This window comes from Mustela lutreola, chromosome 18 (genome assembly GCF_030435805.1).
Source record: "Mustela lutreola isolate mMusLut2 chromosome 18, mMusLut2.pri, whole genome shotgun sequence".
NCBI lineage: Eukaryota > Metazoa > Chordata > Mammalia > Carnivora > Mustelidae > Mustela > Mustela lutreola.
In genome coordinates, this window is record NC_081307.1 from 3,566,836 (window position 1) to 3,630,662 (window position 63,827).

General features: G+C 42.5%; 1 protein-coding gene across 1 annotated transcript; it reads right to left on the reverse strand.

Annotated features, from left to right (window-relative positions):
• Positions 1-211: 211 nt before the first annotated feature.
• On the reverse strand, positions 212-48,070 carry HGSNAT (heparan-alpha-glucosaminide N-acetyltransferase). Its single transcript, XM_059155948.1, has 18 exons — positions 47,816-48,070; positions 30,738-30,853; positions 23,548-23,684; positions 23,200-23,321; positions 19,943-20,012; positions 17,895-17,964; positions 17,097-17,206; positions 15,015-15,091; positions 14,261-14,291; positions 12,331-12,491; positions 10,854-10,969; positions 8,788-8,909; positions 8,271-8,397; positions 6,462-6,548; positions 4,422-4,499; positions 3,755-3,825; positions 3,556-3,668; positions 212-2,606 (listed from the first exon to the last, which is right to left on the reverse strand). Exons 1-18 carry the CDS (start codon positions 48,042-48,044, stop codon positions 2,425-2,427), a joined length of 2,019 nt encoding a protein of 672 aa, XP_059011931.1. The 5' UTR covers positions 48,045-48,070; the 3' UTR covers positions 212-2,424.
• Positions 48,071-63,827: the final 15,757 nt, after the last annotated feature.

Genomic DNA, 63,827 nt, shown 5'->3' on the forward strand with positions numbered 1-63,827 from the left:
TAACTCATCTGGAGAGGCCCACGTCAGGCTGACTTGCCAGGACTTGGGATCAATGTGACCATCCACGATGACTTGCTGCAAGAGAAGCACAGCAGCAGGTTTCCTCACCGACTGTCCCCTTACACATTAGCAAAAGCAACATTTTCATGGGGCACTCCGGGCATAGTAATTTTATCAACACTTAAATATTAAAAACAAAAACCACCATTGCTTTGCTTTGTTACATGTTTATTTAGCGCCTGCTAAGTACCAGGCACTGTGTGTGCACCATGAGGAATATATAGATGAACAAGACATAATTCTTGCCCTTAACAAGCTCAGGGACTGGTGCGGGAAATGAGACATGTACACAAGTAACTACATCATACCAGGCAGAAAGCAGTAAATGCCATGAGACTGATCCCAGGAGGTATTAGGAGGGAAAAAATATCACCTTCGTCTGAGAATACAAGATTAGAGAAGGTGTTTCAGAAGTAGGGGGTCTAGAGAAAATTAAGGGGAAAATTAAAGCAGGAAAACCCATTAAAGACAGAAGCAGGAAGGGCTGAGCTGCGGAAGGACGAGCCCAGCTGGCTGGCAAACGCGGGGCGGGCGGGGCCCAGGCCTCTTGGGCAGGGCCCGAGCAGGGGGCGGGGCTCGGGCGGATGGGCGGGGCAAGCAACTGGGAGAAGCGGCGGGCTCCGCAGAGGGTGGTTCTCTAACCACACACGCCAGACAAAGCGGTTCCAACTTTGAGGGGAGCTTCTGAAGAGCGATCTTCCCCGAACCGAGCTCTGCTGCATAAAGCTTCACGTGGAGGCATCGGATAGTGACTTCACAGAGAAAGGACTGAGGGAAGCCCGGGCGCGCGCAGCGAGAAAGCGGGTGTCGGGCGGAAGACAGGAATGACGAAGTATGGCAAAGCGGGCATGGAGGAGGTAAGGTGACAGGTGAGGAGTGTCGCAGCTGGAGACAGAGAAGGAGCCATTCAGGGAGCTGGGAATATCCCGAGGGAAAGTCTGGATTTGGGGAGAGAAGCGGGAAGATGGGGTGCCGGCGTGCTGGCGGGTGTCCAGGGCGGAGCGACCCGCGGGCAGTGACGAGGGGGGCTACGGGTTCGGGGTGGAGGTCCACGGCGGCGGAACGCAGGCCGGAGTCGTCCTACTGTGGTAACGGCGGAGAGACGTGGAGGTGGCCCCGTCGCACCGCGGAAGAGCGGGCCCAAGCACAACCTGTTCCACCAATTCCTCCATACGGAATTCTCACAGAAAAGTCGTTAAGCATGATGATGCATCATAGAAAAGTGCGGTTTTCAAAATGTCTCCTGTCTTCACTCCGGAAACACTATTTCTTCAGTTTCGTGATTCCACACGGGAAAGTGCCTCCACTGTGGAGGGTCGTTCTGAAAAGATTTACTCCAATGAGAGTCTTGTTTTGTTTGTTTAACTTTTCATTATCACTTATTTTGAAGAGTTCTCTGTAATAAAATTATTTTCCTAAGGATTTCAGAAAAGCTACTGATGTATCCCACCTCAGTGAGCCTAAGAGCTGGAAGGAGCCAGAGAGGTCATCCCTGTCTCCCTCATTTCACAGATGAGGGAACACGCGCCCAGAGAGGCCATGGGACTTGCTGGCATCTCACACGGCAAGGATGGCAAAGCTGGCGCCACAAGCAAGGCAGTGTGCTTTTCTCTGCCACACTAGACCCTGGGTGCCAGCCACCATCTAGACGCACAGTGAGAGACAGACAAGTAGGCAGACAGACAGCCAAATAGGTATGTAAGTATTATAACTATAAGCAAGAATGGTTGGAATAACACATCTATATTTTAACATCCTTTTCCAAGTAGGGAAAAGGAGAGAATCCCTTAAGACAGAAAGGCATTTTTTGGACCCACCAATGCCTTGCAAATCTGAAAAGGAAATTACTGACTTTCTTAAAATACTAAACTGCACTTGACCACAAAAAATATCGGGCCACATCACTACCCATCCCATTCGATAAGACTTCTAGTCAGCCACAGTAGAAATGAAGATATTCTTGGCTGGCATGTGTGTACCTGGAAAGGCAGTCTACAGGAAAACAAGATAATAAAAATTAGACTTTCTATTGTTTTATCTGTCACAGACACAAAATGCCCATGGCAATTTCCTTTTGAAGAGTTAAATGACAAATCCTTAAAATGAAATTCTAAATTCATCCATTTACATAGAAGATGGAGAAAAAAGACAATTATATTCCAAACATATAAGTCTCAAATATACAGAGTTCTGATAAACAGCCGCATCATAGTAAACCAGCCAGAGCACATGAGCACCTTCCCCAATCACTGGGAAATACACATCCTACTGATTCTATAATTCATGGTTCCCTTTAATAAAGGCTGCTTCAACACTCCCGCAGGCCCACTAGAGTCTGCTAGCAATGCATTTCAGCTGGAGCTGTCAGATTTTCCAAAAAACCTTCTTTTTATAAAGAATGTAGGCAATGAGCACCCAAACTGCAGTGGCGACTATGTTTTGAGTTAGGTGCTCTTTGTGTGACTGATTATCCTGTAGCTTCCACTGAAAGGGGAAGTAGTTCTCAAACACCTCATGGCCAACGTACACCAGAATAGAGTTCATTCCTGGAGAAGAAATACAGAAAATAATATTTTCCTGAGTCACATCTGATCATCTGTTTAATTCTTGAAATTTGACTTTAGTGAAAAAAACAAAATGCACACACTTAATAAATAATGCACTTCTTAAATACTTAAGTATAAGCTAAATCAAATATTAGAAAATATTTATAATGATATAATTCCTGAATACTAAATCTATAAGGAGAGCCAAAATCATTAACTTATCTTTTCTAGGACGGAAACTTGAGGTCAGAAAAATCTGTCAGTGAGTCACTGAAAATGACTGGGTCTAGGGCACCTAGGTGGCTCAGTCAGTTAAGCATCTGACTCTTGGTTTCAGCTCAGGTCATGATCACAGGGTCCTGGGATCAGGCCCCAACGTGGGATCTGTACTCATGGCAGAGACCGCTGGAGATTTTCTCTCTCTCTCTCTCCTTCTGCCGCTCTCCACCCTGCATGCATATGCTCTCTCTCTCAAATAAATAATCTTTAAAAAAAGTGATTGCGTCTCTCAGTCTTCAGGCAGATTTGCATCAAAACCATTCCATTTATCTCTTGATACCATTTATCTCCAGTATCTCTTGATATTTCTTATGCATCATCAATAAGGCAGAACATTTATATTCGGAAAGAAGGCATGGTCTCATTGCTGAAGCATTAGAAACTGAATGATATCCCCTGGATTGTTTTTGATGCTCCACAACTCAGGACTGCCTGAAGAAACAAGTGGTACTTGGTTGTGACCCTACAATCTTAACCGATAAAATGGGTGGACTCCTTTGGAACAGGCCAGGCATGTCCTGCATGTGGCCCCAGCGGCTTTCTCCCTCAGTCTGCATCTTGGAAACCTGCCACGAGGGGCCATGGCCTCAGGTCACAGCACTGGGCATGCTCAGCTGTCTCTGGGCCTGCCCACTAGGTCACCATCATCAACTCCGAATTAGAGGTTTACCTGGGTAGAAGAACGGGGTTCCCGTCCACAGTCCTTTCACATCCACAATGGGGTACAGGATAAGCAGGATGAAGAAGGCAAAGGAGCTCAGTGTGGTGACATACGAAACGGACCTACAAGGTGAATGAGGTGTTTCAGGGCTCCTGAGGAGCACATCCAGTATCGGCAAGATCAACCCAACATTATTTTCTATACCTACCACAGATTTTTGTTTATTGGAATAAAGCCTTCATTTTCAGAAAATTTCGTCAAAGCAACAGAAATAAGCCCCTATAAAAGGGGGAGAAGGATGTTAGTTTTTAAAAATATTATCTCAAAAAACAATTATGCTTCAAAACTGGAAAATATGTTATTTAATTACTTAGGGAGGCCTGAAAATTGTGTCTAACATTTTATTCTTTTAACTGGAAAACTATTTTCAAGATGCATAATTAAAAATATTCTCCAAAACAAAAAATCTCCAAAGCATTCTCCTGAGTCAAAGGTAAACAAATAAATAAATTAGAGAGGAAATGTGAAGGATAAAATGAACAGCCCAACTTTCAACTCTCCGTCACTGGGAGATCTGGAAGCAGACCTCTGATAGCTATTACCCTGCTCTTCCTGGTCTGGCTCCCCACTGGAACCCACACCATTTCTTCACGACTCCAGCTGGCCTGTTCGACAGCAAACACTCTTAATTATAAAGACATTTGCCTAAGAAAATAAACCTGAGAGTTCAGGTGTAAAGACATGTTCCTCTCAGCTGTTCTGGTGAAGAATGTAACCCTATGCTGTGGTGGCAGCTGCTGTCCAGTGCTGCTCAACATTTTCTTTCTTCGAAACATGTATAGATAGGATTTTAGTGAGGAATGCCAGTTACTTACTAGAAAACATGACCAGGCAGTAAATCTGATCAGAATGTCTTTGGTCTGATCCTTGTAATACAAGAGTATTTTTCCTGCCTGGAGAAGAAAACACAGATGACCAAGAGAACTGCTTAAGGTATATTCGTGTTTTGTGTTCATCTAGATCCTAATCACTCAACAGATAGACTCGTGCTGCTAGATGCGGGGATTACCGAGAGGAATGGAACGTCACCCCTGCCCTTGACGACTGGCCACAGAGGCACGGGGTACTCCTCGGGAAGATGGGAGGAGATGCCAGGGAGGAAGTGCCGTCCGGTTGAGGCTACGAGTGCAAAGCAGGAAGGGCATCTGGGCAGAATGGAACAGCATGCACAGAAACAGGTCAGATGGCTGAAAGAGCACGCGTCCCTGAGCTGCAGGTCACTGAGAAAGGCTAGAGGGTTGGGAAGGTGGGGGGAAGGTGGGTTTGTGGGTCTCACTGGTGAGGCACAGGCTTTCTCCCATGCATAAGAGGGAGCTGAGGAAAGTCACTTCTCCCCCACCCCCCAAAAAAAAACAGTAACACGGGACCAGCTCAGACTGGCCTGCTAGACAGCCCAGTTTAGTGGCAGTAAAGAAGAGGCTGGTACTAGAGGCAGAAACAGAAGCAGTACAATCTGGACTTTGCCTCAAATCCCCTGAAATTAGGAATTAATTTCTGAAAAACATCAAAGGATAAGAAAATGTTCGTAATAACTTGTGACTAAAACTAAAATTTATGAATGTTTTCTATGTGCCAGTTCTTAGAATTTCACAGAAATTACTCAGTCCTCTCCACCCATTCCTGAAGTAGATGCTATCAGAGCACAGAGGGATGAACATGCCCGAGGCTACCCAGTTAGAAAGTGGCAGAGAAGAGGCGCCTGGGTGGCTCGGTGGGTTGAGCCGCTGCCTTCGGCTCGGGTCATGATCTCAGGGTCCTGGGATCGAGTCCCACCTCGGGCTCTCTGCTCAGCAGGGAGCCTGCTTCCTCCTCTTTCTCTCTGCTTGCCTCTTTGCCTACTTGTGATCTCTCTCTGTCAAATAAATAAATAAATAAAATCTTAAAAAAAAAAAAAAAAAAAAAAAAAGTGGTAGAGCAGGTTCAAGCCCAGACAGTGTGGCCCCAGGTCTCACTCCTAACCCTACCCCAGGCTGCTCTCGGTGGCCTGGATTCATCCCTGCAGATCTGCAGATACCAGAATGAAATGAATATATGTGAAAGTACCCACTGTGAACCGTAGTGTGCTACAGAGGTGAGTATAGAGCAGTATTTCTAAATATGAATCGCCAAAATGTATACGTTTTAGATCCACACTATCCAATATGGTAGCTACTAGCCATATTGGAGACTATTTGAAGTTAAATTTAAATTAATTGAAAAGAAATTTAAAATTTTGTTCCTTGGTCATACTAGCCACATTTCAAGTACTCAAAAGCCACATGGACATGAATATTTTCATCAGAGCCTTCCATCTGCTGCTTTACAGACTTTTCCCTCCCCTGAGATAGCTCTGCTCAAAAAAGAGTTTCAAACACCAATAAGGAGAACGTTAGGGGGGAAAAAAATGTAGACTGCTCAGAATTTTTTAAAAATCGCATGTCAGATAAACCAAGAACAACCTGTATTTGACTCTGGTATACAATATGCATAACCTAAAAGCATACAGAGTGGGTACAAAAGAAAGAAATGTGACAGGAGGGAACACAGGGACTTCCCAACACCACCAGCACCCAAACATTTTGCACCCTCCAACAGGGAGACCTTTTACCCAGAAACTGCTATGCCTTCATTCCTAAGATAAGCCATATAAACAATGAGAACTTGGGGGTGAGGTAATATAGGAATTATACCTAATTATTTCCATGTGCTGAATTTTAGCAACTTCTGATTTTGACAATCTGTCACATATAACAGAATTTATTAGACCATAGAAGGTATGCTTCCAATTACTTGTTTTAATTAAACAGTTTTTGAATTAGTGATGAATAATCATGAACTGTCAGAAAAATGTACACCCTAATGAAATGAACAAATACCTGAATGCCTAAAAATGCCATCACAATGGAGTTGATGCTCCCTAAAATTCCCTCTGGATCGTAGGCCACCTGGGTATGATAAAGCACCTTAACAAAACAGAAAAAGAAGGCAGGACTCAGACCACAAAATGCACGCAAACAATTCAGAGATCAAATACAAACTTAAAAACACTCCAGAATTCAATGGTTTTCATTTTTGCTGCAGAAATTCATGGCCAGCTTTTGGGGATTATAGGCAGAATACTTCTGATCATTAAAGTGTGGGGTGTGTGATACCAGAAGGGACCGTAGAGCCCAGGGATGAGCCATGACCCAGAACAGCCACTTCAACTTCAGGGGCCAGTGATTTGATGCATCCCTAACTGGTTCCAAAACTGTCCATAATACCTTCGTCACTGTCAGGTTTATTCCCTTTAGTCAACCCTACTGTAACATCAAAAAGCTGTTTCTGAGACACCTGGAACTGGCTCAGTTGGTTAAGTGGCTGCCTTCGGCTCAGGTCGTAATCTGAGGGTCCTGGGATCAAGCCCTATGTCAGGCTTCCTGCTCAGTGGGGAGCCTGCTTCTCCCTCTCCCTCTGCCCCACCCCACCCCACTCCCTTTGTGCTCTCTCTCAAATAAATAAAATCTTTTAAAAAAAAAAAAAAGTCTGTTCCTTCCTAACTTCCTTTACGGCAAATAACATTTTCTGGGGGCACCTGGGTGGTTCAGTCGGTTAAGCATCTGCCTTTGCCTCAGGGTCCTTGGATCGTGACCCCCATCCAGCTCCCTGCTCAGCAGAGCCTGCTTCTCCCTCTCCCTCTGCCTGCTGCTCTGCCTACTTGTGCTCTCTTTCTCTCAAGTAAATAAATAAAATCTTTAAAAAAAATTTTTTAAAATATATATCTGTATTATTTTATTATAAAACAAGCATCCATGTAGAAACTGCAGAAATTTGGAAACAGTGCAATGGATGCCACAGTGCATCCCTCAGATATCCCCCTGCCCATGCCTCTTAGGACTGAAGTATTCATTCCCTAAGCTAGTAGAAATATCACTGGTCAAAAGCTCTCAGCCAAGTCCCTTTTCTGGATCTGTCCTTGATTGAAGAAAGCTGTCTCTCCAAGAGCCAAACTCCCTTGCTGAGGGTGGTCCACATCCAATGGCCCGATCCCTGACTCCCAATTCAGAACCACTCTAAAGCACCAGTCTAGGCCCCCAGGAGATTAGCTAAGGTTTTGTGTAACTACCAGCCAGTCCAACGTCCCCTTCTGCCCGTTCCTGCTTCCTCTGATCCTGAGCAGGGGCTGATTCCAAAAGGATGACCTGAAAGCTTCCTACACACCAATCTGGGCCTCAGAGTCTGCTGCCAGGAAGTCTGAGCTGAGCCACCACATGCCTGATCCACTGCATCTGCACTTTCTTTTTTTTTTTTTTTTGAAGATTTTATTTATTTATTTGACAGAAATCACAAGTAGGCAGAGAAGCAGGCAGAGAGAGAGAGGAGAAAGCAGGCTCCCTGCTGAGCAGAGAGCCTGATGTGGGGCTTGATCGCAGGACCCTGGCATGATGACCTGAGCCGAAGGCAGAGGCTTAACACACTGAGCCACCCAGGCACCCCACATCTGCACTTTCAAATCCAAAGTTACTGAGATACACAGCCCCATAATAAACATTCCATTTCCTAAATCAGTGAACTTTTCAAATAAAAATTAGTTCTCATGATAGTTTGTTAAATGGACAGAGTCTCCAGTTGGCCAGTCCTTTCTGTTTTCCTTCACTTCAGAGCTCCCAAGGGTCTCGCTAAAAGTGCAAGGTCGTCTCACTCACGGCGGAAGAAGGATGCTGGTAAATGTGGTCATCTCCCAAAAGCAGGCGGTCAATGTAGCCAGCAGCTCCTCCAGTGCAATTTGGATACTTCCCCAAATCTCCAATACCACCAGGGCCGAGATAACCACTGGGAAAGTGAAAACATGTACTTAATGAACAAGACTTCAGTGGGAATTAAGGCTTATCCTGGCAACAGTCAGAGCCCAACAAGAAGCTTCAAACACAGAGACCCCTTGGCACCACGCACTCCTCACAGATGCTCTTCTGACTTGACTACTCGCCACAAGCTAAGGCGGGCAGCCCAACTTCCCTTCAAACAGACCCCGAAAAAGCCTCATGGAGACAGTCCTCTGGACATACACCAAACTCCTCTCCCAATACACATGATGCCTCAAAAAAGAAGAAAGAGAGAAAGCAAGTTCCTCTTCCTCCGGAAATCTGCAAGTTCTCACCCCAGAAGCTCTGACTTGGCAGAAAAGGACATGCAAAAAGGGATTACCTACATGGGCTCACTTACGTAGGACATCCAGGAACAGGCAAGAAGAATGTCAAAGCCAGCCAAATGCTTTCCAGCATTAGAATGAAGAGCCACTGGGGCCAGCTGAAGATGATGTCTCGAAGGGAAAAGCAGCTTCTCTCCTGAGTGAGGAGTTATTAAAAAAACAAAAATGAACTACATGTAAGTAGAAGAGGAAAAAATAAGCAGTAAACATATTTGGGAAATTCCTGGTGATTCTTCTGTTGGCCTGTATGGTAGTAATACAAAAACAGATGCATGTTTATTTCATATACGTTATGTGGTCTACCTGCCCCTCTCCATGAATATAGTAAAACATTAGTTAAGAAGAAATCACTGGATGGGACACCAGGATGGCTCAGTCAGTTAAGTGCCCAACTCTTGATTTCGGCTCAGGTAAGATCAAGCCCTGCATCCAGCTCTGCGCTCAGCATGGAGTCTGTTTGGGATTCGCTTTCTCCCTCTCCCTCCACCCCTCCCCTACTCATGCTCACTCTCTAAATAAATAAATAAAATCTTAAAAAAAAATTAACTGGACAATTCTACTCTTATATCCAAGAGAACTGAAAACAGATGTTCACACAAAAACTTATATACAAATATACACAGAATCTTTATTCATACTTGCCAAAGAATGGAAATAAGTCAAATGCCTATCAATTGATGAATGTATCAAGAAAGTAGTACATTCATAAAATGAAGTATTATTCAGCAATAAAAAGGAATAAAGCACCAATACACAGTCCTTGAAAAATATGCTAAGTGAAAGAAACCAAACCACAAGGCACATGTTATATAATTCCATTTATATGAAATGTCCAAAACAGGTAAATCTACAGAGACAGAAAGTGGAGGAGGGGTTGCCTGGGGCTGGGAGAGTCACGAGGAACAGCGAGTGGCTGGTAGTGAGTACAGGGTTTCTTGTGAGGTAAAGAAAACGTTCTAGAATTGGGTAATGGTGATTACTGCACAACTCTGTGAATATACTAAGTATCACTGAATTACACACTTCAAACTGGTGAGTTTTATGGTATGTGAAATATATCTCAATAAAGCTTTTGGAGCTGTCCTGACTGAAGGAAAGAGTACAGCCCTACCTATCCCTGGTATCTCACCCAAACCCTCGCTCCACTGTCGGGTTGGCGGATGAACCTCCACAGACCTTGGGTCCCACATGACTAACCAAGCCCACATTCATGTCTCATCTCACTTCGTCTCAAGAAAATCCACAGCAGAGGGTACACAAACAATGACCTAGCAGGGAGAGCAGGTAAATGAATAATGATCCAATACACTCCAAGGATATATGACCAAGCAATCATTACAGGAAGAGCCAAGAAAATCAGTTTAGTAATGAATTTGCTAGTCACATATACGGAAAGGAGCCAGAAAACAAATACGGCTTTATTAATTTATTAAGAAGGACCCCAAGTAGAAGAATTTAAGCATTTCTTCCTGAATATTTGTCTCTACTATGGGAAAAAAGCTCCACCTGCGGTATCTCAACAGAGTAATTTATAGTAAGATAGAAAGCAATCGTGAAAGAAGTGAGGCTCTCATACTTCCCACAAAAAAGAAATATGAAGTAGTCAAGACTGCCAAGGATAATACTGTCATTCTCCTCTACCCTACTCTGGCATTTTTCCTCTAAGATGAATCTTCACAGCATCCATATAGACACTGAAATGTTTTGTGAGTTTTCTAAATATCCTGTACTATGACGAAATGGAAAAACTGGCAGTAATGCCCCCAAAGACTGAACTAGTGAACTAGCTGATGGTGATATTATTTAATGCCATCAAAATGCATTTGATTACTGGGAACTTAAAAATGTATTAAGAGGGTAGATCTAATGGTATGTGTTTTTTTTCCCCACAACAGAGAAAAAGGATTGATGTAAAGACTAAAGGAAAATAACTAATTGAAGAAAAAAAGATGCACTTGACTAATAGAGTTAAGGAGTCTACTGAGATACACTACTCTGCCCAGAACTAAAGAAGATTCTGAAAATCATAGTGATTCCCACCATCCCCCCCGACCCTATGTTTAAAAGTAGGATTTCTTACCGAGGCACAACTTTCAGGCACAGGTTTAGCAAAGATGAGCTCTAACACAGCAACTACAAAGTAGGTCACCCCCAGCCTCTGGAGCACACCAGGAATTCGTACCTTATCCCAAGACACTGCAAAAGGCACAAATTTGGTGAAGTGTTAGCCAGCATTCCTCTTCCTGCCCTAGACAACATTACTGTTCTCTAGAGGGGGGAGCATATCTCTATTGCACTTAAGTTGTTGTCTAGGCCTTTGGAGATAGGAATGCATAGGGGACTTGGCTCAAACTCATAGCAGGAAGTGGCCAGCTGAGACACAGGGAAAAGTTCAGGTGCCTAGGTGGCTGAGTTGGTTGGGCAACTGCCTTCGGCTCAGGTCATGATCCAGGAGTCCCCGGATCGAGTCCCACATAGGGCTCCCAGCTCCATGGGGAGTCTGCTTCTCCCTTTGACCTTCTCCCCTCTCATGCTCTCTCTCACTCTCTCTCTCAAATAAATAAATAAAATCTTAAAAAACAAAACAAAACAAAACAAAAAACGCATGTTCATTCAGTATGAGATAAAGCAAGGACTACCTGAAGTTCCTCTCCTGGCCCTTTATCATTCTGGGTATGGATTCAGTCGACTCCCACATCCACCAGCAACTTGCAGAGCCAGCACAGGCCACCAACAGACTCTCCCTGTCTTATAGGCTACATGGCTACATCACTGGAAGAATGGGACCATGTAATGAATCCTACAATATATTCTCCTGGGAGCAGTAGCTCATTTTTTTGAGATGCATCGAGTCAACTATTCAATGATACCTTCCCTTCTGACCCCAACTGGAAGTGACCTCTATCTCCCCCTAATGGCTACTCTTAGTGCTTCTTGTCCATGGGGACAATCTGGCTACTGTCCAGATAACTGTGTCCCGTTTTGCTAATGCCACTGTACGCCCCTTGGACACAGCTAACTATTGCTTGCCTTCCCTGACCCTGATGCACGTCCCAAGCACGGGGTATGCGTCCTTCCCTCGGCCTTCCCATCTCACTCACTGCTAAAGCAATAACAGAGATATTCCTTTCCAGCAACCCAGCGGGCATACATGTGATGACAAAGGTGGATTCTTGAACTACCAATCTCCTTATTATGGAAGTCGATGAATCCAAAGTGGCAGGAAGGCAGGGTCCAGAACAAGGTGATCTGATCTGGCCCTACTACTCTGTTCCTGCCTCAGAAGACCCACAGAAAGCACTTCAATCTCTCTAGGACTCAGAGTCTTCCTTTGTACAGCAGAAGGGTCTGAGTGGTCTTAGAAGCTCTTCCCAGGTCTGAAGTCCAAAGACAGTAACAATAATGCCCGAAGTTATACAAGCAGGTATATACTTTTCCAACAACTGTTCTTTTTGCGGGAATCTGAGATGGAAGAACTATATTTCTTTTAAATTATGACATGTAGCTTCCACATTTCAACCACAATATATACTAACAAGAGGTGAAAAAATACTTACATGGACCAAGGCAATAATTGGGGTTCACAATGACCACTCCTATACAGATTAACAGGAAACTCCTCCATGCAATTTTCCCTAGCAATCTGAATTTTGAACATCCTCGCTGCAGTATCGAAGTCATTGATAGAAAAACTGAAGATCCCATAATAAATACAAACCTAGAAAAAAAGACAGCTATAAAGAGGTGATCATTTCTAGGGTGGCTTTTTTTTTTTTGGTCTATATATCATTAATATTTTGTAATCTACTACATAAAAGAAGTGATAGATTATTTTTCTAAAGTAGCCAATTACGAAAGTAACACTGGAGGAAGAATCAGAACAAAACCATTTTGGACTATAAGGTTTGTGCACCATCAAGTCATATCCTATAACGAAAATTCTTCAGGGCTGAGTACAATCCAAGGACAAAGTCTCCCATTTATTATTAAAGAGAAACAATAAGAAACTCTTAATCTCACAAAACAAACTGAGGGTTGCAGGGCGGGGGTGTAGGGAGAGGGTGGCTGGGGAGGGTATGTGCTATGGGGAGTGCTGTGAAGTGTATAAACCTGGCGATTCACAGATCTTTACCCCTGGGGCTAATAACACATTATATGTTAATTAAAAATTTTTTAAATTAAATTAAATTTTAAAAAGAGAGAGAGAAACAATGATGAAGATGCTAGAATTGAAACAACTAGACATTCATGACCACACCCTCAAAGTCCCTGAGAAACAAACAACATACATCAATCATTCCTATATTCACTCTTTCTCCTGAAAGAAAAATGAAAGCTATTTCTTTTTCAAATTTTGTCTGAGCCACATACCTCTTTTCTTGCCTTTTACTAAATTAATTCTTTTAAAAAAAAAAAAAGTCAGAATAGCAATCTTTCCAATGATTGAGCATGAGGGCTAACAGAGGTGAGAATCTGCCCTTGCCACATTTCTTGATATCCCCTGGCTTCCCTTCTTGGGGTCACCTAATTGGATAAAAAGTGTCGAGTAACAGAAATAAGAACGCATTTCCTACAGGGAATCTCATAAAGAATGTACATAAATGGGAACTCTGGGTGGTTCAGTCCATTAAGCATCTACCTTCAGCTCAATTCATGATCCCAGTTTCCTGGGATCGAACCAAGCATTGGGCTCCCTGCTCAGCAGGGAGTCTGTGTCTCCCTCTGCCTTTGCACCTTGTTCATGCACGCGCGCTCTCTAATAAATAAAATCTTTAAAAAAAAAAAGTACATAAATAATTACCAAGTCTTCAGGCATGTAAAACTTCCTCAAACCCAAAACCACCTCAAGCAAGAATCGCAGCTCCTCCTCAAGAAACCCTGAATTCATATTGTGATGAAACACAAGGGACCAAAAACATAAACCAATAGCTAGTACTACTTCCTACAAATGGGACAAAGTCACTCAAAGCGTCAGAGGCAATGACACAAATCCCACACTATACAGGAAGTCAGGGTCCCTTAACAAGGTGAACAAGTCACAGATGATCAGAGACAGAGTGGGTCATTCCTGTATTACTTTAAATTTTAATTTAATACTATCATTGCCCTGTTACATACTTATCAGAATTTCCTGATGCCAATATACTATAATTTCTTTTAGGAAATATGATTTTTATACTTATTTTCAGGATTAGTGGGATTTAATCACATATTCAGAATTTATGATTTCCTATAAGATCCCAAGATGTATATACCATATCTATAAGAACAAAATGTTCCCTGTGAAATCATTCATCTTTTATATGCAGGTTTTAGATATACCCTCTTACCAAGCATATGAACTATCCAGTAACATAACTTTTGGAAGGACCTGTGAGTAACACAGGCCTGTGGCCCAAAACTCAAGGATGGTCTCAGAGAAAGGCTCCAGCATGAGCTGGACACTTGGATGACCTAGGGAAGACCTGGTGGTAGACTGCAACTCACCATGGGAATACGAGGTCAGCCACCGTCAGTCCTAGAAAATAACACAAGCACAAGAGTAAGGAAAAAGACTCTAGAATGTAATATTTCCTAAAACGAATGGCTCCATTATATACTGATATATATGGAAAGTAAACTCACACTGAGAGTTTACAGGAAAACACTGTGAAGTAACATACAGACACTCCTTGGGGACCTGGACCCAGTCACCAGGCCTGGTACATATCCTAAGAACATGACTGAGCAGGGGAAAACCAGAGTAGAAGTCTGTGGACAAGTCTGTTATCTTTAAGCTGTGTTATTCAAAATCCATTCTTAAACCAACTACTGAGCCAGATTCACAACCATTACTCAACACCACTCAGACCAATCTGAGTTCAATGGCACCCTGAGGAGGACCATGAGTCTTAGAAGGTAGAACTCCCGTGTGGCTGTAATAAAAAGTGTATCTAGATGACAAGAATCATTTACAACTAAATTCTTAACAGCTTCTGCAGAGTCCCATAGCCCTGCAGCAGAGTCTTGGCCATCCACTGTTATCACAGTGAAGCATTACAAAGCCACTGCACACAAAAGCAAGAACAAAACAAAAGGGTTAACAGCATCATCTAAAGGTCTGGGGGCAGGATATCAGCACTCAGAGGACGCTGGTGGGGCCTTGCCTCTGAGCTCCTGAGGGGATGGTGAGAGGCTCTCATGTCCACACTTCTCTGAAGGGGTCCTACACAAACAATACCACTTTTAGGAAATATCTTACCATTCCAACTTGAGTGTTTGAAGTACCAGTATTTTCCTCCTCCATAATTGACGAAGACCATGAGGATGAGAGCTATCCTGTAAAGCAGCAAAGAGCACAGTTTCAGGGCTTGCCCATGTGACAGGGAATGGCCCAACTGCAAGAGACACACTTATACTCACAGGGGCAGTCACAACACAGATACACTTAAAGAGCAGGAAACTATTATTTCTAATTACTACAATTTGGGCCCTACATAAAGCCCTTCTGTTGCCAACATTTCCAACCTGATTTTTTTTTTTAACTAGGCTCCATGTGGGGCTCGAACTCATGACCCTGATCAAGACCTGAGCTGAGATTAAGAGTCAGACACTCAAGTGATTAAGCCACGGAGGCACCCCTCCAACATGATTTCTTAAGAGAAAATTACACTGACACTGAACTGTGTAACTTGAAAACAAAGCAGAACATTTCCCATCACTCCGCTCTGTGTTGCAGGTTTAAAGAACTGTAGTAGAAGGCATAGTCATTAGAGCTGAAGGCTCGAATCATGGGCCCTCAACTCTTATTAGGGCAAAACTCTCATCAGTTACCTCAGTGTGCTCCTCTATAAGACAGGGAACATACCCACAGAGACCCCTGGAACCACCAAGGAAAATGATGTGTATCATGGCGCCTAACCAGCGCTTGGCACATTTTAGGCACTTAACAAATGTTAGTTCCTATCTACCAGCTAACATCTCATCTCCAAAAGTGGCAATGAGAATCAAAAAAAAGAGGAATAGGGGCTCTTGGGTGGCTGTTGGTTAAGCTTCTGACTCTTGCAGAGAGTCATGATTTCAGGGTTTGAGATCGAACCCCACATTGGGCTTCATGGAGGGCGTGGAGTCTAAGATTCTCTCTCTCCCTCTGCCCCTCTCCCTGCCTTTCTTCTAAAAAAAAAGAGAGAGGAATATGATAAAACAGACTCTAAATATGCTACTGTTTAATGCTGATTCTGTAAGATACTGAAGAATGAAGACTTGAGTGTGTCACTGAGGTTATCCGTGGGGACTCTGGAGCCAAACTCCTGGAGTCGGATCCCAGCCATCCCACATCATCCCCAAGTGACCTCAGACATGTTACTTAACTCTGTGGCCCAGTCTCTTCACCTGTATGTGTTCACATTTTAAAAGGACATGCCTCACGGGATTGTGAAGAGATTGAATAAACTACGACAAGTAAGAACAGTACCTGGCAGAGGGTGAGAATTCAAGAATCCTTTGCAGTGGTTTTAATTCTTATTACTGCCTGGCTTCCAACATGCACCCCAGAGCACTCAGTGTCTGAGGAGGCTGGGACAGAATTGTAATTATCACCAGAGTTTCAAAGCCCTCCATAAGGGGCACATGGTGGCTCAGTCAGTTAAGTGTCTGCCTTTGGCTCAAGACATGATCCCAAGGTCCTGGAATCAAGCCCCACAGGGTCTGTTTCCTCAATTAGTGAGGAGTCTGCTTCTCCTACTCTTTCTCCTCTATCTCCTACTCTCTCTATCAAATAAATAATCTTAATTAAAAAAAAAAAAAGAAAAAGAAAAGAAAGCCCTCCATGGGTAGAAATGGAAGACCTAACACCTACATGTTTATTTTCAGCTATATGGTTTTAAACTTTATTTCCAGAGTTGGGTCCTGGCCCTCACACTTCTACCCAAACTCTAAAATAACAAGTTGCTGCAGGACGCTGGATTTGCCTCCCAGAAGGCTTGATATTCAAGCTGTTTTGCTAGCAGTGGGGAAGGGCCGGGGCTGGCGCACGCTGGTGTTTCATTTGTCTGATGGGACAGGGGGGTGCAGATGGACATGCCACGGCCTGCCCACATGACCTTTAACTCAGCAGAATCTCCGTACTAGCGCAAACTCGCCCTTGATTCTTCTCCAGCAACTTTATACTTGCTATCATGACAGTTTTTGAGTAAAGAGAGGCCACTGATTTTATTCTCACAGCAAGAAGTCCTGCCTATCCTACGAAGTAAAAGATATGTAAAATAGTTAAAAGCGTGTTTATGTGTAAACATGTAATTCTAGACTGCCTGTGCCCACCATGCCCCATGGAAGCCCCACATACCCCCTGAATGTGTCTACACAGCGGAGGCGTGGTGTTGCGGCGGGCGGACGCCATGCTTCCGGTTGAGCATCGCCACCGATGGAGGCTGCCCTGCTTGGAGACCCCAGCTCCTTCAGAAAAATGGGGAGAGAAACATGCCAGTTGATAATACTAGTGAGTTAATTTCAGTTTTCTGGTTTTTTAGGAAAGAAATTAACAGATGGGAGAGCTAAAAACCATTGTCTGGAACAATCCTTTAATTTGCTTTTGTAAAGGTCCCACCCAGAGGTTTAGTTTTTCACAGTTGATTTCTGTGCTGTCTGCCAAGCCATGCTGATGAACCACCACAAAGACCAGGTCCGTAAGTGCATTTGGTACAAGAGGACAAGCAAATATGCCCATTTATGGACATATCTATGTCCATAATGAATTTATTAAAATAAGTAATATATTTAATTACCACAGGAAGCCATCTATTTTTAATTTCATATTGATGGCTCTATTGTTTTTATCTTAATATTCTCTATTTAACTGGATTGATTCAACAGTGCAGCCTGCAGAGAGAAAAATGTCTCCACATCATGCATATAATGCAACCCAAAGTTCCAGCTTCACTAGGAAAGAAAAGGGGATGGTGCTCTTCACCAGAGCTGCAGATAAGGCTGCCTGCTCTTTATGAAGGCTACAGAACACATGACCGACCTGGCCTTCCACAATATAAATAAGATTAATTAAGCCAGATAATAAAGATTATTAAATAGGGAATTATAAATTCCAAATAGAGAAAACCACCACACGTGTTGCATTCTAATAACTCACAGAATTGATGAGGCGATCAGTTTCCCGGGAATTTATTGCTTTAGAAATCCAATTATGAAAGTCGTCTAAACTGTAAATAAATAAAAAGTTCAGTTAATTTATTTTATTTGGCAGAATTTTCAAAATGATTAGGTACTGTACTGAAAAAAATTCATTAAGTTCATACTCTATACAAGTCAAAGAATTAAACATTTTAAGGTGTCTTTAAGTGTGGTGGGTCTTACTTCATCCACACTGCCACCCCTCACCCCCTTGCCTGCCTTAGATGGACTATTTTAAAGAATCCCAAACATGGTATCACTTAATCCATAAATACTGCAGTTTGTAGATCTAAAAAATAAACAACCCCTCTTTTTTTTAAGAGAACTGCAATTCCATTATTCAGTCTTAAAATATTATCAATAATTCCTTAGTTTTATTATCAATAATTTTATTATCAGTAATTCTTATCACAAAAGAGCCAGTTCAATTTCAGTCTCATAAGTTTTTTTCTCCAGCTTAATTATTCAAATCAGCCTCTAAATATGACCCACTTATCTAAGGCATATATTCTTATTTTTTCTCTTTATTCCCCACAACTCACTCCTATTTCTACTTTATTCAGCACTGGTAACATCACCATCACATGAAAACTATTAAAATCAAGACATAAGAAGGGCGAAAGGAGAAGGTAAAATATTTAAAAATTAAAATTTTTGAAACGCGCTTGATTTCCTTTTCCATGCTTGTCCTCCCAATGAAAGGAGAGAAAGAACCGGTATTCTTACTACCAACTCAGATTTTGCTCTGTTTCCTCCGACACACCCAAACATTCCTGGACTTCCAGGGGCCCACTGGAAAGTGCTGGGGCAAGGGACAAGAGACTCCTGCTTTGCCATCAGGCTGAAGAGGTGAACCACAAGCTACGAGGAGTTTCAATTCCACAGTGGAATGAGGTGGGGTTTGTTCCCTTTCCAAGAGCTCAAGATCAGCTACCAATTACTTTAAAAAGTGATGCCAAAGATCCATTCATATTAAAGGAACCAAATGAAAACATTAATAAACTGGAGTAGTATCTGCATCTTACCAAAAGACTGACAAGATAATATCTTAATTCAAACAAACAATTCTGCCCCTAAAAAGCAGTCAGGCTAAAAATCTGCTTCTGAGCAAGAAGTAGTCCTTTTACCCTTACAGACCCTTGTATTTCTAGGATGCACAAAGGAAGAGAGTCAAGAGTATCTGAACTACCCCAAGCTGCTAGGTTTCCTCAAGGCAGCAGATTTGAAATACTAGGTTTTCTCTCTTCCAGTCTGAATATGGTCTGAACACCCATAAATAAAATCTTGTGATCCTTCCTGACCCTAACAGGCTGAGCATGTGAAAATTCCATCAATCTTACTTCTTTAAAAATACGAAAAATCTTTCCTTTCAAAGGTGACCTGCCAGCCTGTATCTATGTGACTTTCCTTTTCTTTCCCAGTCTATTCACTCACTTTCACTCTCTTATCTCGTGTGGACTCGCTGTTAGCCAGGCAGACAGAGAAGGAACCCCTCGCCAAGCTGCCAGTCTCAAGCAGGGAAAAGCGAGTCCACGCCAAGGTCTGGAGATCCAGCACCCCAGCCTCCATCTCTGCAGCCTGATGCCCAGAGGGCAGGAGCTGGAAAGCTGGACCAGAGGGGTGGCCTCAGGGCTCAGGGTAGGACAGGAGAAGTGTAAGGCAGCATCTGCCTCCTGAGATCAGCCCAGGCTACCTCCCACTCACTACCAAAGCAGGCTGTGAGATCCTTTGGGGAATAATGACTCGAGCATTTTCTTCTCTCTTTTCAGACATCTGGGAGGACTGAAGGCAAAGATCCATTCGAACTAGGTTATCATGACCCTAAAGTCAGGGACCACCTCTTATTCTACATTGATCCCTCATACCCCAGGCTGGACTGTGCATGGTGGACCCAGTTAAGTATTCATTTAATCAAAGGTCACTGAAAGGACCAAACTAGCCTTCCTGAATTTATTTTTTTCTATATTCTACCTCCCCCAACTGTGCCCTCCCCTAACATTTGCTCACCTCAACAAAAACCTCAGAAAGGATACCGCAATGATAAGTGCCACACCAATAAGGAACGCGATACACACAGCTATAAAAAAAAATCAAAGAAAACACCGTATCACCAAAGTGTCATCCTAAGCATGGAAGCTGTCAGGTCATTAAGTTTAATCTACAAATTAAAAAATACAAACAAAACAAGGGAAAAGCCTATATTCTTCTGCTAACTTTCCTAAAAACAATTGAGAACATTCATCATTAGAGGAGCGCTCATTTTCATTATGAAAAATATCAAACATAAACAAAAGAACATATTATTGAGACAAAAGAACTTATTATTATTGCATAATAAACCCACAAACACCCATTACCCAGATTCTAGAATTATCAAGATACTGTCACTCTTGCTTCATCTGTTGCTACTTTGCCTCTGGTTTTTTGCTGGAAGTATTTTTAACCAAATCACAGACATGACATCATTTCCTCCGTCCACCTTCAGTACGTAGCTCTAAAGCACAGGCCTCACAGAAGGCATGTTGGCATCATGCAACCCCTGACGTGGCCCACTGAGGAGGCTTCTGGAGACATCTATGGAAAATGCATGCCTTCTACCTAGCTGAGAGAAAACAGCAAGCAAGTGCAAATAACAAAATTACTTTGGCCAGTCCTCTTTATATGGCCAGTCCTCTTCCAAAGTGTCAAGGTCAAAAAAGACAAAGAAAGGCTGCAGAAACCTAACAACTAAAAGGACTGTGGGATCCTGGACTGCATTCTGGACCAAAAAATGGGCCTTGAAGGAACAACGGGAGAAATCTGAAAAGTCTTCATCAGTTAACAGCACTATATTAATGTTAGTGTCTGATTTCAAGCATTATATATGGGTAACTATACTATGTACTATACTATGATTATATAGTTTAGGGCTTTAGGGTTACAGTTAGGGTTAGGGTTAGGGCTGGGAAAAGGGTTTATGGGAATGCTTTTTTCCCATGTTTCTTGTAAGTCTAAAATCATTTAAAAATTAAAAGATTCTTATGGCACCTGGGTGGCTCAGTCGTGAAGCATCTGCCTTCGGCTCAAGTCATGGTCCCAGGGTCCTGGGATCAAGCCCCACATCAGGCTCCCTGCTCAACAGGAGAGTCTGCTTCTCCCTCTCCCATTCCCCCTGCTTGTGTTCCCTCTCTCGCTATGTCTCTCTCTGTCAAATAAATAAATGAAATCTTAAAAAAAAAAATTTAAAGATTCTTAAAAATGGAACTTTTGTTATATATGTATTTATATCCACCATATCATTAACAACTCCTCTCTAACAGAGTCCATATTTCAATTTTTCTAATTATTTCAAAAATGCTATTTGTGGGGCACCTGGGTGGCTCAGTGGGTTAAAGGCTCTGCCTTCGGCTCAGGTCATGATCCCAGGGTCCTGGCATCGAGCCCCGCATGGGGCTCTCTGCTCAGCGGGGAGCCTGCTTCCTCCTCTCTCTGCCTGCCTCTCTGCCTACTTGTGTTCTCTGCCTGTCAAATAAATAAATAAAATCTTTTTTAAAAAATGCTATTTGTAGTTAGTGTGTTCAGGTCAGGATACAAACAAGGTTCACATTTTCTATTTGCTCATTATGTCTCTTTAGTTGTGTTTAGACAAAAGCAGACATTGACTTGCTCGAAACAAGTTATCTATGAGGATGTCTCATGTTCTAGATCTGTCGGTCTTCCTCATGGTGTCACTGAACTTGTTCTATCTTAATCCAATGTTCTGCATATGGGCAATTAGCTGTAGAGGCTTGACTAACAAAGTTCAACTTTTGGGGGGAAGAATGCTTCACAGATGGTGCTGTGTCTTTCCCACTCCCCACATCAGGCGCACCTGGGGTGGATGACCACATGCCCAAAACCCATATTCAGATGGGGAAAGCCTGGCCCTCCTTTCCCAGTTCCTCTTTCAAACAATGGTATCATCCACTCACAATTTTCGTCTACATCAATTCCTTCATTAAGGGTTACAAAATAGTGTGCCATTCTGCCACATGTAGTAGCTAGAATTATTCCTTGAAGAATTCACCCTCAACATCTCAGACTACTTAGCTATCCTAAAATACAATTAAAATAGGAAACACAGGGACGCCTGGGTGGCTCAGTTGGTTAAGCAGCTACCTTCGGCTCAGGTCATGATCCCGGCGTCCTGGGATCGAGTCCCGCATCAGGCTTCTTGCTCGGCGGGGAGCCTGCTTCTCCCTCTGCCTCTGCCTGCCATTCTGTCTGCCTGTGCTCGCTCTCTTCCCCTCTCTCTCTCTGATAAATAAATAAAATTAAAAAAAAAAAAAAAAAGGAAACGCAGGATAAATGCTTAGATCCTCCCTTTCAATTAATGATTTTAAGTCACTCTGGTTATCCGGTGTCCTTGTTACCTCCAAAGGCAACCGAAATATTGCCTTTGTTTAGGCAAGTGGCTCTGCTCTTTTAAGTTTCAGAAGGGACTCACTGTTTTTTGTAGATTCAATGTGTTTCCATCCATTACATTCATTAGTCTTTCAAATGCTTGAGCTGGCTCATATTGGCCCTTTCATGTTGGTTCTTCCATTCTTTTGACATGACCCTATGGTCTTCAAAAGCTTCGCTATGCACAGTATTTATTAATGCCACAGGGATTGTCTAATGGGGGACTCAGATCAACAGATCTTCTTTTTCTTTTTTAAGATTTTATTTATTTGAAAGCAAGAGGAAGCACAAGCAGCAAGGGACGGGTAGAGGGAGAAGGAGAAGCAGACGCCCCACTGACCAGGAAGCCTGATGTGGGGCTCGATTCCAGGACACCAGGATCATGACCTGAGCTGAAAAACTGACAGATTTTCTTCAGTGGAGTTATGAGAGAATAAATAGTCCCTCCTTAATCTCAGGGACTTCTGAACTGTCCCTATGAGACCCATACAAGAAATACTGTGCCCTCTATCCTAAAATGAGGAAAGATACTTGACAGTCATTTGCCCTATTTCTAGTTTCTTTCTATTGCACTAACTTTTTTTGGCTTATTTATGCTTCATCATTACACTAGAGAACATCTATGAGAAGATGCTGATCATATAATTTTCTTATATATCACATAATTTTTTTGGTATACACCCATGAAAAAATCAATACATTTAAATATACCACAACTAAATAAGATAGATAACCTTTAATCCAAATTTTAAAGTACACAGAGTGTTGCAAAAAGTATTCAAAAACTAAAACCTGTAAAACACAAATTAAAAAAAAAAAATCAACAAAGAGCCTATACGTACGAAGGTTACTGTCGACTGGCTTCTTGTTGACAACTATGTCACAAGCAATTTCACCAACTCCATTATGGGCATGCTTTACCACGAGTGAATAATTTCCAAATTCTCCAAATTTATATTCCAGCCTATGAAGTTGTGGTAAAATTAAGAAAAATGGTTAGAGCAGGACATAAGGAGTTGGATTATGGTAATGTCATCAAGGCAGAGTGACAGGCATTCCTGAGTGCAGACTGGGAAAGATATAAAAAAATATTTCGATGGAAGTAAAAGCTAAAATCCAAATAGGGGACAAAAACTAGACAGAAACTGCAGGCATCATGTCAGTAGGGTCAAATCAAAGCAGGTACAAACCTACAAACTTCTTTCTCTTCCAAGGTGTCATTGATCTGCAGGAGAGATCCGTGCTGGGTGCTCACCGCCACCGCGGCAATGCTAGGCTTCCCGGGTTTCCCACTCCAGGAAACATTGACCAGAACCTGAAACAAGCACTGTACAACAGAAACACAACCTGTTAGAGGTATCTAAAAGGCCACCGGTTGTTGGCACACATGAGTATCTACCTGAAGTCCTTATAAATTCCAATAACTTAAGATAAAATTAGTCTGTGGGGCGCCTGGGTGGCTCAGTGGGTTAAGCCGCTGCCTTCGGCTCAGGTCATGATCTCAGGGTCCTGGGATCGAGTCCCGCATTGGGCTCTCTGCTCAGCGGGGAGCCTGCTTCCCTCTCTCTCTCTCTCTGCCTGCCTCTCCATCTACTTGTGATTTCTCTCTGTCAAATAAATAAATAAAATCTTTAAAAAAAAAAAAAAGATAAAATTAGTCTGTATCACTATGTGTAAATTCTTCACCTAATTAACAAATACATCATATACTGTCTTGTATTCCACTGTTTTACATATTACATACACATAAATTTCCATGGTTCTGCCTAATTTGCATATTCAAACTTTTTATGGTTGCATTATAATCCATTAAATGCTAAAATTTTGAGTGTTTAGGCTGCTTTCAAAGCTTTTGTTTTATCTTTTTGTGTAACATTTATATAAATTATGTTTTTAAAGATATACCATACATATTATAATTTATATTAAATATAATTTATAGAAATTAGCTTGTTTTCAAAGATCTACACATGTTTTGTTTGTTTGAAGGTTTCATTTATTTGACAGAGAGACAGCAAGAGCAGGAATACAAGCAGGGGGAGTGGGAGAAGAAGAAGCAGGTTTCCCACCAAGCAGAGAGCCAGATGCAAGGCTCGATCCCACAACCCTGGGATCATGACCTGAGTCAAAGGCAGACACTTAATGACTGAGCCACCCAGGCACCCCAATGATGTTTTATTCTTTTAAATTCTTGCCCGGAAATAAATTTCCAAAAATGAGGTTACTGAATAAAAAATAATTGTTTTGGGGCACCTGGGTAATTCAGTCAGTTAAGTGCCTCTTGTTTTCAGCTCAGGTCATGATCTCAGGATAGTGGGATTGAGACCATTGGGTTTCTCTCTCCCTCTCCCTCAGCCTCTCCCCTCCAAATAAATAAATATATCTTTAAGAAAAATCATTTAGGGTGCCTGTGTGGCTGATTTGGTTCAGCTCAGGTCATGATCCCAGAGTCCTGGGATCAAGTCCCACATCAGGCTCCCAGTGCCATGGGGAGTCTGCTTCTCTCTCTGACCTTTACCCTTCTTATGCTCTCTCTCTCTCAAATAAATAAATAAAATCTTTAAAAAAAAAATCATTTTAATGGTTCTTGTTTTATGTGGCCAAACAGTCCTCAAATAAGAAAAATTACAGTATATTTGTTTCTCATTAGCCTTAAAAGGATTTAAAGATCATCTTTTTTGTTCATGTACTAAATACTTATGATATCACAGCATTTAAGATTACATTTTAAATTATCAGTAAATTAAGTAATTCTACATTCTTTTGTTATTTTATATTTCTTATGGTATGAACCATTCTTAGACACAAATCCCCTTGAACATAATCTTAGAAATATATCTTCATACTGCAACATTAAACTTTTTTTTTTTAAGATATTTTATTTATTTGACAGACAGAGATCACAAGTAGGCAGAGGAGAAGCATGCAGATAGAGAGGAAGGGAAGCAGGCCCCCTGCTGAGCAGAGAGCCTGATGTGGGACTCAATCCCAGGACCCCGAGATCATGACCAGAGCCGAAGGCAGCAGCTCAACCCCACTGAGCCACCAAGGCGCCCGCAACATTAAACTTTTAACTGTCTCAAATATTTCCCCATTCTACTGCTTTCCTTTTCATCTTGTTATATTTTCTTATTTTTAATTATGTTTTTAATATTTTATGCAGTCATACTAATCTGGCTTGCTGTTTCTTCTTTCATTAGTTTAAAAATGTATTTTGGGGTGCCTGGGTGGCTCAGTGGGTTAAGCCGCTGCCTTCGGTTCGGGTCATGATCTCAGGGTCCTGGGATCGAGTCCCACATCGGGCTCTCTGCTCAGCAGGGGGCCTGCTTCCCTTCCTCTCTCTCTGCCTGCCTCTCTGCTTACTTGTGATCTCTCTCTGTCAAATAAATAAATAAAATCTTAAAAAAAATAATAAAATAAAATAAATAAATAAAATAAAAATGTATTTTGTCTCTTTCAGTTATTTTTTACATTTATGGAGATTATTTTAACTTGAATCCACTTGGAGTATTTGACAGATGGTGTATATAATAATTCTAGATACCTTCCCCATAGTTTCAGTTTTAACATGTTATGTTAAATTCTCAGAGTAAATTAGATTCCACTTCTTGTATTTACGTTGGTCCACTGGTCTTCCTTTCTCTTTTGTGGCTACATAAGTGGTTGTGACTTGGTAATCCATCTTATCTGGTATAGCAAGTCTCCACACTGCCTGTTCTTTTGGGCCATCTTTTGATCCTCTTGCTCGTTTACGTTTTCCTATCGATGTGGGAATGACTTACATAGACTCTATAAAGTAGCCATTGCTATGTTAACGGCAACAGTGTTAAAGGTATGAATTACCACCATTTTTTCTATGCTTAGTCTTCATATCATATTGGCTATCTCTCCATTTAACCTATATTTTTGCCCTAAAATTTCCTTATCATCTTTATGTATGAACTCTGTTCATGAACTTTATCCTCAGGGATAAAAATATAAGTCATCATGGGGCACCTGGGCGGTTCAGTGGGTTAAGCCTCTGCCTTCGGCTCAGGTCATGATCTTAGGGTCCTGGGATCGAGCCCCACATAAGGCTCTCTGCTCAGCCGGGAGCCTGCTTCCCCCTCTCTGCCTGCCTCTCTGCCTACTTGTGATCTCTCTCTCTGTCAAATAAATAAATAAAATCTTAAAAAAAAAAAAATAAGTCATCATAAATAAATCTTTCAATATGCTAACTTATTCTACTTGACAGAATTTTATTTAAGACTGTTGTACCCACACTGATTAAAAAGTCTAACCTGCATTTCTTTTCCTGTCTTTGCCAGACTTTTAACATCCTATCTATACTGCAGAATAAATCAGATATTGAGCCATCATTACAAGGGGGAGGGAGCTTATATTTAGGTTGGTTTATATAAAAACTGATAATTCTTTATTATTTGAAAATGTAGAAAAAATACTGTATTTCTAGGTGAAGAAATTCATTATAACTTTCCAGATTTCTTTTTTTTTTTTTTTAAGATTTTATTTATTTGACAGAGAGAGATCACAAGTAGACAGAGAGGCAGGCAGAGAGAGAGAGGGAAGCAGGCTCCCCGCTGAGCAGAGAGCCTGACACGGGACTCGATGCCAGGACCCTGAGATCATAACCTGAGCTGAAGGCAGTGGCTTAACCCACTGAGCCACCCAGGCGCCCCTAACTTTCCAGATTTCTTAATCAGTGACTGATCTACTTATGTTCTCAATTTCTTGAGCCAATCTTCATCATATTTTTGAAGGAAATCAATTCTTGAATTTCGAATGTATCAGCTTAAACTGTTCATTTGACCATAATTATTTTAATTATAGTGCTTATCCATATCCTGATTTCTAATTTTATTAATTTCTATTTATCAATAATTTGCCAATTATACAACTTTTATTTTTAAAAAATCATCTCTTGGGGTGCCTGAGTGGCTCAGTCAGTTAAGCATCAGACTTTTGATTTGGCTCAGGTCATGATCTCAGGGTTGGGAGACTGAGCTCCCAAACTGGGCTCTGTGATGGTGTGGAGCCTGCTAAAGATTCTCCCTCTTCCTCCGTCCCTCTACCCCCTACTCCACTCACACTTTCTCCCTCCCTCAAAAGAAAAGTGGGGGGGGGGGGACACCTGAGTTGCTTATTTTAGTTAAGCATCTGCTTAACCCCAAGGGTCCTGGGATTGAGTCCTGCATCAGGCTCCCTGGGAGCCTGCTTCTCCCTCTTCCTCTGTCCCCGGCTCCCCCTGCTTGTGTGCGTGCACGCACGCTCGCTCTCTCTCTCTCTCTCTCTCTCTGATAAATAAATACATACATACATACATCTTTTAAAAAAATCTCTTGGGGTCCCTGGGTGGCTCAGTTGTTTACATATCTGACTCTTAATCTCAGCTCAGGTCTTGAGCTCAGGGTTGTGAGTTCAAGCCCCACACTGGGCTCCACACTGGCCATGGAGCCTACTTAAAACAAAACAAAACAAAATCATCTCTTGACTCATGTTAATTTTTCTCTCATTTTCACAGGCAGGAAGCACCAGAGGCAGGATTCAAACCAGGCACTCTGGCTGGCAGAATCCATGCTCTAAACCACTCCATTCTATCACTTTCTGGTCTGGTTCCATTCACCAGTTTAATCCCTAAACCCCACTGAGTCTGATAATAGTGAATACTTATTTCTCAACACAGTTTTGTTCTGTAGTTTCTACCATCATTTTTTTTTTTAAGATTTATTTATTTTAAAGATTGATTGATTTATTTTTGAGACAGAATGAGTACAGGGAGAGACAGAGGGAGAGGAGTGAGAGAATCCACAAGCAAACTCCCAGCTGAGCAGGGAGCCTGATATGGGACTCAATCCCAGGATCCTGAGATCATGATCTGAGCCAAAATCAAGAGTCAGCCACTTAACCAAATGAGCATCCAGACACTCTACTTATTTAGAGAGAGAGAGAGAGAGCATGAGCAGGACGGACAGAGGAAGAGACCGAGAGAATCTCAAGCAGACTCCACACTGAGTGCAAAGCACAATGTAGGGCTTGATCTCAACCACCCTGAGATCCTGACCTCAAGAGTCAGATGCTTAACTGACTGAGCCACCCAGGCGCCCCCTACCATGACTTTCCATGTGTTGCAGGGGCCCATCTCAATTCCGAGCCTTTTCATTTGGTGTGCTTCTATTTTAATATTAACATTTCATTTATCATTTATGCAAATACTAAAGCCTGACCAGCCCCCTTTATTCCCACATCTACCTCATGAAAGTAACGATGCATATGTCTTTTGTTCTTAATGTTTCTTTTTAAGCATAATATGTTATGTACAATATGTTATATTTTAAGTACAATATGTCTTTAATGTTATTAGTCAATGTATTTATGTATAACTTTCCTTTTTCCAAAAGGAATTTGAAATTACTCCCAATATTTTAATACAAGTGAATCTTATTTTTATGCAAGTTAATCCAACTGTATTTGTTGAAATTAGCCTAGACTTGCTCACTCTGAATTCCTTCCTCTACTTTTATTGTCTTCTTTTGTCATTTATATATTTCCCATATTGCATATTCTTTTCTGATAATATTTTAAAGATGTAGTAACATTAACTATTATATTATCATACTTACATGTCTACTTACATTACATACATACGTGTCTACTTTAAAAAATGAAATGGCCTTGTTTATTCTAATTTATGTCTGAAAATAATTAACAGTCAAAATTAACAGATCACCTTCACTGCAGTGAAAGTCCAGATTTCTGTCTCCCACTCACTGCTTCTTTATGCCACCTCCAGATCCCCCAAGGAATACTGTTTAGGATGCTAAAAAGCAATTTTCTTTTTCTTTTCTTTTTTTCTCATTTACATCTTGGATTTATTTAGGCAGTTATAGTGATTACTCATACTTAACATTACAATACAAACCTTCCTCCAATTTTGGTTCTCTTTTGAAAAGCACTTGCTGACACATTCAGGTACCTTTAGCTTCTTGAAGCTATGAAATCTACATTTTTTTCAATATGTTTATGTGTTTTTCAACGTGTTTGTATCTTAAGTGTTTCTACTTTAAGAGAAGAGAGATAAAGAAGAAAGAAAATTCTCAATTTAACCAGATAGCTGATTTCCTTCACCTGTAAGTCCATAGTTCCCAAATATTTATTATTTGGTTTACAAAATACAAATTATTATCATTTGCATTCCTTTGAATGCAAAGGAATTTATATTTGCTTAAAGATTTGTAAATTATCATTAATGTTCATAGTTTTTTTTAAAGATTTTATTTATTTATTTGAGAGAGAGACAGTGAGAGAGAACATGAGCGAGGAGAAGGTCAGAGAGAGAAGCAGACTCCCCATGGAGCTGGGAGCCCGATGCGGGACTCGATCCCGGGACTCCGGGATCATGACCTGAGCCGAAGGCAGTCGTCCAACCAACTGAGCCACCCAGGCGTCCCAATGTTCATAATCATTAAAAGGTTATGTCTCGATAGCATTTTCTGGTTGTTCAACCTTTACAGGCTCATAAGTGTCTTTCCATATGTCCTTTATCAACAACCAAGCAGCGAGGGAAAAAGCAAAAAAGGAGAGAGAAGCAAAAACCAGGAAACAGACTCTTAACTAGAGAGAACAAACCGATGATTACCAGAGGGCAGATGAGTGAGGGGACAGGGCCCTGAGTAATGTACAGAACAGCTGAACCACCACATTGTAAACCTGAAACCAACAGTAACACTGTTGTACTGGAATTAAAATTAAAAACTTAATATGGGGCGCCTGGGTGGCTCAGTGGTTAAAGCCTCTACCTTCGGCTCAGGTCATGATCCCAGGGTCTTGGGATCGAGCCTCGCATCGGGCTCTCTGCTCCGCAGGGAGCCTGCTTCCTCCTCTCTCTCTGCCTGCCTCTCTGCCTACTTGTGGTCTGTCTGTCAAATAAATAAAAATCTTAAAAATAAAAAAAATTAAAAACAAATAAAGCCTTTATCATCAGGAGGGCAGATCCCTGGAATAAGTGTCATTCTTCAACCTAAGCCTCCCGGTTGTCGTCACTACCTCTGCCCTTGGAGAATACCAAGGTTCTCACTTCTTCCTTCTCTGGTTCAGCAACAGAGTTATGCATCAGGCAGAGGAAAAAAGTAAAACATGGTCTGTCTATCACTTTCACTCATCACCAAGAACTGAGTTTTTAAAAGATGGGGAGGGGGAAAGGTAAGAGACTGACATTGTTCACTGCTAGGCATTCCCCCTGATTATCTGTCTCCTGATTCTATTTGTGCCCTTACCTATAAAACCAAAGGAACACGTGAAGGGCTTCAGGCAGGAGAGCCCTGGGGATCATTTCAAACAGCCCCAAAGCAAACAACACTGTGAGCATGAACATAATACCTACGTGGTAACAGCGTTCGGAATTCCAGAACACAGTCAGGTTTGTTCCGCGCAGTTCATTGTGGATGAGCAGCAAAGCCTGATCCATCTTCAGCTCTACATGCTTTTTTTTATCTAAGTCTGGTAAGAATTAGGAAAAGAAAGTTTAGGAAAAAAAATGAAAAAGCATCTGAAAGACACATTAGAGACAAAGTGCACCTGTGTGAACAGTGTGGGTTCATAGACGTGCTTCTCAAAGGCTTGCACTTGGGGGCTTTGGGGTCTCTAGTCCCTTACTTTGTGGACACACAACTGAATGACTCTGCACATGGGCACGTACGCACACACACACACACACACACACACACTTTTGCACACATGCCACCACTAGAGACGAGGATTCGGTTAACACCATTCACATCCTGTGTGTAAACGGACCATGTGGGACCAAGTTCATCAAGTGCTAAATTGTGAGGGGCACTGAATTTACTAGTTTCACAGATCTTCTATCTGACAATATGCCAATCTCATAAACTGGTATTTTCTCCATTTTGCAGATGAAGAAATTAAGGCTTACAAAGATTTGATCATTGCACATGGCCAGAGTTCTGCAAAATCACTGTGTAGTTCCAGAGCCCAGACTTTCCTGGACCTTGTTACTCCATTCTGAATGCAGCTCAGGAGACGTCAGGATGCCCAGTCAGCAGGGCTCTACAGGGATGTGCATAAACTTTAAAGTTGCGAAACTCTGGGGCACCTGGGTGGCTCAGTGGGTTAAGCCACTGCCTTCGGCTCGGGTCATGATCTCAGGGTCCTAGCATCGAGCCCTGCATCAGGCTCTCTGCTCAGCAGGGAGCCTGCTTCCTCCTCTCTCTCTGCCTGCCTCTCTGCCTGCTTGTCATCTCTGTCAAATAAATAAATAAAATCTTTAAAAAAAAAAAAAAAAGTTGCGAAACTCTGCCTTATATCACTTGGGTTTGACTTCTGAATCTCTTTCCGGTTTCCACAGCAGATTTGAAGTAAAAACAGAGGATGAGTCTCAGTCTGAAGGAAGAAAGACCCACTGCTCTGTATTCCTTATGCTTAGAGCTCAGCAATCTACTAGATGCTCGTAGGATGACCTAAAGACCACCATCATGAACAGTCTAAATTTCACCTGCCAACTTGGTAGGCAAAGGAAGAAAACTACTATAGGCTAAAGTGAAAGCAAAATGTTTCATTTAGACCTACCCATTTATACTATTATATGAAAGAGAAATTAACTTGACCTCTAGCTTCTAGGCCAAAAAACTATTTAATAACACAATGAGAAAGGTAAAATCTAGGCTTTTTTTTTTTAAAAAGATTTTATTTATTTACTTGTGAGAGAGAGCACAGGTGGGGTAGGAAGAGGAACAAGCAGACGCTCCCTGACCAAGGAGTCCAATGTGGAGCTCGGTCCCAGGACCCTGGGATCATGACCTGAGCCGAAGACAGACATTCAACCAACTGAGCCACCCAGGTGCCCCCTAGCCTCTTTTTTTTTTTTTTTTTTTTTTAAGAGGGAGAAGCAGATTTCCCACTGAACAGAGAACCTGATGCAGGGCTCAATTCTAGAACCCTGGGATCATGACCTGAGTTGAAGATGCTTAACTGACTGAGCCACTGAGGTGCTCCTAATCTAGCCTCTTTTATTTTGCAATATGGGATCTTCCTTCAGGGCTCCCCGGAAACTCATGTGAACAGTTAATTGGTTAATTCAGGAAATTTTTCTAAATTGCTCTTTTTAAAGTTTACCTGAATTTACCCTTATTTAGCTCTCCGTAAAGACAAAACCCACAATATATCATTTTCTTTTTTCTTTTTTTTATTTATCTGAGAGAAAGAGAGCATAAGCAGAAGGGGCAGAGGGAAAGAGAATCTCAAGCAGACCCCACACTAAGCACAGGGAGCCAGACGTGGGGCTCAAACCCAGGACTCTGCAATCATGACCTGAGCCAAAACCAAGAGTTGGACACTTAACCAACTGTACCACCCAGGCACCCCAACAATATATAACTCTTAATAATCTATTGAAAATCTTTTCCCTCTCTAAACTAAATAAAGTTATACCCATCACTTTTTCTTTCCTTTGTTAACCTTCTGAAGAGCTTCTTCTAGTAGGAGCAGTGGTTAGGACCAGGGATAAAACATGGTGACATGGTGGGTTAAGTGTCTGGACTCCAAGTTACACCAACATGAATTTGAATCCCACCCTGTCTCAGCTTCCTCACCAATAAATTAAGAGTCTAGAGGTTCTGCACTCGATTTCTATTGTGGGGCGAAGCTTCCCACACCACAAGCAATTCTCAGACACCAACTGGGCGTCCTACAATTCAACTCAACTTTGACACTCTTTACCTGGAGACAGTGTCAGGTCCCATAGACAGGGGCTCAGTCCCACAAGACCCGCCAGCACCTTTAGACATGGGTGGTGCAGGTTACCACCCATGCCTCTGACCATTGAGTGAGAGACACCTCAGTTTTGATTAATTTGCTAGAGTGCCTCACGGAACTCAGGGAAACATTTTACTAGTACATTACTGGTATATTATAAAACTACATAACTCAGGAACAGCCAGATGGTAGAGATACATAAAGCAAGAGGAGGGGAAAGAGCACAGAGCTACCATGTCCTCTCCTAGGCCACCATTCTCCCCAAATCTCCAATTGTTCTCCAACCCAGAAGTTCTCTGAACCCCATCCTTTGAATTTTTATGGAGGCTTCATTACACAGGCAATTGATGAAACCATTGGTCATTAGTGCCTGATTCAACCTCCAGCCCCTCCCCTCCTCCCTGGAAGCCAGCTGTGGGACTGAGCTCCAGCCTTCTCATCACAGGGTTGGTTCTCCGGGCAACCAGCCCCATCCTCAGGTGCGGCACAAAGGTTACCTCATTAACATAACAAACACACCTGGGCCTGCTCTCAGCACTGAGGAAATTCACAAGAAATGGGGATGAAGACCAAATACCTATTTCTTCATATAAGCCACAGTATCACGAGTTGTAATATTGTGTTCTTCATAGGACTGCTGGGAAGGCTACGAATGACAAGATAGGTAATGTGGTCGGTGCAGAATCTGAAACAAAGTAACTGGTCAACACAGGATAACAGTAACATCCAGGCCACAGCCAACCAATGCAGAATCAGCGTTAGGAATATATGGTTAAATATTCTCCACAGCTGTTTCTGCTCTTTCCATGTAACTTCATTTCCAACTCCTTCCCATTTCCTCTTTCTTCCTAATGTAAGAAATGATGTCATAGACAGCTGAAAATTAACATGGGCTCCTGTTGACATAGTTCCTTAACTTCCAGGAGGGAAATTTTATAGCCTTTTAAATAGTGTTTGCTATGCCACTGCCAAACCCCCCTCTAATTTAGCTGCAATTTATGACAATTGTGTCACTTGCACTCCCAGGTGATACAAATTACACACCCAAATGTGCACCGGGCCCCAACAGCCCTATGAAATAGCTACTGATGTCTCCATTTTCCGGATGAGGGATGTGAAGCCTGGAGAGGTCAAACAACTTGCCTCAAGTCACCCACCAGCCATAAGGACTTAGGCTGTGGGCAGTATGACCAGCACCTGACCTCTGTGACCTGAGTCTCCTGAGTCAGGTAAACAGATCTGTTGCCTAGAAGCTGTGCCAGTGATTTTTAGCCTTTTAATTTTTTCCTCATTTTTGAGCCTGATGTATAGAAAATATAATTTCCTTATTGTTTTAGTTTTGAAATAATGCTTGACAAGTTTGAAAATGTTTTCCAAATGTTTCCCATCAATATTTTCCTTTCATGGGAATTGTTGGAATGTTCTTTTATTTAACTACTTAACTCCCATTAAAAAGGAGCCTGCAGGCCCAGAATGGAGTCACATATGCTAACCCCTACCCAGATTTAAGACCTACCCCAACTGCAGCTTCAGCTTCTGCCAGAAATGGGGCCTTCAACCAGGCAATCTGGAACTTCCTGGTCAGCATCAGGAGGTAATCTATAGGAAGACCTTTTTCTGTTCCCCCCCAGAAAGGTCACCTTGCCCAAAACAATGCAAATTTTTGTGAATAATTTCCTTTTTCCTCTCCCTCTCTGCCTTTAAAAACCTTTCCTTTTCCGCAGCTCAATGAAGTTCCTTTCTGCAGTACTTGCTAGATGGGATGCTGCCCGATTCATGAGTTGTTAAATAAAGCCAATTTGATCTTTAAATTTACTCAGCTGTCTGTTATTTAACACATTTGGTGGCAGTGGTGTGATTGAAGGAGCCTTCCGACGACTCTGGGGAAAATGGGAAACACAGGCATGGTACCCCACAATCACTCTGAGCTCATGGTCTTACTCATCATGTCCGAGTGCCACGGTAAGTTCTCTCTTGTTTCGGTGCTCCACTCTCTGCATCAAGCCCTCAGAGTAACTGCCTCTGCAGTCCACAATCCCAGGCTTTTTGAGTGAAAAACCCCATCCCTTAATCCTGTCCCAAGTTCTGTGTGGGAACTATTGGTGGGGGTATGTAGTTCCCCACCATGGGGAGCCTCCAGGCTGCAGTTCCCATCTGCTGGGCTCTGCTGGTTCAACCCTTTCCCCGGGCCAAGGCTCCACAGGGACTGCTGTTGGTGCACACAGGGCCTTCTACTGGCCACTCCACAGAAACTGCCAAACCCAGGATTTCAGTTAGTTCTCAGATTCCACTCCAGCAAGTGCTGACATTTCAGTCTGCTGTTCTCTGTTGGGAATCCTTCTCCAGATTCCATGCCTGTCGGGAGCAGCTGCAGTTCCCATTTGTTTGGAATCAGTCTATAGGCCCCATTCTTTGAGGTTTGCTGGTTCAACACTTTCCCCAGCCCCCAGTTCTTTGGTTACAGCTCAGGTCCACAGTTTCAGTTCCTCAGATACTACTACTGGTTTCTGTAAATGTGCACATGATGGAAAGGTTAACTGCTCATGGGAATTGGGGAAGCCAAAAAAGCCACAGAAATTGGTAAGCAGGAGTCAAGCATTTAAGAATTGTTGGAGTGCTCACCACTTAGACCAAGGACACCTGTGTTAGGACTAGCGGGTCACAGAACCAGATGGGTTGACACTAGATCACTTGTCAACCTCAAGAAAAATTCTGTGCAATGAGGTACACCGTGAAACACCACACAACCCCAACCCCACAGCACATCCCTCTGAGGTATTAATCTGGCTCTGAGCAACTCAAAGGCTAAGCTAAAAATTAATAATAAATAACAATAAAGATAAACATAGGATCCTTAATTTCTAAAGAGTGAAGTGTGCCACCATCTGGCATACTTATTTCATGTCTAAGAACTGTGGTCCCAAAAGCTATAAATATCTACAAAAATGGCAAAATTTTACTAACGACAATCTAGAATTACAGTGGCCATTTTGAGTAATGTTCCAATTAGATCAGCTCATTTAAGAAGTGTCCTTAAAAGCAATGATTCACAGAAGCACCTGGGTGGCACAGTGAGTTAAGCCTCTACCTTTGGCTCAGGTCATGATCTCAGGGTCCTGGAATAAAGCCCTGCACTGGGCTCTCTTCTGTGCTGGGAGCTTGCTTCCTCGTCTCTCTCTGGCTGCCTCTCTGCCTCCTTGTGATATCTCTCTCTCTCTCTCAGCCAAATAAATAAATGAATAAATAAATCTTTAAAAAAAAAAAAAAAGGATTCCCAAATTAAACAAAGAGAATGTGATACACAATTTTAACTGGTATACAGAGGCCTCCAAAAGGTTCCAAATGGCAAAAGAGCTCCACTGAAATATTTATTGTAAAATACTGAAAATTATTTAAAAAGAGGTACCTGAAGCAAAAGGCTACAGTACTGATGTAATCCCTGCTGCTCCACCAGCCTCCTTTATCTGAGTGCTCATTCCTCAATATCCTCTCTCTGAAGTAACTTTACTTGACCGTGAACAAAGTCACCCAAATCAATGATCTTACAGGCATCCCCATATCTACCTTCAAAAGAGGGATCCCCTTATGAGTTCCTCTCAGAGTTGACAAGACTCAGGAACTTCCTGATAAACTGCTACATTATTCCCTTAAAAAGTCAAGGGAAAACTAAAATTGAAAAACAAAACAAGAGGGGCACCTGGGTGGCTCAGTTGGTTGAGCATCTGCTTTCAGCTCAGGTCATGATCCCCAAGTCCTGGGATTGAGCCCCACATCGGGCATGGAGGCTGCTTAAGATTTTCTCCCTTCTTCTCCCACTGCTTCATCCCCTTGTGTGCACTCTCTCTCTCAAAAAAAAAAAAAAAAAAAAAAGAAGAAGAAGAAGAAGAAGGGGGAAAAAAAGATAAGACAAAAGAAAAAACAGAAAAGCTCCCAAATTCTAGTAAATTTCAGAGCTAGGAACTCTTTGCTTTAAACCCCATTCACAGCCTACAGATGGGATCCTGGAAAAACAGATGGAAGCTGGCTAAGTCCTTCTCTAAGCTAAATGTGGGAAAGAGAAACATTCCCGCATAGGTGGATGGATAGGTCAGTCCTTTCACATCCAGACTATAACCTGAATCTTTGAGGAATTAAAAGCAATTCTCCTGATCTTAAAAATCTTTACAAAACTAGAAATGTACATGGAGAGGCAATTCAAAGTTAACCTGTTTATTTCATTGATCTCCAAGCTTCCTCGTTTATCTCAGAAGACATAAATTATTGTCATTAGAAAACCAGAGTCCTTATTGGAGGGACTTACATTCTCTTCCTGTGATTTTGAGTTGAAAATACCAAAAGTACAAACCTCAGTGAGATAATTCTTAACAGAAGTAGAATGGAAGGAGTAAAAGTCATCCGAAATTTGGATAAACGAAAAATCATGTATCTTCTCCACAAATATTAATAGAAAAAACTTTAGTCCATCTGCCAGAATAAGTTAGGAACCAACTATTCTTTTGTAAACTAGTGAGTTCTGCATTATCCTATCTGTCTTATGGTAAAAATTTTAAAATAGTAACTCCCAGGTTTCTGCTTATATGTTAATGTCTGTCTGTCTGTCTACCTATCTATGTGTAGGTGTAGATAGGTGGCATTTTCTACCTCTGAAAAATGCTAAATTGCTAAAATTAATTTGTAAAGAGGTCTATAATTGGCTTATAAATTAAGTATTTCTAAATTTCAGAAATAGAATAGAAACTAACTCAAGTGCTTTTTCAGGTTCATACAATCTGGGAAGACATTCATTATTAAACATGGTTTATGTTTGCTGGTTTAATGAAAACAGATATGCCTTTACAGAGTTTTCAACATTAAATAGGACACGTTTATCATAGCAAGTTTTACTCATCAAATATGTTCATATTATCTGTTACTAAATTTGTCAACAAGAAACAGTGGCTATCTAATATCATATCTGAGTTGTGCTGTTTTGTGGGTATTCTAACCATTGTTAAGAACAAGTAAACTGAGGGGCGCCTGGGTGGCTCAGTGGGTTAAGCCTCTGCCTTCAGCTCAGGTCATGATCCCAGGGTCCTGGGATCGAGCCCCACGTTAGGGCTCTCTGCTCGGCAGGGAGCCTGCTTCCTCCCCTCTCTCTGCCTGCCTCTCTGCCTACTTGTGATCTCTCTCCCTCTGTCAAATAAATAAATAAAATCTTAAAAAAAAAAAAAAAAAAAAGAACAAGTAAACTGAATAGGTAGGTAAAAGGTTTTTATGTGAACTTTTTAAGTAGTTTTCCCAAATCTTTTTGGTAACACTGAAACCTTAAAGTTTTGCTAAATCAAGTTTAATTCACTGGGTATCCAGATCATTTCCAACTAAGATAAAATACTGGAACATTAAGTACTGAATATAGGCTTGACCACTTTTTGCTTCCTTTTACAGAGGAACTGAAGATCTTTGAGTCTATTAGTAAACATGCCTCATGCCACACCGAGAAATTTTCTATGAAAAAAGCACCTGTTTCTAGAAGTCATAACATTTATAAGTCTGCCTGAAAGAGGATTCAGCTGCCTCCATTTTGACCTCAGACTTTCTTTCCAGCTTGTCTCTTGGGTCAGGGGGAAGACCCTGAGGGCAAAGCATCCTCTGCAACATCCCCCTCAAGCAATAACCACTGCCCAGAGCCAGCAACATACCACCTTTGATTGACTGTAAGACAGTGGTGGACAAAATCTGATGGTAAAAAAGAAAGATGTAGAAGACTTGTGAAAAAGGAATCTCTGAAAGGAGTTTAATGAGTGGTCAGGCTGGCTACAATTAAAATGAATCTATTTAAAAGTAAGCAGTTTTTTTTTTTAATTCAATTAGCCAACATACAGTACATTATTAGTATCAGATGTAGTGAGGTTTTTTGTTTTTTTAACATAATCTCTATGCCAACACGGGGATCCAACTCAGGACCCCAAGATCAAAAGTCATATGCTCCACCAGTCAGGAGTCCCTAAAAATGAGTTTAAATGTCAGGAGTACCCTAGTGCAAAGTTAGAATTTGGTTTTTCTCTCCATTAAAAGGACAAAGTTGTTTTAGGTTATTGGTCTGCTCTTAATAAATTATAAGCAAAATTTCTTCTTCATCTTTAATGTAATCTGCCTAGAAAGACAAAAATTCTGTTTTGTCTTTATTAGGTCTTTAATTAGGGAAAAAAGCAGGGTCTTTTCAATATTAAAATAGCCACAGCTATAAATTAATTAATTAATTAAATAAATAAAATAGCCACAGCTTTGTACAACTATTTGACTCTCTGTATTTGCCTGTGAAGTATTTGTAACTTGGTGAAATGGAAACTAAATATTGTTTCACAGTGACCTATGATCCCAAACCTTTTGATACCTTAACAAAGGTCCCCAAAATCAAACTCTAAATGAAGTCTTCTTGACCTTTAACTAGCTTTGGGTTTTCCAGACAGTCCCTTGGAATATCTCAAAGGATCTGTTCTCTTTATAAAAGAGAAGATGTTAACAGGCATATCTGGTATGTTACATTACATGGGAAGCACTGTCAAGCAAATGATGCTAAACCTTCTTGGATTATATCTGCCTGATATATGTTATTAATATAAGTGTTTCAGAAACTGTATGAAATTCCTGAAGACAGAATAGGCACTGATATGTTAACACTTGTAATTACAGTTTCTGTCTGAACATGCAATCACAAAAATAACCAAATTTCCTTGTCAATTCTATTGTAATGAACTTTTCAGATCTGTAATGGGCATTTTTAAGTCTTTTGTCATTTACAGAGAGTTGTTTTACTCAGATGCTTTTACAAAAGCTTCCTGCAAATGTGTTTTATCTTAGAGGAAATTCATGGAAAGAGTCTGACAAGTACTCTAGAATACAGGTTTCTGATCACTTTCAGATCATGCAACTGAACTGGGTAAAAATTTCCAGAACTATGAACCTGGGTGGCTCAGTTAAGCATCGGACTTAGTGTCAGCTCACTTCAGGTCATGATCTCATTGGTCATGGGACTGAGCCCCTCATTGGGCTCTGTGAGTCTGCTTGAGAAGACTCCCTTCCCCCAACTCACAAGCACATGCATGCACTCTTCTCTAAAACAAATAAATCTTTTAAACAAAAGGGGGGGGGGCACCTGGGGCGCCCAGCTGGTTGAGTTCCAACTCTTAGTTTTGGCTCAAGTCATGATCTCAGGGTCATGAGACTAAGCCCACATCAGGCTCTGTGCTTGGTGGGGAGTCTGCTTGGAACTCTCTCCCTTTCCCTCTGCCCCTCCCCCTACTCACACGCTCTCTAATAATAAAAAAATCTTAAAAAAAAAAAAATTCCAGGGGCGCCTGGGTGGCTCAGTGGGTTAAAGCCTCTGCCTTCGGCTCAGGTCATGATCCCAGGGTCATGGGATCGAGCCCCGCATCGGGCTCTCTGCTCAGCGGGTAGCCTGCTTCCTCATCTCTCTCTGCCTGCTTCTCTGCCTACTTGTGATCTCTGTCTGTCAAATAAATAAATAAAATCTTTAAAAAAAAAAAAAAAATTCCAGAACTAGTGGGAAAACAGTATTCAAGTAGGACAAAACTTAATAACATGGGATTGAATGAACCAAGCAGGAGGACTATAAAATTTTTGTGACTTCTTGTTTAAAATGCTGCTAGTGGGTGCCTGGGTGGCCCAGTTGGTTAAGCAACTACCTTCAGCTTATGTCATGGCCCGGGAGTCCCCACATGGAGTCCTGCCTCGGGCTCCTAGCTCCATGGGGAGTCTGCTTCTCCCTCTCACCTCCTCCCCTCTCATATTCTCTCTCACACTCTCTCTCTCTCAAATATATAAATAAAATCTTAAAACACACATACACGCGCGCGCACACCCATGGTTCTCTAATATTTTGCTTTTCCAGATTTTAAGAAACCACCTTCTCTTTTCTCTAAAGGTATCAACAAATTGATAAGGTATGCCTTTGGGAACAAAGATGAAACATTTACTTTTTCTCCCTAATTCCTCCAGAATTGGAAACCTCTTGGGTATTCCTTTCATGGCCATATTTACAGATTCAATGAATCTGACTGTTGTAACCAGACACCACTGGAAACCTTGGCTAGACTACTAAAGCTTTGACCAGCACATCATATTTGAGAGAGATACGCCTACACTCAGATATGACCAAACAGCTTTAAAGAACTAAGATTGATGTGAACTGCTGCGATCTGAGAGCAGTCGAGATAGAATTCTTGAAACATCTTTGGTGCAAAAAGAATGGTTTTATTCAAGCATGGGGACAGGACACACAGAAAGAGCTACACTGGGGTTGTGGGGAGTAACTAATTATATCCTTTCAAGTTGGGAGTTGGTTAGGGATAGCCTAAGTCCCTAAGGAATTTGGAAGCAAGGCTTCCAGGACCTTGAGGGGCTAGCTTAGGAAAAGGTTGTTTACTGTCTAGTAAAACCTTAGTCATGAGACCCTTCAGATGGTATCAGTGGGCCATATGTTTAGAGGATGATTGTTAACACATAACTTGGGAGGGTGGGTGGAGCTAAAGTAAGCTTCTAAAGGGATTTACATATGTTAAAGATTTATAGGATCTCATGAGGTTGTCTAATGCCAAGCTAAGGTTGTCTTTTGCTTCTAGCAAAGTATTAACATTTAGGCAGTTGAGGTCCTGGAGGAAAGTCACTCTGCCTGTCCCAAGTATTTTTCTATGGACTCTAAGTTATAAGAAAGTTTAATTTTCCTCCCCTATATTTCTTTTGATTTTGTTCTCTACATCAAGGTTGACTTTGTGGAGCCAATAAAAAGCCTCTTGGTAAACACCTTGCTTACAAGATTCCAGCAAAGTAATATTAAAAAGAGCTTATATTGGGGCACCTGAGTGGTTCAGTCAGTTAAGCATGGGACTCTTGAACTCAGCCCAGGTCTTGATCTCAGGGTTATGAGTTCAAGCCCTGCATTGGGCTCCACACTGGGTGCGAAGCCTACTTAAAATAAAAAATAATTTTAATTTTTTTTTAAAAAGAGTTTATATAATCCAAAAACTATATATATATGTATATACATACATATACATTTATTTTTTTTATTTTTTTATTTTTTAAAGGGAGGGGATGCCTGGGTAGTGCAGTCAGTTCAGCATCTGACTCCTGATTCTAGCTTGGGTTGCGATCTTGGGGTCATGGGATCAGGCCCCATACTGGCCTCCACACTCAGTGCAGCATCTACTTGGGACTCTCTCTGCCTCTCCTCCCCCCCATAAATAAATAAATATTTTTTAAAAATTAAAAAATAAAAGAGGGGAGGATACCTGGCTGGCTCAGTTGATAGAATGTATGGACTGTTGATCTTGGGGTCATGAGCTCAAGCCCAATACTGGGCACAGAGCTTGTTTAAAAATAAATTTTTAAAAAAGAGAGAAAAAAATCTATAACCAATTTCTAAAAGAAAGAGCTTATATGGTCAATCACTATTGTTGGCAAAGCTTAAAGCAAAGAAATTAGTTTTACTCTTCAAAATGAGGGTATAACTGTAGAAGGAAGAAATGTTTACCCTTTTGTCTGTTTTGATTCTAATCCTCTTAACTGTCTTTGAGGTTCTGCTCTAAGTTGGACTGGCTCCTGAATTATTCTAGTTTCTTCAAAAATTTGGCTCCGACTCTCCAAACAAATGTTTCCACTTTTCTCCCAGCCTTCTGATTTAGAATCACCAAGAACAAAGACTGCCCTTGGATCTCCTTGGGAGGCACTCCAGGTCCTTGTCACCACCCAGATGGCAGCCAGACTTCAGGGACTTAAAGCCTGGAAATGCATCTCACTGCTGAAGAAGGCTCTACCTGACATGGGGTCCTTTACAAGCCCTGGAGACCTCCAGATTCAACTGAACAGGACAGGAAGGAGCTGACAGCAAAGCAGAGTGCTTCCTCCCAAGATGCCACGTCAACACTTCATACTTCAAAAGTGAAACTCTTTCTTCCTCCTTTTCTGTCCTTTACTCTGGCACTGGCCTGGAAAGATAACGCCATCATCTGTATCACCCAGGCCACTGCTAAAATGGGTAACTTCTGGAATTTACAACAACTTTTTATGTTAGGCTAAGAGGAAACCTAGCTGACCCTTTGGCTTGAACAGGAAAATACAAACAATCCCTGTGAATGAATCCATTCATCACGCCCATGTAGCAGGAAGTGCCTTGTGCCCCCAAAAGAGTTTATCTTTATCTGTGGTGGTTATCACTATGAATGCTGCTTAGTCTAACTGTGGTCCTAAGAACTAAGGCCAAATGAACTAAGACAGCTCACCGATTCACCCTCCAGGACTGACACTGTCCAGTTAGAAAGGAATTACCAGAAGGCATTCACGACTCCAATTCACGTCCTTTGGCAGGACCACACTTCATTGGTTAGGAGTACATGTCAACGAGAATACGTTCAGAAACCTCTTCTAAACTCTAAAGGATAGTGCAAAATCCAGTGCTAATGACAACAGCTGCCCAATAAAGATCCTATAGAAAGTTGTTCTTAATAACGGGATAGCCCTTGGTTATATTTTAGCTAAAAAAAAAAGAGATGTCTGAACTATGGCTAAAACCACCGGCTGCATCTGCATTCATGCATTCACACTTCTGAAGAAGTTGAAATGCGGACATATGATCATGGAGCAAGCCACCTGGCTTACAGTGGTGACTCCTTCACCAGGGTCTGTCTTTGACTCAACTGACCTTGATTTTGATTAGTTTGGGACTTGGGGACCCATATGGCTCTGAAATGCACTCCAGACACTGGGAATTATCCTGCTTGTAATAATCACAGAAGTTCTAGCCTCTCAAAAGCTCTCAATACATGTTTACAGCCACTAACCACCACGCAAATGATCTGCTTAATACATGAACATCAGAAAGAAACGAAGAAAAAGACCAACTTAAAAGACCGTAAACCTTGAAATTGTGGCCTATGAATCTCACAAAGCTTAAAACAAGGGCGCCTGGGTGACTCAGCTGGTTAGGTGTCTGCCGGGTCATAATACTGGGGTCCTGGGATGGAACCCTGCATCATCCGCTCCCTGCTCAGTGGTGAGCCTTCTCCCTCTCCTTCTGCCACTCCCCAGCTTGTACTCTCTGCCAAGTAAATAAATTTTTAAAAATCTAAAAAGCAAAACAAAACAAAAAACAACATGACCTATGCATACCACACAAAGGATCGACAAAATTTCAGATTTTGTTCAGATTTGGAGCTGAGAGTGCCATTAGAGCCTTATACTTAAATCACACCTCTCAGTTATGCCGAGAATCTGATCAAAAGGTGGAAATTGTTGGGCGTCTGGGTGGCTCAGTGGGTTAAGCCTCTGCCTTTGGCTTGGGTCATGATCTCAGGGTCCTGGGACGGAGCCCCGAATCGGGCTCTCTGCTGAGCAGGGAGCCTGCTTCCTCCTCTCTCTCTGCCTGCCTCTCTGCCTCCTTGTGATTTCTCTGTCAAATAAATAAACAAAATCTTCAAAAAACAGAAAAGAAAAGAAAGGTGGAAATTGTTAACAAGGAGACAGCAGGCCCCAAATGCAGTCACTTATGGTACACCCCACCAAGACTTAATACCTAACTGCACCTTCACCTCTCAGAAAAGTGACCTTTAGGCAGCCTACCTGAAACTTCCTGGTCAGCACTGGACCCCTTTCATTACCCTTAGAAGAACATCCTGGCCTAAAATGCATTCTTTGCTAATGATTTCCTTTTTTCCTTTCCCTCTCTGCCTCTTAAAACATTTCCTTCTCTGCTGCTTGAGGGAGCTTCCTTCCGTTTGCTAGATGGGATACTGGCCAATTCATGAATTACTGAATAAAGCCAATTTGATCTTTACATTTACCCAGCTGAGTTTTGTTATTTAACACCCCTTCCGTCTTCAGGCTCTGGGGATTGTATCATTTCTTTACATAGCACAGATGTCAAATCTTTTGTCAAACCTGTCAAAGACATGTGTCGTACCATGTTTTCAAATAGTTCTTTTTAGTTTCCTTGCTCAGTTTTGATAGTTTTCATTTTCAAATTTATAGTCACTATCCATTTTTCATAGTTGGAATAACTAATCCTTTTATCCATATTCTTGATTCTTTGGTAGTGGGTGGAGTAAGTTTCTTGATTTATGCTTCATTTTCCATAGGAATTTCAGACTTTAACAGTTTTTTTTTTAAGATTTTATTTATTAATTTGACACAGAGAGAGAGACAGCACGAGAGGGAACACAAGCAAGGGGAGTGGGAGAGGGAGAGGGAGAAACAGGCTTCCTGCAGAGCAGAGAGCCCAATGTGGGGCTCAATCCTAGAGCCCTGGGATCATAACCCAAGCTGAAGGCAGATGCTTAACAACTGAGCCACACAGGTATCCCTAGACTATAAAAGGTCTTAGTAGTCATCATAAGGATGCAACTCCCAAGCCATCCACTATGACATCTAAATTGAACTTGATGCTCAGTTTCAACAAAAAGCTGCCAACTTCTGATACTGATGACCTTAGAAATACCAGGGTAACACTCAATGAGTATTATATCCAAAACAATTCTTTCCTCCTCTCCTGTCTACAGTGTCCTGTGCCTGAGTAACTGTGCCGTTGATATATTAGAATTTTGTTTCCAAATATTTAATTTCTGGTTCTAGCTCTCTGCTCATGAGTTTCTTTGAGGAACAAATTTTTAAAGACATTGTCTATTTACTATTATTTTTTTCTTTCTACTAAACTGGAGTCCTCAAATCAAGCAGAGACTGAGTTCTTAGGAGGAAGTTGTCCAGCCCGAACCTGAATTCCAGGTGGCACTAAAAGCTTAGCTGTTCTCTCAACACAGCTTCATGAAGGTTCTGGAGTGGATCACTTAAAAATATTAATATGTTCTCCCTCACTCCACTGAATTACTATATACAAACCACCTTTTTCCTAAAATAATTCCTGCTATTAACTGGTGCTAAAGTATAAAGAAAAAGAATTGCCCCCTGACAACTTAGGACTGGCGTGATTACATAACCTCTTAGGGTCCATTTCCTCCAATATAAAAGGGGGGGTAGAGGAGACAGAGTCAGGGGTGGGGGAGGCAGTTAATACAAAATGTTATCCGCTAAGATGGTTTCCCAAAACTCACTTTGTCTTTGCCCTACAAGATTCTGTTTGGGGAGGTGGGGCCGTCGGAACTACACGCACCGACGCCAAACCCCCCCATTCTGATACAGAAAGGGGGATGGGAGGAGGGGGCAGGGGACAGGCAGACCTTTCCCCAAACCCTGACCAAGTAGGGTTTGCTGCATTTGACGGATCCCACAATCGTTGAACAAAGCATCCCCCGGGGAGGAACTGGGGGCTATCATCGGGGCCATCGGGTCCCAACGGAGCCCTGGGATGCCCGTTTCGGGGGCTCTAGGGGAGTACTTTTCACCATCCCCTCCCCCGAGAAAGGGGAGACCAGGCAGATCATGAAAACACGAGCGGAGGGACGCCTGGGTGGCTCAGTTGGTTGGGCAGCTGCCTTCGGCTCAGGTCATGATCCCAGCGTCCTGGGATCGAGTCCCACATCGGGCTCCTTGCTCCGCGGGGAGCCTGCTTCTCCCTCTGACTCTGCCTTCCACTCTGTCTGCCTGTGCTCGCTCTCACTCTCTCTCTCTCACAAATAAATAAAATCTTTAAAAAAAAAAAAAAAAAAAACACGAGCGGAGCTGAGTGCGGACACTCCCAGCCGCGCAGGAGACTCACCCCCCGGCAAAAACACCCCGCGCGGCCCCTCCCAGGCCAAGAACCTCGTTCCGTGGCTTCCCAGCGAACCCAGGCCGCGACTGTCCCTCGCATCACCTCAGAGGGAAAATGTGGCTGCGGGCGCTCGCTACCGGCGTTCGAGTTTCGCCAGCGCCTGGGACCGACGCCCCCCCTGCGCCGCCGGCGGAGTTTTTAACTCCAGGTCGGACGTGCGCTCGGTGCCCGCGCGGGGAGTTTGGTGCCCGCGCGGCGGAGGCTCTTCCCCGCCCAGGGCAGGCCCGGGCTGCCGCGCGGCGTGCCCCGTTGGCGGCCCCGGACGGCGGCTCCCGGCTCCAGCCGCCCGCCGCGCTGCTGCCACGCGCCACGTCCTCTGTCCCTTCGCCGAGCGGACTTGGCCGGCGCAGCGGCCCCGCACACAGAAGCTGGCGGAGGGCGGGCCGTCGCGCACACCCCTTTCCGGGCCGGTCCGCCTCTCACTTAGCCGTACGTTTGGGGAGTAACAGGTCTCCCCATCAGATGCTAAGACAAAAGTCGCCTGGAGACCTGGGTGCCCGGCAGCCTCAGGACGCGCGCGCAGGCGAAGGGGCGCGGGGTTGCACCGCTCCGCGGCTCTCCCGGCTCCCCGAGGCCCTCCCGCGTGTTTCCCGGCCGGGTGGCGCTCTGGGGACGCTGCGGTCGGGCCCCTCCGCGGGACCAGCCCCCGAGCCCGCGAGGCTGACCCGCGCGGTATCTACGACAGCGGCCAAATGTGCCGAGACCCCCGGCCCGGGGGACGCGTACTACGGCGCACGGCGAACAGACTAGTTCCGGAGACCGGCTTTCTCCAGAGCGCTCGGCCGCGGCGCTGCCCAGCCGGGAGGGGGCGGCGCGTAGTCCCGGAGGAGGGGACAGTCGCGCGGACCCAGCGGAACGGGTGGCGGAAGGGGGCGCAGCGGCCCGGGGTCCGCTGAGCAGCCCGGGCGGGAGCCGCGGCGCGCACTCACCTCGCGGTGGGGCGGCCTCGGCGTCGCGCTCCGGGGAGCCACCGGGGGCCAGCACTGCGGCGCTCAACACCGACGCGGCCAGCAGCAGCGCGGCCAGCGCCGGGCCCGCGCCCCGCGCCCCGCTCATGCCGCCCGCCGCCGCCTCGGACACCGCTCCTCCGCCGCCGCCGCCGCCGCCGCGCTCCCGGATCCTGCGCTTCTCCACGGCGCACGGCCGCGCGCCCGTCATCGCCTCCCTCCCGGCCGCCGTCACCGCCGCCGCCCGACTCACCCTCGGGGGCGGGGCGAAGCGGGAGCCGGGGGCGGGGCGAAGCGGGAGCCGGGGGCGGGGCGCGCGGGTCGCTCCGGCGTCCAGGCCCGGCGTCGGAAGGATCCGCGAGCGCAGTGAGGAGCCGAGAGTCTCTCCCAGCGCGTCGGGCACTTTGTCCCGCGGACACAGGCCGCCTGCAGGCCACGAGCCTCGGCTCTCCAGTCTCTGGCCACTCCCCTGAGCAACTTTCTGCCCCAGCGCCGGGTACAAACGGGCGTTAGTGTCCTCTGCCCCCGGTTCTGGAAATGCCTTGGTAAGCAAGACAGCCAGAGCCCCAGCTCCCAGGGAGTTCACCCTCCAGAGGCAGAGATGCGCCTCCAATGCCACCGTGAGGTGCCCCCACCCTGAAGCTCTGTGTCGGTCTCCGGTGCAGTTAGAGGCGCGCGGGCACGCTGACGCCGCAGGTGCGCTCCTGTGCACCCGCGAAACTGTCACACGTTTGAGACATGTCCGGTAATGCTTGTAGCACAGTGCGTGGGAATTTCAGAAACCTGCGAACACTCTAAACGTCTGTCAGTGGAGAAAACGGGTAAACTGCGGTATAATATATACAGCTGTAGAAATGATCTCGAGTTATGGCTCTCAACCTGGATGAGGCACAAAAATAAAGCTGAGGGCAAAATGCAAGTTGCACAAATATCTTTGGAATAACTTATATGTAAAGTGTAGAGCCAAGAAAAACAATACTATATGTTGTTTAGATATATATGCACATGTAATAAAAGTACAGAGACCTGTGGAAAGATAAACACTCAATTCAAGGAATGGTTGGGAGTAGGGAGGGAGCAAAATGTCATTACCCTGGGCTTGGGCTGGCAATGTTTCGTAGCTTAACTACGGTGATAGGCATATGAGTGATCCCTATATTACTTTATTTTAAAGATTTTGTTTATTTGTCAGAGAGAGATCACAGGCAGGGGGAGCAGGAGGGAGAGGGAGCAAGGAGCCCCATGCGGTGATTCATCCCACGACCCTGGGATCATGACCTGAGCCAAAGGCAGACGCTTAACTGACTGAGGCACCCAGGTGCTTCCCCCGTATTATTTTTCATACTTCTCTGTATGTTTGAATTACCTGACGATTTTTTAAAGCGATAGCACAGTATGATGAGTGCTGAGTTGGTAGAAGAACAAGATGCTAAGATAGTATTTGACAGAAGCACGCAAGCTAGTCTGGGAAGACTCCCAGGAAGACTGACATTTAAACCAAGTTTGAGGGATCTTGGCCAGGGCAAAGGAGGAAGTTTCCTAACAGAAAGAACAGCCCTTGCACAGGCTCCGAAAGCAGGAACCCAGTGTCAACTGAAGCAGAATTCTGCGACAGAGCTAGTCAACAGAATGAGGTTTGTGCAGGTGCTTGGGTGGATTAGTGGGTTAAGCATCTGCTTTTGGCTCAGGTCGTGATCCCAGGGTCTGGGGATCGAGCCCCACATCCGGCTCCGTGCTCAGCAGGAAGCCCACTTCCCCTCCGCCCCGCCCCTTTCCCTTCCCCAGTTGTTCCATCTCTTTCCGTCTCTCTCTTGCAAAAATAAATAAAATTTTTTTAAAAGTAACTGAGTTTGGGCTTCTTCCTAAGGACCATAGCAAGCTGTTGATGAGTTGTAAGGTGGAGAATAACTTTCAGGAAAATGATGGTCATGGACTGTCTCACAGTGGTGGTCACATTATTTTTCTCAGAGAAAAGAAGCCTCTATGCCTGAATGTCAGAAAAAGCTCAGTTACTCCCTCTTTCTTCTTTGCCCCACGGTTCAGAATCTTAAGACTCAAGGAACAATGGTGTCTAGGCCATCTGGCAAGTCCACTGCCACCAAGTTGTCTACTGTCCAGCAGCTGCTTCTGGTCCCCACAAAACCAGAATGGGCTACAGGGACCATTGGGTAGATGTATCCCTTTCCCTTCTCTCCTTGAGGACAGCTCTTTCAGCTTTGTCCCCATGGCCAGGAGAGCCTGGAGTTCCTGTTTTAGAGCAGTGCTTGGCTGTCCACCTAGAGTGCCCTTCCACCAGATACCTGCTGGCTCCCTCCCTCACTTCACCCAGGTCTCAGCTCAACTATTAGCTTTTCAAGGAGGCTATCCCCATTACCCTTATCTAAAGCTAAAACATCCTCCACCCCTGTGCCTCACTGTATCTGCTTTGCTTTCTTCCTTGTATTCATCTCCACCTGACATTATAGTATGTATTTGTTTATTGTTTCTCTGGCACTAGAGTGTAAGCTCCATGAAGGCAAATAGTTTGTCCTGAGGACAAGAACCTCCTCTGTTAGGCTATGCTGCACTAATGAACAACCCCCAAATCTCTTAGCTTATCTCAACAGTTTACTTCTTACTCACACTTATACCCAAAGCTTCATTGCAACAGGAGCTTCTACCACTCTTGCAGCAGTGGGGAGATAATGTAGCAAACCCCACACTGGCTCTTAAAGCTCCTTCCCTAAAGAGATGCCTGTGACTTGAATTCACATTTTAGCATCCAAATCAAGTCACATGGCTGCATGCAATGAACATGTGCGGGGTGGGGGGGGACCACTGAAGGAAATTCAATACCCATTCAACCCTCGGCTAATAGAAGGGAATAGAATAGAAGGGAATTTCTTCAATGTGATAAAGAGCATCTAAGAAAACCTTAGCGCTAAGATGACATTTGGAGGACTGAATGCTTTCCTCCTAGGACCAGGAACAAGGCAAGATTATCTGTCCTCACCATTTCTACTAAACATTGTTCTGGAGGTCCTGGTCAGTGCAAAAAGGCAAGAAAAAGAAATTAAAAGCTTACACATTGTATTTATTCAGAGATGGTATGATTGAATATGTAGAAAATCTCAAGGAATCTACCCAAAAAAAGCTACTAGAAATCCAAAGTGAATTTAGCAAGGTCACAGAACTCAAAGTCAATATACAGAACTCTACTTTTATATTCTAGACATAAACAATTGGAACTTGACATTTTTAAATAGCATTTACAAAAGAGTTTTTAGAATGAATATATAGCAGCAAATTTAATAAAACTTAAGATTTGAACATAGAAAACTATAAAACATTGATGAGGAAAGTTAAAGAAGATCTAACTAGTTGGAGAGAAATACCATCTTCATACATTAAAAGAATCATTGCTGTTAAGATGCCAATTCCTTCCAAATCAATCAATCCCAATCAAAATTCCAGCAGGTTATTTTGGTTTGTTTTTTGGGGGTTTTTTTGCACATGTGAAGAAATTGAGAAATGATTCCAAGATGTATATGGAAATGCCAAGGGCCTAGAATAGCCAAAATAATTCTGAAAAAGAAAAGTTACAAGAATTGCATTATCTGGTTTCAAGATTAATTATAAAGCTATAGTAATCAAGATAGTGTTTTGGGGACACCTGGGTGGCTCAGCTGGTTAAGCATCTGCCTTCAGCTCAGGTCATGATCCCAGGGTCCTGGGATCAAGTCCCACATTAGGCTCCTTGCTCAGCTGGAGGCCTGCTTCTCCCTCTCCCTCTGTCATGCCCCTGCTTGTGACAAATAAATAAAATCTTAAAAAAAAAAAAAAGATAGTGTGTCTTTGGTGTAAAGATAATACAGATCGGTGGAATAGTATAGAAAGCCTAGATATAAACACACACTACTGGGTTTTCACCACATTTCCAAAAGAATTCAATAGGGGAAAGGATATTCTTTTCAACAAATGATGCCACAATTAAATGATTCACTGTGACCCTTACCTCATACCACACACCAAAACAAAACAAAACAAGAAAACAACAACCCACAAACCAAACAAATAAAAAAATAGCTTAAAGACCTAAAAGCTTAAACTATAAAACTTCTGGAAGAAAATAGAGGAGAAAATACTTATGACCGGGTGCTTGGGTGGCTCAGTGGGTTGGGCCTCTGCCTTTGGATCAGGTCATGATCTCAGGGTCCCGAAATCGAGTCCCGCATCGGGCTCTCTGCTTGGCAGGGAGCCTGCTTCCTCCTCTCTCTCTCTGCCTGCCTCTCTGCCTACTTATGATCTCACTCTGTCAAATAAATAAATAAAATCTTTTTAAAAAAATATTTATGACCATGGATTAGGCAAAGATTTCTTTTTTCCTTTCTTTTTTTCCTCCTCTGTATAGCATTTATTAAAAGAAGAACCAGTTAGGTACTGGGTGAAAGATTTCTTAAATAGTATATAAACCTTTTTTCTTTTTAAATTAAATACCCTAAAAAATAAAAAGCTAAAGACACTGTTAAGAAAAAGAAAAGAAGGAGCACCTGGGTGGTTCAGTTGGTTAAGCATCTGCCTTCAGCTCAGATCATGATCCCAGGGTCCTGGGATTGAGTCCTGCATCTGGCTCCCTGCTCAGCAAGGAGTCTGCATCTCCTTCTCCCTCAGCTCCTCAACCCCTCCCCACTTGTGCACATGCTCTCTCTCTCTCTCTCTCTGTCTCAAATAAATAAATAAAATCTTTTAACAAAAGGAAAGGAGGGGCTCCTGGGTGGCTCAGTGGATTAAAGCCTCTGCCTTCGGCTCAGGTCATGATCCCAGTGTCCTGGGATCGAGCCCCACGTCGGCTCTCCACTTCGCAGGGAGCCTGTTTCCTCCTCTCTCTGCCTGCCTCTCTGCCTACTTGTGATCTCTGTCTGTCAAATAAATAAATAAATATTTGGGGGGAAAAAAAAAAAAGAAAAGGAAACCCACTGACTGTGTGAGAAAAGATTTGGAAAACATATTTAATAAGAGGATCTTAATTCCAGAATATGAAATGAACATTTACAATTCAGTAATAAGCAAATGACTCTTTAAAAATGCACAAAGGGGCACCTGAGTAGTTTCATCAATTTAGCGTCTGCCTTCGGCTCAGGTCATGATCTTAGGGTCCAGGGATCCAGTCCCACATCAGGCCTCAGGTCCAGCTCCCTGCTCAGTAGGAGCCCGCTTCTCCCTCTGTACCCCTTTCCCAACTCCTGCTTTCTCTCTCTCAAGTAAATAAATAAAATTTTGAAAGAAAAATCCTTAAAAAAGAAAGATATATACTATATTGCCTGTTTCCATTTATATGAAGCTCTGGAAAAGAAATTCTAATCTTTCTAGGAAGAAAGCAGGGTTCTATCCTGGAGCCAGCAGTGGGGGAAGGACTGAACATGATGGGACACATAGGAAATTCCAAGAGATAGAAATGTTTTGTGTTTCATCTATAGGGGACGTGACATGAGTACATAAATATATCCAAACTCATTAAGGGACGTTTGGGTGGCTCAGTCAGGGTTATTACTCTGCCTTTGGCTCAGGTCATGTTCCCAGAATCCTGGGATTGAGTCCTGAGTTGGGAGCCCTGCTCAGTAGGGTGTCTGCTTCTCCCAGTAGATGGTTTCACATTTCTGGGTTCCAAAACTACAAAGCTATGTAACCAGGGGCGTCTGGGTGGCTCAGTAGGTTAAAGCCTCTGCCTTCAGCTCAGGTCCTGATCCCAGGGTCCTGGGATGGAGGAGGGAGCCTGCTTCCTCCTCTCTCTCTGCCTGCTTTTCTGCCTACTCGTGATCTCGGTCTGTCAAATAAATAAATAAAATCTTAAAAAAAAAAAAAAAAAAAAAAGGCTGTGTAATCAAAACAGCATGGTATTGGCATAAAGACAGAGATATAGACCAATCCAATGGAATAGAAAGCCCAGAATCAACTTACATATATACTCAAATAATTTTCAACATGGGAAAAAACAATGTTATCAGCAAATGATGTTGGGGAAATTGGATATCTACATTAAAAAAAACCCAAAAAACCAGAAGTTGGACCCTTTCTTTTTTTTTTTTTTTAAGATTTTATTTATTTATTTGACAGACAGAGATTACAAGTAGACAGAGAAGCAGGCAGAGAGAGAGGAAGGGAAGCAGGCCCCCTGCTGAGCAGAGAGCCTGATGTGGGACTCGAGCCCAGGACCTTGAGATCATGACCTGAGCCAAAGGCAGCGGCTTAACCCACTGAGCCACCCAGGCGCCCCAGAGTTGGACCCTTTCTTACACTGTGTACAAAAGTTAACTCAAAATGGATCCAAGACCTAAACATAAGAGCTAAAACTATAAAATTCTTAGAAGAAAGTATATGGGAATAGCTTTATGACACTACGTTTAGCAGTCAGTTCCAAGGTATGACACCAAGAACAAAGGCAACAAAAGAAAAGATAAATTGGACTTCATCAAAATTAAAAACCTTTTTGCATCAAGGGACATGATCAATAGTGAAAAGGCAACCACAGAACGGGAGAAAATATTTGCACATCATATGTCTGATAAGGGATTGATGTCCAATATATATATAAAGAACGCCTACAACTCAACAGCAACAAAACAAGCAATCAATTTTAAAATGGGCTAAAAACTTGAATAGGCATTTCTCCAAAGAAGATATACAAATGGCCAATAAGTACATGAAAAGACGTTCACCATCACTAATCATGAGGGAAATGCAAATGCAAAGCACAAGATACCACTTCACACGCATTACAGTAGCTAACTAAACAAACAACGAAAGGCCCATGAGGGGTGCCTGGGTGGCTCAGTGGCTAAGCCTCTGCCTTTGGCTTGGGTCATGATCTCAGGGTCCTAGGATCGAGCCCCACATCTGGTTCTATGCTCGGTGGGGAACCTGCTTTCGCCTCTCTCTCTGCCTGCTGCTCTGCCTACTTGTGATCTCTCTCTGTCAAATAAATAAATAAAATCGTTAAAAGAAAAAAAAAAAAAAAAAAGGGCCGGGAAATAACAAGTGTCGATGTAGATGTGGAGAAATTGGAATCCTTGTGCATATTGCTGGTGGGAATATAAGATGGAATCACTCTATGGAATATGTTCCTAAACATAGAATTACCATATGACCCAGAATTCCACTTTTGGGTAAATAACCCTCCAAAATTAAAGCAGGGAATCAAAACAAATATCTGTACACTTGTGTTTATAATAACGTTATGTTGGTGCAGGGACTCAAGGGGGTGGAGAGGGGGTTGATGAGTTGATGTTTGTCGAGTACAGAGTTTCAGTTGAGGAAGATGAAATCAGGTTCTGAAGATGGATGGTGGTGATGCCTGAACAACAGTGTGAGTATATTTAATGCTACAAAACTATACATTTACAATGGTTAAAATGATACATTTTTTGTACATTTTACTACAAAAAGGAAGGGGTGAACCATCCTGGAAGAAAACTATTTCTATTTTACATTTAAGAAATGACGGGACGCCTGGGTGGCTCAGTTGGTTAAGCAGCTGCCTTTGGTTCAGGTCATGATCCCAGCGTCTTGGGATGGAGTCCCACATCTGGCTCCTTGTGAGGCAAGGAGCCTGCTTCTACCTCTGACTCTGCCTGCCATTCTGTCTGCCTGTGCTCTCTCTCACTAGCTCTCTCTCTGACAAATAAATAAATAAAATCTTTTTTTAAAAAAATGAAGATCTGGGGCAGCTGGGTGGATCAATGGGTTACAGCCTCTGCCTTCGGCTCAGGTCATAATCCCTGAGTCCTGGGATGGAGGCCCGCATCAGGCTCTCTGCTCCGCGGGGAGCCTGCTTCCTCCTCTCTCTGCCCGCCTCTCTGCCTACTTGTGATCTCTGTCTGTCAAATAAATAAATAAAATCTTAAAAAAAAAGAAAGAAAGAAAGAAAGAAAGAAAGAAAGAAAGAAAGAAAGAAAGAAAGGAAGGAAGAAAAAGAAAGAAAGAAAAGAAAAGAAATGAGGATCTGGAGACACGTGTGTGGTTCAGTCAGTGAAGCGTCTGCCTCCTGCTCAGGTCATGATCCTGGGGTCCTGGGACCAAGTGCCGCATCTGGCTCCCTGTTCAACAGGGAGTCTGATTTTTCCTCCCCCCCCCCCATATGTGCTTGCGTTCACGCACTCTCTCTTTCTCTCTTCCCCTCTCTGAAGTAAATAAATAAACTCTTAAAAAAGAAAAAAAGTGAAGAAAGAACTGAGAGGATCCGTGAGACAATTTCCACAGTTAAGGACATTCAAATTGCAAGTTTCAGAAACCAAGTCTAAAAATATATTAAATAAAGCCCAAATCTAAAAATTATATTAAATGTATATTAAATAAATTAAATATATTAAAAAATATATTTAAACATATATTAAATAAAAACATATTAAATATATTAAATAAATATAAATAAATAAAAAATATATCAAAAATAATATATTAAATAAATTGTATTAAATAATTTAATTAAATAAATTATATTTTAAAAATATATTAAATAAAACTCCAAAAAGACTGCAGTAAGATGCCCACACCATACCCATTAGGTTGGCTATAATAAAAAAGTCAGCTAATGTAGAGAAATCTGAACTTCCACATGTTGCTGAAGGGAATGTAAAATGGTATAGCTTCTTTGGAAAATGGTCTGTTTAATGGCAGTTCCTCAGATGATTAAACGTAGAATTACCATATGACCTAGTAATTCCACTCCTGGGCGTATAGCAAGAGAAATAAAAAGGGGGCACCTGGATGACTCAGTTGGTTAAGTGGCTGCCTTTGGCTCAGTTCATGATTCTAGGGTCTTGGAATTGAGCCCCATGTCGGGCTCCCTGCTCAGAAAGCCTGCTTCTCCCTCTCCCTCTGCCTGGCTCTCTGCCTACTTGTGCTCTCTCTATCTATCGAATAAATAAACAAAATATTTTTTAAAAAAAAAGAAATAAAAACAAGATTTGAACACAAATGCTTTACCACCATTATTTATAATAGCCCAAAGTGGAAACAACCCAAATGTCTATCAGTGGATTAAGGATAAAGAAAATGGGTTCTATCCATGCAATACACTATCACTTGACCATAGAAAAGAATGAAATAATGATACATACAACAACTTGGATAAACCTTGAAAACATGCTGAGTAAAACAAGCCAGACACACAAGTCCACATAGTATATGATTCCAGTTGTATAAAGTCCAGAATAAAGAAACTCATAGACACGGAAAATCAATTAGTGGTCGCTAAAGGGTAGAGGTTGGGAGGAATGGGAGGATAGGGGACTACAGGTAATGAGTGCGGGGCTTCTTTTTGAGGTGATGAAAATGTTCCTATTCTTTTTCAGCTTTGAGGGAAACTGACAAATAATTGAAAATAAAAGTGTATATGTTTGAACTGCACAACATGATGACTGGACATAAGTATACTTTGTGAAGTGATATAAACAGGTTAATTAATACATTCATCACCTTACATATGTACCCTTTATTCCCCCTTCGTAGTGCCAACATTTAAGGTCTACTCCCTTATAAAGCTTCAGATATGGAGTGCCTGGGTGGCTCAGTCAGTTAAGTGTCTGACTTAGGCTCAGGTCGCGATCCCAGGGTTCTGGGATCGAGTCCCACATTGGGCTCCCTGCTCAGTGGGGAGCCTGCTTCTCCCTCTACCCCTCCCCACTGCTCGTGCTCTCTCTCTCACTTTCAAATAAATAAGCAAATTTTTTTAAAAGCTTCAAGTACACGACGTAGTATTAATTATAGTCATCATGCCATATACCCCATCCCCATGGCTTACTCATCTTGGACCTGAAGTCTTGTACCCTTTGACTAACATCTTCCATCTCCTCCCATGTCAATCCCAACCACATACAAATGAGATCATGCAGTATTCGTTGTTGTCTGCTGGCTGATTTCACTTGGCATAATGTCCTCTAGTTTCATCCCTGTTGTTGCTGATGGTAGGATTTCCTTCTTCTCACAGGTTGAATAATGTTACATTAAATATAATATACATATATTACATATAATTTGTTACAGTTATATATAGTCCTGTATGGTCATACATATGTAAATATACACACATACACATATCTTTTTTTTTTAAGATTTTTTTATTTGTTTATTTGACAGAGAGAAATCACAAGTAGATGGAGAGGCAGGCAGAGAGAGAGAGAGGGAAGCAGGCTCTCTGCCGAGCAGAGAGCCCGATGCGGGACTCGATCCCAGGACTCCGAGATCATGACCTGAGCCGAAGGCAGCGGCTTAACCCACTGAGCCACCCAGGCGCCCCTCATACACATATCTTTTTAACCATTAATCTGTCCATAGATGGGCAGCTAGATTGTTTCCATATCTTGGCTATTGTGAGTAACATTGCAGTAAAGATGGGAGTACAGGTATCTCTTTGAGATACTGTTTTTGTTTCCTTCAGCTATAAACCCAGAAGTGGGATCCCTGGGTCATACAGTAGTTCTGTTTTGCTTTTATGTATTTATTTGTTTGTTTGTTTGTTTAATTGAGAGAGAGAGAGTGCAGGGGTGGGGAGAGGCAGAAGGAAAGAATCTTTAGCAGGCTCTATGCTCAGGGCAGGAACAAACACGGGGCTCAATCCCATGACCCTGAGCTCCGCACCTGAGCAGAAATCAAGAGTCTGACACTTAACTGAGCCACCCAGGCGCCCCTCTATTTTTAATTTTCTGAAGAATCCATGTACTGTTTTCCATAGTGGCTGCACCAATTTACATTCCCACCAACAGTGTACAAGAGTCCCCTTTCTTCCACATCCTCGCCAACACATTTTATTTATTTCTACTGTCTCTTTTATAAAAAACCGTCCTAACAGTATAAAGTGATAATCTCATTGTGGTCTTGATTTGCATTTTCCTGATGATGAGTGATGTTAAGCACCTTTTTATGTAGCTCTTGGTTGTTTTTTAAGTCTTCTTTGGAGAAATGTCTATTCAAGTCCTATGCCCATTTAAAAATCTGATTATTTAATTTTTTGTTCATATATTTTGGATATTGACCCTTTATTAAATATATGGTTTGCAAATATTTTTGCCCATTCTGTAGGTTGCCTTTACATCTTGTTTCCTTTGCTGCACAGAAACTTTTCAGTCTGATGTAGTTCCACTCATTTTTGTTTTTCTTGCCTGTGCTTTTGACATAATATTTAAAAAATCACTGCCAAGACCAATGTCAAGGAGCTTTGCCCCTGTCTTACCCTCAGAGTCTTATGATTTCAAGTCTTACATTTAAATCTTAAATTCACTTTGAGCTCATTTTCAAGAGTGATGTAAGACAGGGGGCAATTTCCATTCTTTAGCATGTGCCTGTCCAGTTTTCCCAACACTATTTATTGAAGAGACTATTTATTGAAGAGACTCTCCTTTCCCCACTGTGTATTCTTGGTGCCCTTGTCAAAGATTAGTTGACCATATATGCTTTGGTTTCTATCTGGGCTTTCTATTCTGCTCCATTGATCTACATGTCTATTTTTATGCCAGTACCGTACTGTTTTAAACAAGTTTTACAACAAAGTTTGAAATCAGGAGTTGTGATGCCTCCTCCTTTATTTCTCAAGATTGCTTTAGCTATTTGGGGTCCTTTGTGATTGCATATGAGTTTTAGAATTTTTTTTTTTCTATTTCTGTGAAGACTGCCATTGGACTTTTTATAAGAATTGCACTGAATCTCTGGATCACTTTGGACATTTTAACAATCTTCATTCTTTCACTCCATGAACACAGGGTATCTTTCAGTTGTGGCTTCCTCAATTTCTTTCATCAGCCTTATTATTTTCACCTCTTGGGTTAAATTTGTTTCTAAGTATCTCTTTGGTTTTGATGCTATCGTAAAAGGGATTATTTTCTTAATTTTCCCTTCTGAATTTGTTAGTGTGTAGAAGTGCAACTGAGAGTGACAGAAGCATCAACTCTGTGAAGGACAGTTGCTGGCATCTTGGTCTTCCCTGCATGTTTCTTGCCCTCCCATGAGGTTACTGCGGTTTCTGTGATGAGCTCCCATGAAAGAGCATAGTCTGTTTCAGGCCTCAGGTCCCAGGGTAATTTTAGCTTCAAAAATGATAAGTTGGATAGGAGTGTCCAGACCAAGAAAATTAAGGCAAACCTTCATAATGGAGTATGTCAGCACTGTAAATAAGTTCTTGAATGATGTGCAAAACACAGCAAATACAAGCCATTTTTAAGCCTTAAAAATGTGTTAAATATTTACAAAAGACAGTGAAGTACTGTTATAACATGTAGACCATGTGCCTGTGAACGTGAAGGTTGTGTAAAGGGTGTAAAAAAGAAGACACTGTTATTCTGTTTCATAAAGAAACAGAAAGGGGGCACCTGGCTGGCTCAGTTGGCAGAGCATGGGACTCGATCTCAGGTTCATGAGTTCAAGGCCAATGTGGAGTGTAGAGCTTACAGAAAAGGAAGAAAGGAGAAAGAAAAGAAAGGAGGGAGGGAGGGAGGCAGGCAGACAAAACGTATTGAAAATAATGTATATTCCAACCACAGAAGAAACTGCCGAAGAAACGAAAATGACTTACATTTTGATATGGGTTTATACAACACAGATGACAATAAACTGATTAGTATATTAAAATCAGTTTGAAAAATGGAATTCTGACCAAATTTTGACTTTAAGCCTTTTACAAAAAACAAAAACAAAACAAATAGGGTGCCTGGGTGGCTCAGTGGGTTAAGCCGCTGCCTTCTGCTCAGGTCATGATCCCAGGGTCCTGGGATCGAGGCCCGCATCGGGCTCTCTGCTCAGCAGGGAGCCTGCTTCCTCCTCTCTCTCTGCCTGCCTCTCTGCCTGCTTGTGATCTCTCTCTGTCAAATAAATAAATAAAATCTTTAAAAAACAAACAAACAAACAAACAAAACAAATAAAACCCAACTCAACACTGCTAAATCCTAATGACGAACTTGGAATAGCCTGTAGAAAATATGCAAAATTTATACAGGGACAGTATAAATTGTGTATGATATTTGAATGACTATAAAACTTTCATCCAGGATTTACTTAAAATAAAGTTCAAAGTAGCATTTGTTAAAATAAATGAACCTTGAATGCCTAAATGAACATGAAGCCTCATATTGCAGTTAGTGGGAATTATTTAGAATAGACTACCTAATAGCAAACTGAGCCAGAAAAGCTCATGGAAAATGTGGGTGTGCTTGCAAGAAGGTGTGCTGTTGACTCGTGGAGTTTTGGGTGCAAAGCCAGAAATTTCAGTGGGAGGTAAGCCTCTTCTTTAGGGTATAGTTTCCCTAGAAAGAAATCTTCCAGTCTCCTGACTGGTGTCACAGTAATAGGCCTGGCTGTGAGCATGGCAGGGGAGGACTTTGTGGGGTGGAGTGGAAAATGCGGGTTGAGGCCTCTTACCATTCTTTCTGTACAATCTCAGGTAATCCCTCCATTTTCATGATTGAATCTTACCCCCAACATATGTTACATCTGGGGTTCCCATTTAGCTCTTTAGTTCCTTCTACAAATTGTCTTTTTTTCCTGTGGAACATAGAGAGGTAGTATCCTGACTATACATCAGGTTTGTGAAGGCAATCGGGAGTCTAACTCTTTCGTATAGGAACTTTCAACCAAACCTTGTGGCTTTCAGCCCACTCCTTACTCTCACCTTCCAAGGAACTTGGCCTCTCCAATTTTAGAGCTTTCCAGAATTCTGAGTAACAAATGGTCTTGCTTCATGTTTGGCTTTATGCAGTTTATACCTTTTTATTTCTTTACTGCCATTCTAACTTGGTTTCAGAAGGAAGCAGAGATAAATGTGTGCAATCCATCGATGGTTAAACACATGATAAACATGATAAAAACCAATGGTCTACTTTGGTGTTTTTTGTTTTGTTTTGTTTTTTAAATTTTAAGTAATCTCTACACCCAATGTGGGGCTTAACCTCACAGCCCCAAGATCAAGAGTTGCATGCTGTAACAACTGAGCCAGCCAGGCACCCACAACGGTCTTTTTTTTTTTAAGATTTTATTTATTTAGGGGCCCCTCGGTGGCTCAGTGAGTTAAGCCTCTGCCTTCGGGTCAGGTCACAGTCTCAGGGTCCTGGGATCAAGCCCTGCATCGGGCTCTCTGCTCAGCAGGAGCCTGCTTCCCCCTCTCTCTCTCTGCTTGCCTCTCTGCCTACTTGTGATCTCTGTCTCTCTCTGTCAAATAAAAAAAAAAGATTTCATTTATTTGAGGAGGGGGGAGAAAACAAGCAGGGCGGGGTGGGAGCAGAGACACAAGCAGACTCCCGGCTGAGCATGGAGCCCAATGTGGGGCTTAATCTCATGACCCTGAGATCATGACCTGAACCTAAATCAAGAACCACCTAGATGTCAGAACAGAGCTGTGCCCCACCTGGAAGTTTTTTTTAATGATAATCTGCAAGGAAAAAGTCAATTTATTTGCTTTTACGGGAATATACCACACACATACTATATGCCTATGTTTTATGATCCATATATATGGTCCCTTTACATAATTGAACTGTATTAACCAAGTAGTGATGGAGTGAATCCTGACATAATTCTGCAAATACTAGTCCTTAAATAATCCAAATAGTCCTGGAAAAAAAATTATGAAATCCCTATTGGAGGGACCTGATGAAAGCCTGATAAAAGCCTATTTTGACAACAAAATCAGTAAAAATTAAGCCTAAAAAATTTACTCATAAGCAAATTCTAGCACCTGAAACAGTTGGAATTGATTTTTGGCAATTTATGATGACTTTCTTCAGTCTCTAAGAACCCATTTAAAAGGTTAATAACAATTGTCAGACTAAAGGGGAAAATAAAGGAAAGAACACAGTCTAGCAGAGGCTACAGTTTACATATTACACATGTGGTTTTTACGCTTTAAGGAAAAAAAATAAACCCAAGGTAACGGGTTTATTGTTGAGCTTCACACTTGAGGTCCAGAGTTCCTGTTCTCTTCAGCTGCCTATTTCCAAATTTCTGAATCCAACCTTGGCAATGACCCTGCAGGTATACGAACTTCTGGTCGCTGGCACTGCCTTGAAGAATCTCGAGGGTCAGAGATGATTTTGGAGCCCAAGAACACTCTCAGGGGATCTCCACAGTCACAGGCTTGTCCTGTCCACTCATGATAGAAGAGAACAGCAACGACAACAAACTGAAAACACAGTGCTGTGCTCATAGGCACAAAGTCGCTTTCAGAAGTGAGTACTGTGCCTTACCCATGTGAGATACTCCGTAATCGATCACATGGACTTGGGAGTGAATGAATCAAATTTTCTCTGCAGAGGAGTTAATTCCATGTAGTAAAACTCTGACTCATGCTTAAGGTATAAATAAAAACACTGCACTTGGAGGTGTCTGGGTGGCTCTGTTGGTTAAGCAACTGCCTTTGGCTCAGGTCATGATCCTGGAGTACTGGGATCGAGTCCCACATCCAGCCCCCAGATCCAAGAGGCGTCTGCTTCTCCCTCAGACCTTCTCCCCTCTCATGCTCTTTCTCACTGTCTCTCTTTCAAGTAAATAAATAAAATCTTAAAAAAACAAAACACTACACTTGGACGCAGTGCTCTTGCTGACGTCCTCGGAGTTCTGATTCCAAACTACGTTGTCGCGCTCAAAAAATCTGTTATTCCCTTCATTTTGTTGACCCTTCCAGAAGATTACAAAGGGGTAGGAAAGCATGGTTTCACATTTTAAATTACCCTTAAATGACCAAAACTCAGGCGAGAACAGTGATTACTGAAATTGAGTGATGTTTATTTTTAAAATAAAGGTGGAGGGGAGACCACCAGGACCTTTCTGCAGAGAGCTGCAGAGCTCTCCACCTCGCTCCCAAACAGCCCCGTGTTCTGTCTCCGCATTGCTGCATTGCCACCAGACGTTTGGAGTGTTCCTAGCATCACCTGACATGAGAAAGCCCATTATGAACCACAGGGTGGCAATGATATTTTTTAACATTTGGAACAGGTAAGCAGGGAGAGAGCACTGAATCCTTGGCTGTGCTTTGAGA

Bases quoted from the DNA above. Each gene is read 5' to 3' on its own strand.
- HGSNAT (XM_059155948.1), bottom strand. From the start codon at position 48,044: ATGACGGGCGCGCGGCCGTGCGCCGTGGAGAAGCGCAGGATCCGGGAG. The intron at 17,965-19,942 runs GTGAGCAAATGT...ATTTATTTACAG, and splicing joins TTTCTGAGGTTTTTGTTGAG to TTTAGACGACTTTCATAATT. The intron at 4,500-6,461 runs GTATTTGTTCAT...TTTCTTCTCCAG, and splicing joins TGGCATTTTTAGGCATTCAG to GCAGGAAAAATACTCTTGTA.